This window comes from Cololabis saira, chromosome 18 (genome assembly GCF_033807715.1).
Source record: "Cololabis saira isolate AMF1-May2022 chromosome 18, fColSai1.1, whole genome shotgun sequence".
NCBI classification, from domain to species: Eukaryota; Metazoa; Chordata; class Actinopteri; order Beloniformes; family Belonidae; genus Cololabis; species Cololabis saira.
In genome coordinates, this window is record NC_084604.1 from 34,797,993 (window position 1) to 34,870,081 (window position 72,089).

Below are 72,089 nucleotides of genomic sequence, written 5' to 3' on the forward strand. Positions count from 1 at the left end.
AAAAAAAAAGGACACTTTTTTTGGCAGCCCTTCATCAAAAGCATAAAGCAATGGCCACAAGGGGAGAAGTAAACAGATTAGAAAAGCTATTGACATTTCCCTGTAGCAAAGAAGAGGTGTCAAACGACAGCATGGATGATAAGGTGTACAGGCATTCAGCCCCCCCCACCCAACCCCCACCTCCCTCTCATGTTTTATGTATCTGTGATCAAACCTGATCGTGAGAGAAATTAATCAATAACAATGCCGCCAGGCTCTGTGGGTGACACATGCCAATGCCCCCCCCCTCTGCCACCTCATACACCCCCTCCACCCTTGCCACCCCCACTACCCCCCGCCTCCCTTTTTCTACACCCCCCCTCTCATTCTCCTCACCCCATCCATTTTGATTCGGGGGTCTGTTGTTCGCCCACGTCTAGGTGAGGGATTTTTACATCCCCGGCGTGCTTGGAGGAACTCCATATGGCCGGGATCAAAGGTGTTGCTGGGTGCATGGTTCTGCTTGGTTGCCAGCCACCGCCGTTAATTAGAAAACAAGATCAGAGGCGGTATTAAAATCCAATTAAGCCCGTATGAACAGATTGCCAAGTGATGTTCACTAATGCATTACTGAGCACCATGCAAATTTTAGTGGCAGCATTTGGCTTTATGTTATGTGTTTGTGTCATTAAGAGTGTGTGTCTCTCTCCGTGTGTGTGTGTGTGTGTGTGTGTGTGTGTGTGTGTGTGTGTGTGTGTGTGTGTGTGTGTGTGTGTGTGTGTGTGTGTGTGTTTGGTAGTGTATCTGAATGTGTGCCCAAGTGTGTCTATGCACGTGTCACTTGCTGGCTATCCAAGACGCTGTGACATTGCTTGATCTTTTCCCTGATACACACCCATAATCTCATATAAACAATCACCAAAGCTCTGCAGAGAAACAACACCTATCCAGACAATAAGATTGGATGATATTGCTTCTTACAATTAAAGCATAATTGAGAGTGCTGAATTATTGATCCATCATAATTGAGTTCTCGTCATTTGATTTAAATGAGAAACTAATATGATGTGCAGAAAATCCTGGAGATTTGGATGAATTGCCTAAGAGCATTCGAGTTTACAGCTTTTTCCATTCGGTCTCTACTGGCTACTCAAAGATAAATTACAAGAGGGACAGGAGCTTTCCATTTAAATCATTTTAAAATTTTAGATAACTGTCGGCAGATAAAATTAAACCATGTTAAGGAATTGGAGGAGGCACATTAAGATGCGTACATTCTGCACAATAAGTGCCAATTTAGTCCATGAGTTTCTTTCACACAGCAGACAGACAGGGCATCTGTACCAAAGACTGACAAGTGGATGCAGCTGGTGGCCTATGGCCCGAAGCATCCACATTATCACAGACGAGGGCTGTTAATGTTGGGCTGAATAGGAGCCCCTTTTGAGATACAAAATAGCATTCTGATTAGAAAGCCAGGAAACACACATGTGAGGAGCCGGAAATTGTCACAATGCAGAACCATGGCACATTTGGCACAGTCTCAAGCTGGGGTATAGAGTGAGATCTTAATGAAGGGGATGTGCTCAATCAGACACATTGAAATGTCTTATGTGGCTTTGCAGTTTAGCGGTTTCTACAGGATATGTTCTTCATTTCAAAGTTTTCTTTTTAGCACGATTTTGTGACGAAAAAATGTGGTTGCACTTGCATAGCTTCATGTTTGCATGCTTGATTCTGTGTGGTAAAAAAAAAGTACCGTGAGAGGTGTCCTTCCTGGCTTTACCGTCACATTAAAGCGTCCCCTGTGTTTCAGCACCCAAAACTTTAATCGTCACGATCATTCTTTTATTTTGCATAAAAATAACTTGGAGAAACTGTTTGACAATGACAAACAAATCCATAGTGCAGTTATTTAATAATAAAAAAAACTGTATTACCAAGCTGCTCTTTTGATATTAGGCACGATTCACTGAACATTATTCATTGAATTTGAATGCAGATTGACAGTTTAAATATAATTTGTCTCAGAAGGTGGTTTCTTAATGCCTGCCACGCATGTATTTCGAAGATGGGGTGGAACTTGTCACATAATAAACTAGAAAAAGTATAATAAACAACATTGTAGATACTGGGAGAAAGCTTATATTAAGTTGAGCTGTTTTGATTTTAGTGCAGAAACCCATCCAGGATTTTTTTAAATGTATTAAACAGTAGAAGGTATGCGGTTTCCTGATATCTCCCTGGTATCTAACATGGTCTTTTCCAGCTTTTAAAACTCTAAACACTGCAAGTCAACATTTGAATGTAGTAATTTTGCTGTAAATCTTCATGAATTGGCCATAGACAGTGTTGGTAATGTGATATCACAATATGGGGGCGGGCAAATCTTGAGAGAGATTTGCTTGAGATGTTTTCAATGTAAATTGGCAACACCTCAAAAGATAAAAACCCTCAAAATAAAGCAAATCTACCTTGCTTCATTTGAATGAATCTTGGTGCAAAACTTCCTTCAGCTTCCGCTCCCTCTCCATCTAGCAGCTGTGCATCGTTGACTTGAGATATTCTGATTGGTCAAGGTGTGTCTCTTCACTGTTTATTTTTAACAGTGGCAGTAGAGCAGCTAAATCAACACAATGGCTGGCTTGGCTGATGCAAGGTATGTAGTTGGTTGTGTTTTGACTAGTCTTTGTTGTATGGTTAGTAATGGTTTTTTTTTTTAATAGGGTGTGGATCCTTGTCATTCTGACTGGTGCAAGTAACTGCTTCCCCACAAAGAAAGGTATAGTAAGCCTTTTTTTCACCCCCACAGCATAAATCCTGCCAAATTGCAATAATGTCTCTTGTGTAATTCTTTTTTTTTAGCTTTGGATCCTCACAGGGGTTACAGTGTGGACCCTTCCTCTGGTTCTAACTGGGAAGTACCTGCTCGGGGATTTGCATATGCAGAGTCTGGTTCCTCAGCTGCCTCAAATCCATCGCACCATTCTGCTCCACATGAATACCTTAGATACACACCGGCCAGTGCTCACACTGGACCAGTGCCTCCGCTTTATAGCACTGATTCAGGTGCTCCACCTTCACACCGACTATATAATGGCAGCCCTCCAGCAGGCTCAATGCATTCAAGTTTTCAAGAACCCCCAAGTCATGGTAACAAAATGGGCTTGTATTGTCTCTATTTTTCAGAGCAATGACTCGATTCCTGCAACTGACTCTGTTGTGGTAACGTCTTTCTAACTTCTACTTCCAGACAAATGGGCAGTTCCACCTCCCAGTCCTCCATTTGGTGACATTTCATCATCCAGTAATCTGAGGTTTGCCTCACAAAACAAGCCACTTGGTTCCAGCCATGCAAGTCTGCCAGGCCCTTATGCAGCATTCCAGCCAGGTGAACTGTCATATGTGGAAAAGACGTATGACCGTGGCAACTACGACTCTGAAACTGAAGAACAAAACCCTCCCAAATACACTCCTGTTCTAGGACTGACTCGACGCCCTGTCAGTAGCATCCTGCCCTTTGGTCCCTTATTGGATACCTTTTGGTTTAGTTATCCTGCTGTTGACTACATGACTATGTCCAAACTGTACCCTCCAGGCACATACACCGTTGCCACCAGCAGTTTGGACCATGGGAAGAATCACTGGCATGACACCCACTACATAAATGATCCTGTCCACTCCAGTACCCAGCAGTTGCAGCAATTCCCTGAGAGCACGACGCATCCCAGCCAGTCTGTACAGGGTGGAACTGCTGGTTATGAGCTCCGTGACATGACTGGATAAGGTTTTCTACCCCAAGGTTTTCTACTGGAAGCAGCCTGCTGCACTGTCCAGCAGGCGGATATAGCTTCAGGTGGTCTCAACTGCTTCTGGGACACTTTTTGTTAACTGATACTTGAACTTAAGTACATTTTCTTTTCTTTGAGATTGGCTGAGTGTACAGGTCTTGTTTGGGTTCAATAAATGTCTACTTGACGTGTTTCTTATCTGGGTTGTGGTTACTGATGCATTGCTATATTTGCAGTACTTTTTTGACTAAGTCCAAATTGCAGGTGGACCTTGACTGAATTTATTAAATAGTTATGTACTTCAGCTCTGTTTTTAGGCTAGTGAAATGGTCTGACCCTTTACATCAGGGGTCTCCAACCCTGGTCCTCGAGCCCTTATCCAGCATGTTTTACAATGTGTCCCTGCTTCCCCTCAGCCAGATACAAATAGCTGTCATAGAGTTGGGCAGACGCTGATGACTGTTAGTAAGACAACAGGGAAACTAAAACAAAATTAGGCTTGATGTACAAAAACTAACAATTAATGGTTGGCTTGACTTTAGGTTCTAATCCCGGTTAGAAGTCTCTAACAGGTTGGCTCTTAACGTTCACTGGAGCAATAAACCATGAAAGTTGATGGGCTATAAATTGAAATGTATCAAATGCCACAAAATATCGTACAGAATGTAACAGAGTCCATGGCAAACTCTACCCCCAGTGAATTTATTTTGCAATATTTCTGTATCAAATGAGTTTTCCCTAAATCTCCACCCCATTAAATGATTTGCCTGTTTTCACATTTGTATGCATTTTCTTATTGCTGGGGAAATTACATCCCAGCAGGTGTGCCGTCGATGCGCAGGCAAAATCTACACAAGCGTAGACTTTGGCATCCTTCAGTTTGGTCAGTCTTCAGCCAGCGTAGACCGCTTTTATTTTCATAGTTGGATATGACCAATTTTTTTTAAATGTACATATTGTAGTATGCCCACTCACTGTCCCACTGGCCCGGGACAAAATAATCTAAGATGGGCCCCCCTGCGCCCGGATCTCTCCTCCTTCCTCTCCCTCTGCTCTTCAGGTTTTTATACAAGCTAATGGACGTTAACATTAGAGCTAGCCAGTTAGCTTAAGTTACAAGGTTGGTAAACGTTTGCTGCACTGTTTCTTACCTTGCTCTACGCTGACTTTATTAATTCCAGCTTCACCGTCACCCCCTTTTTAAAATATTTGTGTAGAGAATCTATGAGGCCTCTATTTTCTTCTTCTTTTCTGAGCACCGGACTTGTGCTGACCGGACATTTTGACCATTCTAATGGTTTAATTAAATGATAACGTCAAATTTTGATCAGTGGCCAAACCATTTTTGTGTTGGGGGTTCTTGACCACAAGGACAATTAGGAAGAAAACAAATAAGCTTTTATGTAACTCAAATACTACATATCTTTTTTCCACAAATAGGCATATTTTGAAACATTTTGAAAAATGATTCCATAATTTAATGAGAATTAAAAAAATATCTATATATTTTTTTTTTTTTTTTTTTTTTCTTCAGTTCTGGCGAGAGGCAGGGGTTAAACCTTGGACAGGTCGCCAGTGCATCACAGGGTCACATATAAACAGACAAACTCACCCTCACACCTACGGGCAATTTAGAATCATCAATTAACCTAGCATGCATGTTTTTTGGACTGTGGGAGGAAACCGGAGTACCCGGAGGAAACCCACGCAAGCACGGGGAGAACATGCAAACTCCACACAGAAAGACCCTGCTGGGCCTGGGAGTCGAACCAGGGACCTTCTTGCTGTGAGGCAACAGTGCTAACCACTAAGCCACCGTGCTGCCTTGCATACGATGTCATAAACAGGGGTGCACACAAGCCGGTACTCGAGGGCCAGTCTACTGCATGTTTTAGATGTTTCCCTGTCTTCAACACACCTGATTCTAATCACTGGTCGTCATCAACATGTCATCAAGGTTTACACAACTCTGTTGGTGACACAGCCTTGTCTATCAGGGTTGTGTTGAGGCAGGGAAACATTTAAAACGTGCAGTAGACTGGCCCTCGAGTCCCGGCTTGTGTGCACCCCTGGTCATAAATTAAATTCCATCAGGTGCTGACACTCTTCCCAGGTGAAAGCATATCTGTTGGGGGACAGAATGAGACAAACAGAATTTTTCATAAACTTACCGTATTTTCTGGACTATAAGCCGCTACTTTTTTCATAGGTTTTGGACCGTGCGGCTTATACAAAGGTGCGGCTATTCTGTGGATTTTTCTTCCACCGCTCGGGGCGCTCTAACCGGAATTAGAATCAAAACTAAGACAAAATAAATGCAAAGAGGAATACGCTACTTCTTCTTTAGCAGATAGAAGTAGAAGCAGATTTCAAACAGATAAATAGATAAATAAATACCGGTTATTTTCTCTTGGTTCTGTCCCGTTTTAATCAGCAAAGTTGCTGCCGTGTTAAAAGACACTGTTAGGAAAGGATCTATTTAGGTACAAACATGTACATCATTTACAGTTCAAAATTGTTCTGTACATGTAGTAAATATCTAATCTAATAACAAAAATATCTGCGACTTGCATATCTTTTTTTTTTTTTAAATAGAGCGGATGCGGCTTGTATATCTTTTTTTTATTATTTTTTAAAAAATAGAGTGGATGCGGCTTATATGCAGGTGCGGCTTATAGTCCAGTAAATACGGTACTTGTAACCTAAGCACCTGCAGATCCAGGACAGTCCATTCATCATAAATCTACATTGCAGCGCTGTAGACTAGCAAGCAATCAAACTTCAGAACAACTGTGTGGCGCATCCCCCAGCATAGTGATGGACACGAGGGTTGTGTAATAAATATTTTCCTTGTGTCTACTGTGTAGATTTGTTTTACTCCATAAGACTGTAAAACATCAGAAATGGCACAAGTAGTCTTTCTAGAAATATTTGTGAAATTGTTTCCGTGCCCAGACAAACCTATCGGTGAAAATTTTCAACATTCTGTCATGGTTTGAATTAGACTTCTGAAAGTCTGTTGACACGTGATTCATGATGCGTACTGAAAATAAGTCAAATGCATATTTCTTATTAATAAGTTCTTTTAAAAGAAAAAAAGAAAAAAAAGGAGTGTGTGTGTGTGTGTGTGGGGGGGGGGGGGGGGGGTGGGGGGGGCACAGATTTTCTGAGTTTTTTCTATTTTAGTAATTAATTTTCAAAGTTATCCAAGTTGTGTGACACATGAGAATTGTGCAGTGAGTGCAAAAGTGTATTATGTAGTGCACCTACATTGCTACATAATTAGCTTCAGTGAAACAAAGGCAACTGAACCAACACACACATTTCAGTTTGCGGGCTCCACCATCATCATTAGGATTGACAATAGCTGTTAATCGTTAACTTGTGATGTTCTGATTGGTCAATGCAATGTCTATCAGCCTTCTGCTGAGTATTTATGACACCGGCAACAGAGTTACTTATTCGACATAATGGCTGGCTTGAGTGCTTTGGGGTAAGCTGTGAGCTTTTGTTTTTTTGTTGAGCCTCTAATAGTTGGTTGTGCTCATGGTTTTGTCCTTTTGTTAGGGTGTTGAATCTTGTCGTGCTGACTGGTGTGAGTTACAGCTATCCCATGACGAAAGGTAAATTCTTATTTCACTCCCCTATAGTGCAACTCCCTCTCTGTGTGAAGGAAAAACTAATATTTTATATTTTAGGCTGGGACCAAAGTGGTGAGGAGGTAAATCCTGCTTCCAGTTCCAGCTGGGAATCACCTGCTGATGGGTTTGAACATGCAGCATTGCGTTCTTCAGCTACTGCAAAGCCAGTTCGCCAATCTGCCCCAGCTGTGCAGCCTGGATTTGCCCCACCTCAAACTTGGATGGGATCAGTGCCTGCTTTCTACAGTGCTGACACTTATGCTGTACCTTCAGCACACCATGGGTCTCCAGTGATCTTGACGCAACCAAGTTCTCAAGGTAAATGCCACTTGTAACCAGAGGTGTCAAAGGTATTCACATTCATTACTCAGGTAGAAGTATAGATACTAGAGTTTAAAAATACTCCTGTTGAAGTATCATCAAGTTTTTTACTCAAATAAAAGTACTAGTTTGAAAACTAAAGTAATGTAAGGGGGAAAAAAAGCCATTGAAAATTAATGCATGTTAGTATAATGCAAATATATTAAAGAAGCATATATGTGTACTATTGAGCATTAACATGTGTTTTAGAGAGCAGAAGATATGATGACTAGTTGCCTATAAGTATTGTAATCAGGGCCGCCGCAAGGGGTGTGCGAACCGTGCGACCGCACGGGGCCTCGCGCTATGGGCCTTTTTTTCTTTTTTTTTTTTTTTTTTTTCTTTCGTTTTTTCCCTTATAAATATCAACAGACACGTTCCATTACAGACTTAAATGTGTACTAGTCTGTGCATATCAATAAATATATGTGCAATGATGCTTGTCTGTTGTTCAATACAATCAGACCAAGCGCAGACACAAGCTAGTCTGATCCAGACGGTGGAGTTGGAACAAACTGTCACACAATGTCGAGAGAACGAGACAGATTCAGGGAATTTCCATCAGGGGATGAAAAAAGGAAAAAAAACTAAAGAAAATGGAAGAGTTTAATGCCTCTCTGAAAGGCTTGTTTGATAAATTTGTTACAAAAATCACCGATCCGACCGGGTCTCAAGCAGCCGTGGGGCCCCGCGTCGAGGCAAGAGATGATGATGAGGCAGGGGAAGGTATCCAGTATTTTGCTAATTGGAGAGTTAAAATTGCACATATAGACATCCGACCCAAAAAAATTTGCGCGCTTGAGCTTAGCGAGCGTGTGAGGGCCCCCCCCCCAGCCATTTCGCACAGGGCCTCGCAAATTTCCCAGGCGGCTCTGATTGTAATGGTGCAAAAAGTCAAACTTCAGAGGCATGTTATCATTTATCCTAACCTTTATTGGAATGTACATCCAAGTTTAGTTGCAGGAATCTGAGGGAACGGATGTAAGAACAAAACTGGACAAGAACATCTGAAACAACCACAACCAAATTCACTCTATCCGGATGGAGCAATTTAACTGGATAGTTTTTTTTTTAAAGGCTGAAATGAAATGGAGTAAAGAGGCTGTTTTTAAAATGTAAGGAGTAAAAAGTACAGATAATTGCGTGAAAATGTAAGGAGTAAAAGTAAAAAGTCGTCTGAAAAATAATTACTCCAGTGAAGTATAGATAACCAAAATTAGTAAGTAAGGTAACAAAGTATTTGTACTTTGTTACTTGACACCTCTGCTTGTAACACTCTTTGAAATGGACTTGAGAGCTTTAACTTTATATTTTTTTCTCTCTCCCATAACTTGTAGATATGTGGGCAATCCAACCTCCCAGTCTCTCTGATGAAGGTTCATCTCCTGCTTTGAGCTTTAACTCAGAACCCAGACCTCTTGGGCCCAGCTACACAAGCCCTGTATTTCAGCCAGGTGAACTCTCCTACACGGAGAAGACTTATGACCATGGCAATTACAACAGTGAAACTGAAAACCGCCACTCTCCCAAGCAAGCTCCCGTTCGAGCAGTGAATAGACGTCCTCTATCAATTGGCCCGTCTGTAGATGACTTTTTGTTTGCCCATCATGAGTACATGAGCCGGCCTGCACTCAATTGGAGACCCTCCCCCTTTGTGAAGCCATGATGTAAACCCAGATCACTGAAGGCTGCATGCGTAGAAGTGTCTGGCTGGAATCAAGCCCACAGACGTGGCCCACTAAGGGCTATACTGAGAGCCAGGTGGTCTTCAGATCCCACTGCAGGTTGAGTAGCCTACAGACTTGTGACTATTTTTCTTTCTCACTCCCTGGCTATTTGTTTAAAGGTTTTGACTTGAATAAATCTTTTTACACATGCAGTTCACTGGTGTTTCTTTCTTTGCAAGTAACTTGTTGCATTTGTGCAACAGCCCCTTCAGTTGTAGGGCTATAGGAAAATGGAGCAGTAGGATTGCATGCAGAACTGACCTGTCGTTGGTCATCGCACTAGTATGACACAACGCTAGGTGTGTCTTAAGATCTGGAACGAGCTGAATGATGGCCTTAAAAAGTCAGTCCATCTCCATTTTTAAATGGCAGTTAAAGAATAAATTGTTAAGCTCATATATATATATATATATATATGTACACTCCGGGATCACAAAATGTTTCATGTTAAGTGTTTGTGATGTGGTGGTCTAGTATAATGTGCATGTTTTGTGTCTGTATTCCTGCCTACTGTATTTATGTTCATTGGCTCCTACCAAGCTTTTGATAGCTTTTCCAGGAGACCAATTCACATGTGTGAGTGTAAATTTAGTTGGCCAGTTTCAAACTGGCAATATATTTACTGGAGTTTGGAAATCCAACATTTAATTTTGAAGGCATCTTCTTGGTTGCATGACAAAGTGTTGATAAAAAAATCTCTGCCATCGTGACTTTCTGGGTTATGTGACTGGCTTAAATGTTTTAACTTGCTGGTTCTGTGGCTTGATGCAACTTTCACACTAATTGTAAACCCTTAGCACTTAGACCCCGTCCACACGTAGCCGGGTATTTTTAAAAACGAATATTTCCCCCCTCCGTTTATAAAAAAATTTGCATCCACACATAACCGAAGATCTGCGTTTTCGACCACATTCATAACCTGTAGATCATCTGCGGCTCCCGGGAAGCTGCACCTCCGCGGCGTAATCTACGGTTGTAGGCTCTGTGTCGGTGTAACGCAGTAAGCGGTGGTCAAGACCAGAGACCATTTATTTAATAAATAGCTTGGAGAACAGATGCTGGATCATCTGTAGTAAACAAAAGGCGCACGTCAGAGCAGATTTGTTGTTTTGGCGCATAATGTGACGTTCGAAAACGCAAAACTCCGGTTGTGTGTGTCTACACGCATCTACATAAACGGAGTTTTCAAAAATCTTCACTTTGCCCGGAGTTTTTTTAAAGCTTCGTTTATTTGCGTTTTCGTGTGGATGACAGGTCAAAACGTAGGAAAATATCTCCGGTTTAGCAGATATCCGCAGATATCCGGCTACGTGTGGACGGGGTCTTAGACACGGCTGTCTTAATTTGACGCTTTTGTTTTGACCGACACTCGTTTGACTTAATCATAAACTATAATACAATGCATGTTCGAAAATAAATGCAACCACTACTACCTTCTACAGAAGTTAAACAAGCGGACATTTTATCTGAACTGTTAACAGTCTCATTTTGGATGGATTGCTGATTAAAAGCTACCAGGAGTCAATATCACATTGTCTAAGTTTCACTTGACATATATGTTCAAAATCCTGATATGAAATTAAAATGTAACTTGATTTTGTCTGCCTTTCCTTGTGATGGACCAGACGTCAAATGTATTGAAAAGCACAGTATCCATACTTCTATCGTGACATTGTCAGTAATGGATATTAGCCATTCTGTCAAACAAATCACTAAGGTATCCACTGTAATTAAACTTAACGCGCTGTAGCTGTTTTGTCACCTTATGACGCTCCTCAGTGGCCCCATAATGGAAGCTGCAGAATTTCTGAGCAGCTCCAGTGGCAATGCATTCACTTTCTACACTTGTACAGAGCACACAATTTTGTTAATTGACCTGCTCAGAAGATTTGAACAATTATAATTTGTGAGAGAGACTGGCAGAACCTGGCAGATCTCTATCTTTTGTCACGATAACAACCTGCAATCCCCATTTTTCTAATGGTCTTTTCAGGCCTAGGGACAATGACCCACAGGAGAGAAATGGCAATTACCTCCTGTAAGTTGCCCACTTCACGCCTGTCACAACACAGATGAACTCATCATAAAAAAGGCCATTGGAAAGGGACAAAAGCGGGGGAATTCTCCCCTAGTGACCCTTCAGCCTGCATAGTCTCCCCTCGTTTTCAGCGCACCTATTAGGACATGAAGGGGTCAGTCCCCAGGCAGCTCCATCCTTTATCTCTGCCTTACACTCATCTTTAACATAAACCCAAACATATTCTCTAATTAACCACTGATGTCAATCGTATTGACAGTAAGGTTATAACTCTAACCCAGATTGTTTTATTTCACTTTTGTTTAATCATTAGTCAAATTCAGATCACAAGGTTCCTTTTTTTTATAAGATTTCAGACGCAGTACAATTTGGTCTCCAAAAAAACTATTGAATGAGTTGAAGAAAAAAAAATATTGCCATATGTTGGAGTTTGTCATCTGGCATCCGCCTGTGTTCATTGATGCGTGGGCGGAATCTGGTTCAACTTAGCCATTTGGCAAATATAGGCCTAAAAAAATGTGTATTTCAGATGTCGAGCAGTAAAACCAGTAAAGACAGCTGAAGTGCTATATGAGAAAATGATTTTACCCCCCCCTCCCAAAAAAATATAAAAATCATGGATTTTAAGTGTTATTTCTTGAGCTTTTTATGGACCTATTTAAAAAAATAATGGAAGATAAATGAATTAAAAAAAAAAGAAAATAAAATGGTTAAAGTACTTGAGTCATTCACGTTAGTTTGATGCCTTTTAATGAGGTTTGGTCATTCATTGTCAAATGCATTTCTCTAACCTCACACGCTCAGTTTGAAGAGCACAAAAAACAGCATGTCCTTTATCCGATGAAGACATTCCTTGCATTTGAACTTCTTTGTGTTGTGGAGAAAAAAAACACAAAGAAAATATATCCTTAAGAACACTGAAGAGGAGTTGTGAGACTCTTAATACCATGTACAAGTACTTAACTCTGGACGTCTTTTCAAAATACACAGGATGTGCACAGACCAGTGTTAAAAGCTACCCCAAGCCATCGCAAACGGACCAATTGCCTTGTGATTAAAGCACAATAAAAGAATGCAATGGCTTAAAGAAGCAGCAGGAAAAGCTGCCCAGTGAAAGATGGGTGTATGGCGTAGTCTATAATTAAGCCAGTCTGCACTTGATGAAAGTAGATCACACTGGCGGGCCATGGCTTCACAGCCAGTTTGTTTTTACGACATAATTACAGTCCAAATCAAATGAGAAGATTTAATATTGCACCACCACAAGCATGTGTCCAATGTCAACAATGACACTGACCCCCCTAAGGCAAGGTGTGCATGTGTGTAAGCGTGGGGGCAGGTCAGGCGTCAGGGAGACGAGAGGAGAGGATCTTCCCCACCGTGGTAGAGTCGTACCTGTGTCTGCGGCGCCCACCTGGGAGGTCTGACAGCAGAGGAATTACACTGATAGCGGGACAGAGAGGAGGAGAAACTGATTTTTCTCCAGAATCAGAGGTGTCAAGTAACAAAGTACAAATACTTCGTTACCTTACTTAAGTAGAAATTTTGGTTGTCTATACTTCACTGGAGTAATTATTTTTCAGACGACTTTTTACTTCTACTCCTTACATTTTCACGCAATTATCTGTACTTTTTACTCCTTACATTTTAAAAACAGCCTCGTTACTCTATTTGATTTCGGCCTTTAAATAAAACTATCCAGTTAAATTGCTCCATCCGGATAGAGTGAATTTGGTTGTGGTTGTTTCAGATGTTCTTGTCCAGTTTTGTTCTTACATCCGTTCCCTCAGATTCCTGCAACTAAACTTGGATGTACATTCCAATAAAGGTTAGGATAAATGATAACATACCTCTGAAGTTTGACTTTTTGCACCATTACAATACTTATAGGCAACTAGTGATCATATCTGCTGCTCTCTGAAACACATGTTAATGCTCAATAGTACACATATATGCTTCTTTAATATATTTGCATTATACTAAGATGCATTCATTTTCAATGGCTTTTGTCCTTAATGGCTTTTTTCCCCCTTACATTACTTTTACTTTTATACTTTAAGTAGTTTTGAAACCAGTACTTTTATACTTTCACTTGAGTAAAAATCTTGAGTTGATACTTCAACTTCTGTATGAGTATTTTTAAACTCTAGTATCTATACTTCTACCTGAGTAATGAATGTGAATACTTTTGACACCTCTGTCCTGAACAGACCAACTTTTGAGGAAAGGTTTTCTAGATATAACCAGGGGACAAAACAAACAACCGAAAGAGAAGGAAAAAAGTGAGGTAATGACAGTCGAAACAAGGGATGAAGAGACGGAGAGAAAAGACACAAGACAAGGCGCAGACTTAAATATGTAGACAGTGAGGGTGTGGCTGCAGTGCAAAGATAAATAAAAGTTGCGTGCTTGACTGTGTCTCCATGGTGAGGTGATGGCCGGTGGAGAGGAGGGCCTGTGCAGTCACGGCCCGCTGAACCGCTGTAGCGATAACAACGAGATCATTTGAGGGAAATCGCTGTTAATCACATCAGGTGTTTTTACAGTTCTGCTCATTTACTTTCAAAATGTTGTTTGCAGTGCAGAGAGATGAGATGGGAGGGGGGGGTGGGTATACGAAGTGTCCTGAGGTTATAAAGATCGTGTAACTATAAGGGCAGAATTTATAATAACTAAACCAGGGGTCAGCAACCCAAAATGTTGAAAGAGCCGTATTGGACCAAAAACACAAAAAACAAATATGTCTGGAGCCGCAAAAAATGAAAAGTCTTGTATGTATAAGCCTTAGAATGAAGGAAAATGGCGAAAGGCGAAATCAAAATGTTGAGAAAAAAGTCGAAATGTTGAGGAAATAGTCAGAATTTCGTGAAAATTCCTCGAATTGTCGAGAAAAAAGTCGAAATGTCGAGAAAAAAGTCAAAATTTCGAGAGAAAAGTCGAAATGTCGAGATTAACGTTGAAGTACCTTCTTGAGAAAAAAATCGAAATGTTGAGCAAAAAGTCGAAATGTCGAGAAAAAAGTCAAAATTTTGAGAAAAAAGTCGAAATGTCGAGATTAAAAAGGAAAGGAAAAAGGAAGAAAAAAAGAGAAAAAAAGGAAAAAAGAAAAGGGAAAAAGAAAAGAGAAAAAAAGGAAAAAAATGAAGAAAAAACAGATAAAAAAAATTTTAAAAAGGAAAAAAAAAGGTCAAACATTTTTGAAAAATTCTCCAGGAGCCACTAGGGCGGCGCTAAAGAGCTGCATGCGGCTCTGGAGCCGCGAGTTGCCGACCCCTGAACTAAACGTTTCTGTTTTGAGATGGGAGCCAGTCTGATGCTTGATGACAAGGCTAAGCTGCAAAAGACCAAAACCTCCCAGTGAGTGACTTTAGTTTGCTCTTCCATCTGAAAAAAAAGCCTATATTTCCTGCGCTTTAGTTACACATTCAGCAAGACCACAAAGTCTTTGTTCTAGTGGGTCAAATTCTCCCAAAAGACAGGATATTCCCAAGATGCAGCTGTTTAGTGACCGTGCTCAACCACACTCCTTTCTGCATCCTTACCAGCCTTATAAGTGGCTCTCCCTGATATCCCTCCATCCACAGTTCCCCCCTCTCTTCCCAACTCTTGTTCCCAAGACCAGCCAGCTGGGCCAGATTTACTCTGGTCGCTATGTCACAGGCGAAGCCCAGCGTGCTCTTTGGGCGGGCGGGCGGTTGTCATTTCCCTGGGTACTGGTCAGAGCCTGCAGATTAGTAACTGGATATCCACAGAGAGGCCATAGGGCTTGAGCCCTGTGATCCAGAAGAAAAGTAGGGTCTCCGCGGTGACTTCGTGGTCCTGCGCGGCCCGAGACGCAGACCGCAATCCTTGCTGACACCCTCTTCTCCGAGGACGTGGTTTTACTACAGATCGTGATTTCCCATCTCCTGCTCCGCGTCTCGATGTCTGTGAGGATAGGCCTCTGCCCAGAGCTTTCTGGTGAAGAGGATACGGCACCACCTCACTAATTCTACTTGAGGCCGCTATTCTCCCACGAAGCAGGACACACAGGACGGTGACGTCCTCTTACACAAGCTGAACAGCCCTCTTTTGGAAGATCAAGTCATGTGTGCAGTAAATTACTCAAAATGTGCTGGTCGCATTGCTTGGATCCACCTCTTGACTTTTAGACGGTTACCTGTAAATCTGTAGAAGTCAAGAAATAAACCAAGCAGAGATCAGCGGTCTTAACACCACGCACGCCGATAGGGGGGACAAACGGGTCTGTTGTCCCGGGGGGCAACAGACAAAAAAAAAAAAAAAAAAAAAAAAATTATTTCCACAAATAGGCATATTTTGAAACATTTTGAAAAAAATATTCCATAATTTAATGAGAATAATAAAAAAAGTGTTTTTTTTATTATTCTCATTTAAATATAATAAAAAAGAATAATAGAATAAAAGAATAATAAAAAAAAGTGTTTTTTTTTATTATTCTCATTAAATTATGGAATAATTTTTTCAAAATGTTTCAAAATATGCCAATTTGTGGAAAGAATATGTAGTATTTGAGTTACATAAAAGCTTGTTATTTGTTTTCTTCCTGATTGTCCTTGTGGTCAAGAAACCCCAACACAAAAATGGTTTGGCCGCTGATCAAAATTTGATTTTATCATTTAATTCAACCATTAGAATGGTCAAAATGTCCGGTCAGCACAAGTCCGGTGCTCAGAAAAGAAGAGAAAAGAGAAGAAGAGAAGAAGAAAATAGAGGCCTCATAAATTCTCTACACAAATATTTTAAAAAGGGGGTGACGGTGAAGCTGGAATTAATAAAATCAGCGTAGAGCAAGGTAAGAAACAGCGCAGCCAACGTTTACCAACCTTGTAACTTAAGCTAACTGGCTAGCTCTAATGTTAACGTCCATTAGCTTGTATAAAAACCTGAAGAGCAGAGGGAGAGGAGAGGAAGAGGAGAAGGAGAGATCCGGGCGTAGGGGGGCCCATCTTAGATTATTTTGTCCGGGGCCCCGGCAAGACTGTCAGCTGGCCTGCTTAACACCATTGGTTTTTTTTTAATTAATTATCACAAATATCAACAAATGCTAAGCAACTGCAGAATAATGCTATTTCCCAATTATGGCAATAGCTACAACAGAGATAGGATAGGAGCTGCTCTGCTCATTTCTGGTGACCAGAACACTCGCATCATCAACATGGCAACCAGATGTCTGCCTTCAGGACAAATGCACACACACACACACACTTTGGAAAGTCATGTTAAGCTTCTACAAATGCTCCAAACATAATATGGAACAGCATGTTTGATTATCTTAACCCTATTTTGAGGTAATAATCATATCTTTTGTACAATCATTCATCATTTTACGATGGCCAATGGTTTTGCTGTGTGTGGCGAGAGCTGACAAACACAGAAAAAATCTTCCCGATTTGACTTTCTCAAACAAACCGACCTTACACAAGCCCGCTTCTGTTTTCTTTACCCTTCTGTTTCCCATCTATTGTTGTCTCTTCTCTCTTTTCTTGAACTTTGCTTTTTGCGCAAACGCACACCCATCCTACACACGTATTATTTCTGCTATGCTATCCAATGGCCTGGAGGCCCGAGTGAGGACAGACTTGACGGCTGTTGGCCTCACATCAAGAAATACCTGATGGGTCCCTGCACTCATGCCAGGACTCATTTCTGAAGCGTGAGACCGTCAACAGCAACTTTCAGAAATCAAACCCATGACTCACGTCCATGGTACTGTTTTCTATCTGACCGAATGAGTTACAGCAACAGTAATCTTGGAAGTGAAATTTAGGAGGATACTTTTAGTTGTTGTTGTTTTTAGCGCTCGTGTCACAGCATAATGTTGGATATTATCAGTCTGTGCTTTGTCTGGCTCCATCCACATGCAGCCAAATAAATGCAAACTATAAAGATTCATTTGATCTTATCAGGTCTTCCTGATAAGCCGTCACCAAATGAAAATGTTTTCCAAGAATCATGAATTCATGGACAGTTATTTCATGTTGCGAAAGTCATTTATTTATTTATTTTTACCTGTAAGGTTAACAGGTGTAAAAATTTTATATTGATTCGAACGTACTTGTATTTTGGGAAAGCGCAGGGCACGATTATTGCAATGGTATCTTCCAGCATGTAAAAAAATGTACATGCTGGAAATCAAACTATCCTGAGAATGACACATTTACTTCACATTTACCTTTTCAACATCACAAAATTTAATGAAAAATGTCCAGGAAAACAACAGATTTAAAACTTAATGCTAAATTAATGCTTAATTTATTTATTTATTCATTCATTCATTCAGTTATTTTTGGTTAAATGCAAATTGAACCCAAATTAAACGGTGAGGTAGACGCTGCAACACACTGAATGGGTATGCAGAGGTGTCAAGTAACGAAGTACAAATACTTCGTTACCTTACTTAAGTAGAAATTTTGGTTGTCTATACTTCACTGGAGTAATTATTTTTCAGACGACTTTTTACTTTTACTCCTTACATTTTCACGCAATTATCTGTACTTTTTACTCCTTACATTTTAAAAACAGCCTCGTTACTCTATTTCATTTCGGCCTTTAATAAAAACTATCCAGTTAAATTGCTCCATCCGGATAGAGTGAATTTGGTTGTGGTTGTTTCAGATGTTCTTGTCCAGTTTTGTTCTTACATCCGTTCCCTCAGATTCCTGCAACTAAACTTGGATGTACATTCCAATAAAGGTTAGGATAAATGATAACATGCCTCTGAAGTTTGACTTTTTGCACCATTACAATACTTATAGGCAACTAGTCATCATATCTCCTGCTCTCTGAAACACATGTTAATGCTCAATAGTACACATATATGGTTCTTTAATATATTTGCATTATACTAAGACGCATTCATTTTCAATGGCTTTTGTCCTTAATGGCTTTTTTCCCCCTTACATTACTTTTACTTTTATACTTTAAGTAGTTTTGAAACCAGTACTTTTATACTTTTACTTGAGTAAAAAACTTGAGTTGATACTTCAACTTTTACAGGAGTATTTTTAAACTCTAGTATCTATACTTCTACCTGAGTAATGAATGTGAATACTTTTGACACCTCTGGTTGTTTCCCCCGGCCTCTTTTCTGGCTATTACCGTGACCGCCGCTGAGCCATTATGTCAAACTGGATTTTGTTAAGACTGTCATGTAAGCCACTGTCATCTGTAATGACTGGCAGTTCCACAAATCCATCAACGCAAGAGTCCTTGCTACTGTCTCTGACACGCCAACGCTCCCTGGTACATATGTCCCACACCGTACGTACCGCGTCCCACCCACGCGTCCTCACGGCCAGATTAAAACAACCTCTGTATTAACTTCACCTGAAACTGACCTCTTGATGCGGATTATCGTACTAATCAGGTTTATGGTGGTATATATAGAGGCCGATATGACCGCTGTTATGAGATCTGGTTGCCCTAGTTAGTAATAAACATGGACATGATAGGTAGGGGTCTTTCTAATTATCAGGGATATTTTGACTTGAAGAAGATATGCGCCTGAACAACTAATGAGCAAAAAACATGCCTGTTACTGAGGAAATCTGTGTGGTTTATTTTCGCAGACCGGTCAAGAAAAATCAAAGCAATGCTATTTTTCAAGACTACACTCAAGTTATATGGCTAAAGATATAAGAAAATTGTAAAAGATGTGTTGTTTTGTGTGTGTTTTTTAATATATTTTATCAACCTAGGCTCACTAATGAGTATTTTAGCTTAAAATACTGATATGAACTAGCAATATGTGCAGTATACCAGGTACTAGGACATATAAATTAGTCACAGGGGAATATAAGTAAGACCACCTGAGGGGCTACAAATAGCTACCACAGTAATAGTGACACCACTGGATTGAAAAATGCTGTGATTGATCACAGGATTTGTGTGAGCTGCGTTTATCGTGTAAAGAAGCTGCATTTTGTTTCACATGGTGTCCGTCTGCCAACGCAGACAACTTAGTTTGCCGGATAACAAGTCCCATCCCAGGCAGGGATGACAACACTTTTACTTTATTCATTCATTCGGAGGAGGGAGATCTATTGTCCTTTTACAGGTCATTTCAGGATGTTTCTTTTGCAATTATGTTGCTTTTTTTAACCATTTCCACGTCACCTTAGCAGACTTAAGTTGCTTTAAAAAGTTGCGTGTGAATGGTGTGAAAAGTGAGACGTGAGTTGTGGATATTCTTAGTTCAGATTCCTTCTTTATACCTGTGGGAAAATGCTTTTTGTGTGTGTGTGTGTGTGTGTGTGTGTGTGTGTGTGTGTGTGTGTGTGTGTGTGTGTGTGTGTGTGTGTGCGTGTGCGTGTGTGTGCGTGTGTGTGTGCTCATCTTTAATGCGTTTAGCCCTGAATCTCTTTGGAAAGCATTTTACCTTACCTATTTACCCACTTTAAAGCCTCATATTGTACATTTCTGTTTATTTCTGTTTATACATTTTATTTTATTCTCTTATTTTATCTCTATATATTTGTTTGTTTTTATATTTAAATTTTTATTGTATTGCACCAATCACCACAACAAATTCCTTGTGTGTGTTAACAAACTTGGCAATAAACCCCTTTTCTGATCCTGATTCTGATTCTATTTCTATACATCGTGTGAAAACAAACTTAGATAAACAAATTGATCCCATATTGTTTTAATTTTTTTTCCAAAGTGCTTTTCTTTAACTTTGTCATAAGTCGTCATGAGGTTAAAGAAAAATTCTAAAGAAAGTTTCGCTGCAGGACAAATATAAACACAGTTATGATAAGCCGTGACATGTTCTGCAGTACTGATATAAAAACAAAAACCTCAAAAAATACTCTGATAACGTGAGTAGCTGTATATCTTCATCACCGCGGCTGGTAATTCAAAGAAAAAATAAAGGAAAAGTCACAAGAAAGAAAGATACTGCCACAGACTCCTCACCTATGCTGTTCACACTCACTTTCCTGTCCACTTATTTATTTATATGAATTACAATTTATATGACTATCATAAAATAATCAAGTTACTTTAGTTGAAGTAGCTGTATGGAATCATTAGAGTAAATTATTTCCTGTTCTGAGTCCAGCAGCTGCTCTTGGAAGGTTTTACAAAATGTGATCGCCTCTTATCATAGTTATCGTGTGGATTTTTCATAGAAACTTTTCCAAGCAAAAATATAGAAACCCTGTTTTTTGGGAGATATGCTTTTATTTAAAAAAAAAAATAAATAAATCGTGCCAGATACCATGTGAGAACTTTGTGAGGTATTGCCAGAGTCCAGATGTTAGCAGGGCAATGCTTTTTTTTTTTGGCAGGATTTAAAGGGCCAGCATCATTTTGACGCAGGTCGCCACTGGGATTTGGCTTATTGCTGTAGACAAGGGATGTTGAAATAATGTGATGAATCCTGTACTTTTGATCTTAAGAAGAGTCTATGTATCTCAGCCAAAGCTGAATTTGAAAATCCTGGGTCTCCACAGGCCTCAACTCTCCGCAGCATATGTGAGAGATTTTTGAAATGACAAATCATTTTTGGGCTTTCCACCGCTCATCAAAACACAAAATGAGAGAATATCTTTGGGAAGGCCACAGTGCTCCATCCCTCCAGAGTTTTAAGATCAATTAAAATATCACCCACCTGTGTGAGAGATATAAATATAACGTCCTCCAATATGTGTAACAACTGCTTTTTAACCAATTTTCAAAGTAATTTAAGGATTTAAATAAGTGGACCAAAGTCATAATGATTTTATCAACTGATTCTTAATAGCATAATCCTCTTCATGCTCACACAAGACGATTTAGCCTCACATTAAACTCATGTGCTAAAATGTGACTTTAGCAGAACACAAAATGAGACCCTGTTATGTTTAAATTTAAAGGAAAACATCTGGATTTTTAGCCATTATCGGTGACCATTCCTGGTCTACTCGCTCTGATGTTGTGATAATCTGACAACACAAACGTATGGATTATTTGAACCGAGTTGTGCAACCAAATTAATCTGCACCCTTAAGATCATTGGTGGATTTAAATCAAGTTAAAATCAGGCCTGAAGTTGTCTAGTGTGCAGTCATACTTCATTTTTACTAAAGTCGTGATGCAAGTTTGATATGAGGGCAGAAGAAAAATAATTAGAATAAAATGATCGTTCAATCATAGAGCAATTTCCACATTTATTGAAGTGTTGGCTTTCTTGTATTGATTTTTCAACACTTTACAAAAATACATATATTTTCAAAACAGCAGATGTGTACTGTTCTGAAATCACTTTTTTTTTCACAATGATGCAACCCCCCCCTCCAAAAAACAAACAAAAAAAAAAGAACGATGAAACTATTTTGTACAAAGGGAGTAAGTGAAAGTCGTGAAAAGCAAATATGAAAATGCATCCAACATTACAGTTGTAAGTGCCATCACAAGACCTTCAACCAACCATGAGAAACGAAAAACAAACGGAAAAAACACAGTGGCCATGAATGTCTTGTAAAAGTGTTTAGGCAAAAAGGAAAGAAAAAGAAACTCTACTGTATTCCCCTGCCGAAAGTTATCTCTTTAGATTTATGTTCCTCTTTTTTCATCACTTTGTTTTACATCCACGATGGATAAGCTTCACCAAACCAAAAGAGGATTTCTTTAAAAAAAATAAAAAATCTAAAGAAACTAAAGCTCGAAAGAAATAAAGAGACCACAGCTCAGTAATGGCACCAATGATGTTGGAAAAGATTAAAAAAAAGAAAAAAAAAAAAAAAAAATGTGCCATGATTCTGCAATAATACATTTGAAAAAAAAAAAAAAAAAGTCCTTACAGTGAACAAGCAATCATACTGAAACATATTTATGTAGATAAAACCCCTCCACCAGGATAATCATACAAAAACTGCTATGGCATTCAAATAATTTGAAAGAACATTGGCGAAAACAATACTTTTATCATCATTTTAAACACTAACACATAGTATTTCATTAATGGCATACTTCAACACTGTAAACATATCGTAAGACTGAATGTCCATGTGTGATTTGGGTCTCTGTGAATTTTCCACTATCCACCGCTCGGAGTGTCTGTATGGCTCGTTGGGGCCTCGTTCTGAGCGGGGAATGAATACACAGTGCGTTTAAAACAGCACCTTGATTTTTGCACTCATGCATCGACATGTGGAAGCACGCTCAGAGTAGCTCCTCTGCAAGTCCTCGCCTTTTGTGTTAATTCACTAAAATATACCAAACTACTATAGCTTATGGAGAGCTCTTGTGACCTCAGCATTTCCTTTTGTAAACACTGGGGGTTTTGGGTGGGGTGGGGGGTTGCATTTAAAGCGCAACATTTTTTTTTTTCTTCTATCAAAGCAAAGTGGGACAGATCAAACTTGACAATAGGCCAAAATGGCAGGTCGAAACTTTCAAGTGATGATGATTTTGATGGCCGAGGATTGCAGTGCCGAAATGAAAGATATAGTCTCATTCTCCTTTTATGTGGCTTAGCTGTTTCCCTCCCTCTCACACTCACTGTCTCAATCTGATGGTTTGTTATAAGATGTGGCCTGTAGATGTGCATTTGGGTACAAAAAAAAAGAGAAGAGAGAAAAAAAAATACACGTTTCATATGCTTCCAATTTCATTTGAATGACTATTCTCCCTGGTCAAGGTCTTGCTCTCTCTCCCTCCATTTCTTTCTCACACGTCTTCATTTCTCAGCTCCGATCTTTCATTTGTGCTATAAGAATAGCCCCTGCTCAAGGTCGTCGGCCACCCCCTAGTGCAGCTGTGCTCAAAATTATCATAACTCATATGCCTTTTTTTTTTTTTTTCGTTATACTAGATTCATTTCGGGATGAACGATGCAGAAAATAAAAAGCGTAATCCCCAAAAGACACGTACATGCACACTGTCTCAAAAATCTGTTACTGGGAGTTAAAGCCATATCATTGTGTGCGGCGAATGAACAGGCTTCCTTTTAAAAGCTGCTCTAATGCATGAATCTGAGCTGGTGAACTGTGAAAAGACGCCATCGGAGGGAGGCTTATAGCACGCTGTCGAAAGGAGAAGAACACACGCTGACACGTATCGATATGAATTTCATTTGAAACCATTTTGCGGGTCTTCGGGGGACACAGGAAGTCAACCTGGGTTGCAGGCAGTTGCCGCACCATACAAAAACGGAGAGATGGAGAATGATTTAGAGAGTGTTACAACTGTTGAAATGGCTTTGTTTAACCAATTGCCATCGTGTGAGAACACATGGGATGGGTTTGTGAGGGAGGTATTCGAATGTGCTTGACAAAAAAAATAAGGTATGGTAGTTAAATGTAGCATATACTGTGTATGATGCAAGCAGCTGGTCGTCTGGTCGTTTAGATTTTTAGGCCATCTTTCATGTACAGTCAGGGCTACTTTAACATATAAAAAAAAGAAAGAACATATTTACAAACCATAAACAGGACTGTTCTCCTTCTCACATTAATCACAAGTAGTCTTAATTTATTCAACACATTAAATATGATGGTTTAATCCTACATTGGGAATGTACCAAGCATCAGTTAAGGGTATCTCAGTTAAGTGCAACCTTTATTTATGTCCCCGCCGAGGCAAGGACAGCAATACAGTCACTGCATTTTGAAATTATTCAGAAATCGCCAATTTTTAAGAGGACAAAGTTCCCTGAATAAATTATTAGCAAATTAACGGGTCTCTAAGATAATGTTGGATTTTTAAAATCCAGTACTGTATTGTGTTTTATTGTCAGGATGACATTCAGTGCTTCGTGCCTGTATGAGAGAATGGATTGTAATCCGCTGCTGCAGGTAATATAGAAAACAATTATTTCTATTTTTAAAAGCTGATCGCTTTTTGCACAAATTTTATTCTCACAGGTTAATAAGCTTTTTTTTAAAGGAAACAAAAGAAAATTTGTATTAAGGGGTGACTTTTCAGTTAGCGCACTTTAGAAAAAAAAAAAAAAAGTTGTTTTAGCACATTTCAAAACTAACTCCATATGAAATCCCACAAAGATTTACCTGCACATGCCAAATATCATTACAAAAATCCAATAAATACAGAAATTATTGCACAGTAGAAAGGCTCCATGGATTCCTAACTGATAAAATCCTCCGACAGTTTGCCAAGAAAGACCAGGATGGGCATTCCGGGCAAGTTCTCATTAAAGTTTTTGTTTGTTTATATTCTCAGGCGGCAGTTTATGTGACAAGAAAAAAAAAAAAATATGAACATCAATCGATTAAATTTTTTTTGTTTTTTTTTTGTTTGTTTTAAAAGAGGAAATAATCCAACCAAGCCCCATTGCTGAAGACGTGGTTATAAGGATTTTGTGTCTGCATGTATCTGTGTTTTTCTTTGTGTGGGAGAGGATGTCTGTGTACACTGTTTGCTGTATAACTAATGGTTGCTGGCTTAACCTCTGTCCGCTTGCTCCAATTTGACCTCACTGGCCATCAAGTGTTCACCATGCCACTTCTTCATGTGTTTCTCCAGCGTGCTGTAGACACTGAAGGGCATGTGGCAGATGTCGCAGCGATAAACCTCTTTCCCAAACTGGCCGTGGGTCTTCATGTGGCGCGTCAGCTTGGAGCTCTGGGCGCAGGCGTAGCTGCACAGTTCACACTTGTATGGCCGTTCCCCCGTGTGGCTGCGTCGGTGGACTGTCAGGTTGCTGCAGTTCTTGAACACCTTTCCGCAGTACTCACAGGTGTCGTTCCTCCTATCTTTGGAGCTGGGGGGCCTGCCGGGTCCAGGTCCCCGCATGAGGTGAGGGGTGCTGCTACCGCTGCGCCCTGAGGCACTGCCCACTTCCATCAGCTCCCCGGGCGGGGTGGAGAAGCGAAGGCTTCCCGTCTCTGAGGATGAGTGCTCGGAGGAGGTGGCGAACGGCGACTGGCGGGAATCTGTGAATCCCAGGAAAGGTTCTCTGATGAAATGCCGTGAAGCAGCGTAGCCGGCCAGGAGTTGAGAGTAGACGTTTTCCGGGGAGATTAACGGGATGGTTGGGGGAATTTCCAGCTGTTCCTTCTCTATCTTGATCCTCTTGTTGTTGGAAGGGCTTGGGCTGGTTATGGGTGTGGGCCGGCGCTGGAAGAGCCCGGGAAAGGACTCCACTTCAGATATGCTGATCCTGCCGTTCATCTGAGGCCTCATGTCCACCTGCTCCTGCCGTTCCCTGTCTGGTTCCCTTTCATTCTCTCTTTCTGCTTCATCCCTCTCTCCGCCATTCCCGTTAGGTTGTCTCTCCATGCCCCTCTTGTTAGGGTTAAGTCTGAGATGATTGTCCATGTGGTTGTACGGGTGCATGAAGGGTACTCCGCCGCCGTCGTTGACTCTGTCCCCGCCCAGGGGTTTATCTCCAGGAGACTCTCTCGGCCCATTTTCCCTGTTCGGGCGGAATTCCTGGGAGTCCTCACTTAAGTTGGAATCTGGCCGACTTCCATTCCTCAGCTCTTCTTCTTCCTCCTCTTCCTCTTCTTCCTCTTCCTCCTCTTCCTCCTCTTCCTCCTCATTTTCCATCCCCATCCCCCTTGGTTCTCCCTCCCTGTTTTTGTCTTCGCCATCTCCTCCCTCTCCTCGACTTCCCTGTCCCGGGGAGTCGGTCATGGTGCCAGACTTGTTGTGCATATGTGTTTTCATGTGCCTTTTGAGCTTGCTGGCCTGGGAACAGGCATGATCACACAGATGGCACTTGTACGGCCGCTCTCCGGTGTGACTGCGTCTGTGGACGATCAAGTTGCTCTGAAACTTGAAGATCTTGCCACAGAACTCGCAGGATTTGGATTTCCCCGGGGCCTGGTTCTGGCCCTGTCCGTCTGGCGGGCTGGAGGAGCCGTGGCCTCCCTGAGAGGTGGGCGGCTGCGATGCGAAGGAGAGAAACGCCGGGGGCTTGGCGCCGGGTTGGAAAAGCGTGGGACTCAGCAGGCGGTGCATGGGCGGCACACGGTTGGGGGAGAGAGGAGGTGTCGGCCCACCGTTGTTGGTGGTGTTGCCCGCCAGCTCCCTCAGCCGACGGGAGAAGTCCATGGACGGAGGCTCCATGGGGGTCATTCGCATAACCCTCTCAAAAGCACTGGGGTGCTGTGAAAGGAGCCCCATCTCCTCCGGGCCCAGCCGCTCTAGAGGCGGCCTCGGGGGAGGCGGAGGGCTCACGAAGGGCGGCGTTGCAGGAATCCGGGTCTCCATGTACCCCGGGGGAGGGGGGTGTTCCCTGAGCAAGGGCGCAGCCATGCGGAGGAGGTGGAACGGGTTGTTGGCGTCGCCGAGGAAAGTGGGGAGAGGAGAGCGGGGCAAGGCATCGGCTCCAGGGGGGGGAGGCAGAGCCATCCGGGGAGTCAGGGAACAGTTAGCGAGATGGTTGTCAAGGTAGATGCGGATGCCGTGAATGTGCTGGGCATGCTGAAGCAGGAACCAGGCGCTGTTGAAGGTCTGCTTACAAGTAGTACAGATGTAGCTGGATGGCTCATCTTTATCTGCGGGTTGAGAGAAAAATAATCCTTTTAAAACCCACATTCGAGTTCAAATGACATTTTTCACTCAGTAATAAAAGCAACGTCTGCATTGTATGAACTTGTGTGAAGTTATGTTTGGAAAGATGCATTGTCCTTAAATCCTGGATTATAATGGCTTTCTGCTTGTGTATGCGTTATGAGGCTTCATAAGACAGGGCGTGTGTGTCTGCAGGCTAATGTAGGTGGCAGGTATCGCCCTAAGGCCGTGACACATTATGCAAATTATAAATTCTCAGCTTGGTTTTAATATACAAATCAATCTCGTCTGCTCTGTCATTACCACGCGCCGTCAGGGGGGACTGAAATGGGTTAAAAAAAGGAAAATATTGGAGGGAGAGGTGGAAAAAGTAAGATGTTGCTGAAAAGCCGACACGTGAGACGCGATATGGACGACGGGCAAACAATAAAAACTTCTGGTTTTTAAAAGAGCATCCACATCAAATGAAGCTCTACGTCACTGTTGGAGTAATGAGCACAGTAAAGGGATCTGTTGTGCCTTCACACTCGTGCACACATATAGCTGTGTGTCACTTACTGACAAATTACCCCTTTAAATGGTGTGACTTAATAATGCCAAATGAATCTATCAGTCACTAAAGCATGGCTCTGTCGGCCTGTTTGAGACTCGTAAAAGGAGCCTTGGTGGAGATTCATCTAATTCAACACAGGCCTGCCCCGGAGAGGCATTTCCATTCGGTCTTGTGTTTGCTCGCTAGGCATCTGCATCTACTTTATCATCAGCGGCTACCGCAAGAGGAATCAAGTGGGCTCGGCCGTCCCAGAGCTTGATGCCCGGAGGGGCAACTCTAAGATGGGGAAGTTAAGCTTGGCCCAAAAGTTTTATGTGATCAAGAAAGAGAGTCCTTAAGATGGCTGACTGCCCCCAAGCCAGCCTTTGTTATGGAATGTAAAACACACATGCAGACACTGATACACGCTCAGGAATAGTCTCTTTTCAGGATGCACACATCCTTTCACTCACAAGTTCACACACACACACGCACACACTTGTAACGGGGAGAGGAGATGAGCGAAAGCTGATGTTGGATCAGTGTCTAGTACAGGAAGTTGCTTTGGCAGTGTGATTGGTTTGGCTTTCCTCTGGGGAGAGAGGGTCAGAAAAAGTTAATGAGGGGCTCATTTACTGATTCTGTCGGGTTTTTTCTCTGCTATTAGCAGTTGATCTGGTGTAGCCGTCACTTTCGCTACTCGTGTGGGTTGGGGACGTGACTCTCCTGCTTTGGAGAGCCCGATCGGTGCGTCCGTCCGTGCGCGTTGCGAACATGTATGTGGATGTGTTTTTTGCGCTTGTACGCATGTGTTTGTGTGGATGCGTGGGGCGAGTGGCGGGCTGCCTGCCCGTGTTTAGTTTGGCTGAGCTTCACACGGCCGCTTGGCAGCAGAGAGCTGGACAGCTTAACAGCTTGGACGGGGAGAAGAGAGCCAGAGAGGGGACGGGAGAAGGGGAGGAGAGGGGTAAGAAGAGAGGTGGAGGGACATTAAGGGCCAGGCCTGCACACACACACACAGTGACACACACACACACACATATTTACATGCCCCCCAGGGGACGAAGGCAGCTCTATAGATTTGGGAGCTACATAATCTCAGCAACACACAAGGATCAATATTAAATAAAGTCGTGAGACCTGAAGAAGGATTCATGATCTAACTTGATTTTCCAAAAGTGTATTTATTTACCATCTTATCTACATTTCTTCCTTCTTTTTTTGTTTTTGTTTAAATCCCTGCTTAAGGCCATCCGTAAAAAAGCAACCCAATCAAATGCCGCCAACCATCCAACCTTCCAACCCCCCCCTACCCGACCATTACAGCAACACATTTGCATCTTGTCATATCTTACGCGGGTGTGCCATATGCTGTTAAAGGAAGCGTAGCAGCTAATAGAGTGGCGGCTTATGGTTGCTGCCTAATGACGGCCAAAGACAAATTTCATCAACTTTCCAAACAAGCAAGCAAGCAAGAAGGGGAGGTGAGAAAAAACAAGAGAGGGGAAGAAAAAGGAGATGATGGATAAAGAGATCTTGCTCAGGGTGGCTCGCAGACTTGCTTTCATGCTGAGAGAGTGTCACTGCTCAGCTCTCCAGCCAATAAAAGCCTTCCTTAAAGATGATTGTGGGCCATGACGCGCCGCAGTTTGCAATAATTACAGTCGTCCGTCTGACACGCAGTCAGGGACCCTTCCTCCGCTGACCGCCGGGGTCAACTACCAGTTAGAATAGCTGCGTTCTCGTCTCTCCGAGCAGTCACCGACGCTGGACCTAATCACCCAATTTACTCCGGCGCACCATGGCGCACGCACACGGTCCTTGCGTGTGCGCAAATGAGGCTGAGATGAGACATAAATGAAATGGAGTCACAGCAGGATTCGGTAAAACGGTACACTGATTTTGCTGCTTTTTGTCATTTTGCCAGCGATACGTAAATGTTTTTTATGGTAACAAAATTCACCACGTCCCCCCAACGTCCCCCCAGAAATGGACTGTGGGCTATTTCTTCGGCCCAGGTGTTCAGTCTGGCAGACTTTCACGTTGAACAACAGAACACAGCAGAGATCTGAGACCGGCTCGGGAGGGCAGCTATTTGTCCTGCGCATGCAGCGAAACAAGGGCTAAGGGCCAGGAGGCCTGGAGGAAGTTATTAAAGCCTTGGCACATGCGTGGGGCTGAGGTAGGCCAGTAATAATGCTCTCCCTCTCTGCTGTGTTGTTTCTTTTTTTTTTCTAACTAAACCACTGGGCCAATTAACCCAGTCTTCAGGGTCTGAGATCTGAGCTTTACATCAAATTTTATTCCTTCCAGATTGCCTTTTATAGCCATTATTTTGCCTTAAAAGTACAAACAAAATGCCAGTGAATGAAAGGGAGCCATGGTATTGACTGTTTGCATATGTCCAGAGCGGTGTGAGCCTGGTAGGGCTGACGTAGACGCCAAGAGTACGGTGGGAGACATGTGGATTTGTGTTTAATTCATACATGCCATCCTCTCAGCCTCCAGCTTAAGTCTGAATTATATTTCAAAGCATGAGGTCCCCCTGCATTTACAACGCACTTTGGAGCCTTTATCAGATGTATAAAAAACCATCAAGAACTTAAAATGAGACCAGAGAAGAAGAACTCCACGGGCTCAGTCTTCAACAAGAAACAGGAGCTTCTCCGCTGACAGTGAGTGAGCCGGTGAACGGACCATAATGACTGTTCACTAAAGCCAAATTAACTCTCACAAAGCTCTCAGGAATTAAAAAAAAAGAAACATAATTGAAAATTGTAGCCGAACATTAGTCCACATTCAGTGGGCACTGAAGGGTTATGAATGTACGAGCAGAGGTGGACAGAGTACTCGACCCCAGTACTTGAGTAAGAGTACAAATACTACTGGTCAAAATTTACTCCGTTACAAGTAAAAGTAGCTCAGTCAAAATATTACTCGAGTAAGAGTAGTAGTAGTAGTAGTAGTAGTAGTAGTAGTAGTAGTAGTAGTGTTTATTTCGAATATGAATCATAAAAAAAGAAAGAAAATAAGACAATCGTCTTAACATGAGACATAACAAAGTACATATTCGAAAGGGAGTGAGAAGAAGTAAAACTTATAAACTCTCACCCCCTCTCCTTAAATATGACTAGCTAACACATGCGAACATAACATTATGCAAACATAATAAAAAAAATATATAAATAAAAATAAAAAAAATAAAAATAAAAAAAAACAATCAAAACAAGATAATAAAAACATTGTAGCAACATACAACAAGAGTAGAAAAGTACTTGCTTTTAAAGGTACTTAAGTATCCAAAAGTAAATGCTTTTAAATTTACTTTAAGTAAGAGTAAGAGTAAGAGTAAATTTCTTATTTTCCACATCAGTAAATTACTATATTTTTTCGGATTTTGTGAAAGTTCCTGCTCCGAGTCCGGCTCATTATCCGACTCAGACGACTCAGCGGATTGTCTTTATTCTCCTGACGCAGGCGTAGCCGTTGTTGCGGCTCTGTCTTGACAAACGCAGGCTACTTTGGCGGTGTCGTTTTGAGGAGGCTTGTTACAACCAAAAACGTAATAATGGCCAATAACGTAATAATTTTGGCCATTTCAAATGTAATAAGGCCAATAGTGTAATAATGTGCCAATAATGTAATAAAACTTTTGAGCCAATAACGTAATATCTTTTTGCCGATAATGTAATAAGGCATTACATTATTGGCTGGTTATTACGTTATTGACCTGGTATTAAAAAATTATTACAAAATTATTACATTATCGGCAAAAAGTTATTACATTATTGACTCAAAAGTTTTATTACATTATTGGCACATTATTACACTATTGGCTTTATTACATTTGAAATGGCCATAATTATTACATTATTGGCAGTTATTACGTTATTGGCCGTTATTACGTTTTTGGTTGTAACAAGGCTTGACGTATTTCCGCTTTACGTACATCCCAGTGGAGAGCGTGCACTGTGATAGGTCTCCTCCTTTGACAAAAACAGCTTGTGTCCAATAGGATTTTAGGGAAGAAGAAAAAAGAGCAGACCTGAAAGTAACGAGTACTTTTCAGCCTTCCTAGAAATTTACTCGAGTAAAAGTAAAAATATTTGTCTTGGAAATGTATTCAAGTAAGAGTAATAAGTACCAAAGAAATCTAATACTCAAGTAAAGAACAAATCCTCTGGATATGTACTTAAGTACAGTACTCAAGTAAATTTACTCCGTTACTGTCCACCACTGTGTACGAGAGAGAAATGTTTTGCTATCCATCAGATCAGATTTGAGGAGGGCTCATGTTGCTTCAATTTAGAAGCAGAGAAAAAAGGCCGGTTCAGGTTTTTTGGTCGTTAAAGGCGAGACGACTTGCCGGTATAGGTGTCACGCTGCAGCATTCCTGAGGTTTCGTGTTCGACGAAACATTCCATCAAGGGCGAACAAACGCCACCGCTGCAGATTTGCATACAGAACAAAGCCGCCTGCAGGTTAGGCCACCGGGACATAAACCTGCCCGTGTGGCCCCTCCTCCACCCTCCGAGCACGCACGCACGCATATCCTCCGTGTGCACGCACGCACGCCAGGCAGCGCGAAGCCTTGGGAGAGTGCGTGCATTTGCACCTGTCAGGGGTTAGCTGACACCTCCTCTGCTGGTGAAGCAGATCCTCATTAGCATGGCTGTGATCTAGGGGTCCCCAGGGGTCCCAGCCTCCTCACCTCGCCCTCCTCCCTCCCCTCGCACCTCTGCTCCGGTCCTCCTCCTCCTCAACTCCCCGATTCATCCCCTACGCTCTGATGGCTTGTTTGTCATGAAAGGGGCTAATCAGGAAGACACAGGGCCACGCAGTTCAGCCCTGCGTGCGTGCATGTGGAGATGTGTGTGTAGCTTGGACAGTATAGCTCCTGGCAAGCAAGGGATGACTGTCGCAAATATGTAGTAAAAGAAAAAAAAAAAAAAAGAGGGAGATGGAGAGCAAGAAAAAAAGAAGAGAGACTGCGGAGGGTGGCAGTAGCAGGCAGGGGGTAAGGCTCTCACACAGTGTGACTGGCTCCATGCTAACTCAAACCAGCTTTGGCCTGCTAACCATGTACATCTGTGTGTGTGTTTGCGTGTGTGTCTGCAGCCAATATGACCAGCTGAAATGCCTGACAGGCTGAGAGAGGATTTAAAGAAACAGTGTTCCTTAAAGCGTTTGCTGCAAAGTGTCTAAGATTGAAAGCCATGCACAAGACATTAACTCCAGCCCCATTTTCTTTTGCGTAACCCTCGGCCTTGTCCTCCGTCTATCTCTCCAGCCCATCGCCCTTTGCTCCCATGAACACACACCAGTCACCTGTGCAAGGTATCTGCTCCACCCTGGTCCCTGACCCCCGTGCCTCCTGGGATGTGGGTCAAGTGAACAATAAAAGGGATTGGGTGTCGCCAACAAACACTGAAACGAGGTTCAATTTCATGACAGTGCATGAGCAGAAGATGATCTCCTGCGGTGCGACTGAAGGCGAACGTTACCGCCATTAGGCAAGCTGTCTCAGCAAAGGGGGGGGGGGAATAACTGGCAAGATCTTTCTGTCAGTAAAAGAGCTACGACTTTTGGCTCGGGTTCGAGGACAAACAGGGAGAAAGAGGGAGCAACAGGAAAAAAGGGGAGCAAACGAAAAAAGAAAAAAGGGAGCTTCATAAAGTGCATTAGCTAAGCACTCTGTGGCATTTTTCTAAGCCTTACTCATCTCCATCAGCTCCCAGCACGTGTGCGTGCACGCGCGCGTGCGTGCGCGCGTGCACACATCTGTCCATTTTGGGATCTGCTGCCTATCCTGCGACCCAGACAAACGGACAAGACTCAAACGTCCTCGCGGTTGAAAGACAAAAGGGATAAGATGGAGGAGAGGACTAAAGAAGTAAAGGCAGGGAGTGGAGAATACCCAAAAGGAGAGAAAAGTTAGCGTGGAAAAGGAAAAAAAAAAAAAAAAAAAAGCAGGAAAAATGGAATTGCAGCCACTATGGAAATGGAGCTGGAATTGAGTTTTGTTTTTCTTTATCGTCGCCTTTCCATTTGCTGCAAAATTACATCCACTTTAATCTCTCGTTCCATCTCCTACCCATTTTACCATGACATAGCAGCAGGAAAACCAGATAACGTAAGATGAAGAAAAAGAAATATCAGAATCAGAGGCATCATGCTGAATGAATCAAGAGGGGGAGAAAACACCAATAATCAATGATATCTGGCAAAACATATAAGAAGAAAATGTGTTCACTCAAGCAGCAGGTGACAAAAATAAATAACAGCAAAGTGCCTGCGTAGACGACGGCAACAAAAGACACAAACCGAAGCCTCTCTCACAGTAAAATATTGACTTCTAAATTCATGTAAAGACACAGTTAAAAAAATAATTCTCCATTTATTTTACTTTATCCGTTCATTTTTTGTATGAACAAAATCTAATAAATGTATTTAAGAAAATTTGTATTTATCTGAATCCTTGATAACTATGTGTCCTAATCCAAATGCCTTCAAGAATGTGCCTTCATATCATTGTATATTTTATACAATGGCTCTTTTGTGCCTCTATTTATGATATTTGTAATTTTATTTATATTGGATTGAACCGTGTGGACTGTGTGTATGTCTTTGCATCCTTTTGATCATTCTGACTTTGCTGCATGCCCCTCATGCTCCGTCTATGACAGTTTTATATTATCTGAGTAGAAATAATGCTTATGAGCTGAGTCCCACCTAAATGCCAGCTAAGAAAGAAGAAATATGTACAAAACTGCATTAAAATGTGCTCCGCGCTTTCCTCACGCGAGCTGCTAAAGTCCACTCGAGTGAGGATGAGATAACAATAGTGATCTAATTCACTGTTGTTCCACACTTTTTCTTCCCTGGTAATTAAATCTGTCCACTCAAAGGGCACGAGGGGGGAAATATTGCTCTCTCCTCGCACACAGACTCCAAGCGGAGCCTGTCGGATTCCCGCGAGAGAAGACAAGCACTATTATGTCATCGGACACCAATTTGCAGGTCATCTAATTAGCGCTAACTAAATCGATGCAGCAAAGATAAAGATAAAAATGGGCAGCAGATTCGGTTGTAACAGCTCAATCTGGAGGAGGGGGATGTGGAGGCCGTTCAGAGAGGGAGCAGGATGCAGGTGTGTCACACGAGAAGACTTTTGTTGGGTTTTGCAGGTGCAGATGTGCAGCTCAGTGGCGTCAATTCAGTGGAAGCTAAGGTATGGCTAGGTTACGAGTCACAGAACTTAACTAGAGTATCAATCAACACGTCCAGCAAATATTCATCACAGAAGTCTGCTATGTAGCTTATCTGTGTGGTCAAGAAAATTGGAACTTTTTCAAATGCAGTCTCACTCACTGCAAAAACTCAAAATCTTACCAGGAATATTTGTCTTATTTCTAGTTAAAATGTCTCATTTTTTGTCAAAAAATCTCATTACACTTAAAACAAGAGTCATTACCAGAAAAATAACTTGTTATTTGACCATTTTCACATGTTTCAAGTAAATTTTCACTTGAAATAAGTAGAAAGATTTATCTTCTCATTACAAGCAAAACGATCTTGTTCCATTGGCAGATTTTTCTACTTATTTTAAGTGAAAATCTACTTGAAACAGGTGAAAATGGTTGTTTTTGAGTCTTTTCTTAAATGTAATGAGATTTTTTTTTACTAAAAATTAGACATTTTAACTAGAAATAAGACAAATATTCTTGTTAAGATTTTGAGTTTTTGCAGTGTATAATAACTAGTGAAATCAATCATGTTGTTCTGATTTACATTTGTAGTTATTCTATATGTATTAAGTAATAGAATAATCAATACAAAGAGACACAGAGTAATTCCATAAATGTATTTAAAAAAACAAACATTTACATTTAACCCTTGAAGCCAAGGTGTGGCCACTTAATTCCTGCAGGTTAATATGAATGTGTTGTCTTTTTAATGCCCCCCCCCCAAAAAAAAAAAAAAAAAACAGCTTTCAAAGTAGTGCATTTAAATTCAGGGTTCCTTAAATGTGGGTTTTGTTGTGAGGGAGTCTGAGCCAAGCCATGATGTTTTCCTAAAGCTAACCAAGAATTTGTCTTTCAATTCCAAAACCACGTGGTTGTAAATGTCTGCATCTATCAGACTGGTTGTTGTCTAAACCTTACCAAAGCAGCAGTTGGAAGGAGAAAGATAGAAAGAGAAGGATTTTGAACTTAGATTGCATAAAACAGCCCTTTAGGTTGCTAAATTTGAGAAAGAAAAAAAAAAAAAAGGAGGAGGGGGGTCATAAAATCAAAAATGACAAGTACATTTCACAAGTATTCACTTTGTTGAACAAGATGACCGGCGGCTGGCTGCACCTTGGAGGGAGATGAGCTCAGAAAAAGCTGAAGTGAGTGTTGAGTACGCTTCCACATAAAAACGGAAGAAGAAAAAAAGAATCATTTTAATATGATGTAAAGCTCAAAGTCAGACTTTCACACCGTAATACGCCAGAGTTTTCTATTAACCTTCCTTGTCTCCTTTAATCCACTAAATAAATGACTGAGGGAAATAAAACTTTGAGCGCTGACGTTAAATAGCATTCATCTCGGTATATATATCTTTTTTTAAATGTTGTATTTATGTATCGTTCATGTTTATGAGGTCTTGTTGCATTCCAGCGCACGCCAGCAGCACAACGTTATTAATGTTAACGGTCATGTCTTCAGGGGAATTCTGTTCTCTCTCCTGTGTGTCCTGAAACATACCCAGGTGTGTCAAACTGTCTTCTCTCTGCCGTCTCCAACACGCAGCCCCGGTTTTCTGCCATTCACACACAGGCAGGAACATAAATTCAACCCTCGACAGCCGACACATATTTACGAAGTGACACGATGGGGCTGAGTTTGGCCCCGGGCCTCTCCCCCAGTGGCCTCTATACCTCTGTCTCTTCTTCTGTCTCCCTCTCCTTTCTTTCTTTCTTTTTCTCTCCTTCTCCTTCTCCTTCTCTCGCCGTCTCTGGCTGTTATCACGCTGATACATTTCCTGCTCCTGGCACGGCTCCTGCATAGCTTATGGTTAAAGCAAGCTTTCATCTATCCAGGGCCTCTAGGACACACACACACACACACACATAAACACACTCACACACATGTGCAGGCACTGGTGCAGGCTAGCGCTGCCCCGCCAGACCACAGGCCCAGACAAGCTCCGCTGGCACCAATCACCCCCCGATAACATCTCAGGCTTTATTTCATTTTGGCGTGCTCTGCTCTGCTCTGGGATAGACCGGCACGGAGAAGAGAAGAGAAGAGAAGAGGGCTTTCTGGAAAAAGTATGAATTACGCCAGCATAAAGGGGAGAGTGTAGACCCTTAAACTTGAGCAGAACTCCTCTGGGTGCGATGCCATCTATGGACATGACATCGCAAGCCCTCTTTTGTATAATAAACAGACCGGAGCGGCCCTATTAGAGCTCGTGGCACCGCAGCTTTCACGAGGCAGTGTGAAAATAAGGGCTGATCCAATATCAGATTAAAACATAGTGATGGCTGTTCATTAAAAGGATATCTTTTTTTTTATATACCGTATTTTCTGGACTATAAGCCGCTACTTTTTTCATAGGTTTTGGACCGTGCGGCTTATACAATGGTGGATTCTGTGGATTTTTCTTCCACCGCTCGGGGCGCTCTAACCGGAATTAGAATCAAAATTAAGACAAAATAAATGCAAAGAAGAATACGCTACTTCTTCTTTAGCAGATAGAAGTAGGTAGAAGCAGATTTCAAACAATAGATAAATAAATACTGGTTATTTTCTCTTGGTTCTGTCCCGTTTTAATCAGCAAAGTTGCTGCCGTGTTAAAAGTCACTGTTAGGAAAGGATCTATTTAGGTACAAACATGTACATCATTTACAGTTTAAAATCATTCTGTACATGTAGTAAATATCTAATCTAACAACATAAATATCTGCAACTTGCATATCTTTTTTTTTTTTTAAATAGAGCAGATGCGGCTTGTATATCTTTTTTTTATTATTATTTTTTTAAATAGAGTGGATGCGGCTTATATGCAGGTGCGGCTTATAGTCCAGAAAATACGGTAATTATTTCTCTTTTCCTTTTAATGAGCACTGAATTTCATAATTTCCATTTCTCATTTGAAAGATCCAGTAAAAAAATGTAAATCTGGGCAAACGTGTCACTACATGTACATTTAAAAAAAAGACCTTAGTGCCTAAACTAAGGTCGTACGTATTGTGAAGCTTATAAAAAAAGTTGTTTGTACACATCTCTGATTGATATCTAAGTGACAAACCAACATAAAAGCTGATGAATTTTTTCACCTGTTTGTCTGCGTTATGTGTAATTGCTCACAGCAAATTTGTGGATGAAATAAAGCTGGGGGGGCGGGGGGTTTAAGAGCTTCTGTTGTATTGAAGCAGCTAGTAAAAAGGAAAAAAGCACAGTGTCTCCTCATTTTCTTCTCCCACAATCCAGCCCCAAATCAGAGCGAGGCGCTAATAAGATAAGAGCAGAGAAAACAAGAGTGTTGCACGTAGGATTACCCCAGTCTAACTGTCTGACAAGCCCCATCTCCTCTCTCTTTTTACAAACAGCAGCCCATTTATTCCCAAAAGCAAACACCAAGCATCTCTCAGCGGAAAAATGAGAGTGCACACGTCCGGGTCTGAAAATCCTCCTATTAACTCCTGAAAAGACCGATATGAACCAGTGTCTCCAAGTCTGGACAATAGCTGAGCACACACATTTTGAAGAGCGGGAGTGGGGGAGAGGGTTGTTCATGTGTGTGCACACGCAGGTATACTTTACTGTGGATTCATGGGAAAGAAAAAGAAAAAAAAAGATTGCCACGCTGTGCTGCACACCTGTTGTCGAAAGTTACAGCTCGAGAGGGGAAGCAAAGTACTGTAACTACAGTGCAGCAGTGGAAATACCTCAGTTATAGCTATTTACACCGAGAACATAAACACACTGGTGGATTCCCACTGACACCAGACCGGGGTATACGGTCTTCACCAGTGAGACCAGTGAAGTTCTGGCCCTCGGCGCTTCACTCAAAGCTCCACGCAAAGCATTATGTTTGTGTGGGACGCCAAAGCGCCATCAACACTCTCCATGCGTAGCAGGGACAGGGTGTGAGGTTTCTATGGCCTCCTCAGCAAGGCTGTTAAGGAGCAAAGAGTCCACACATCTGGAAGACACAGTCAGTCAGCACATGCTGAAAGTTAGCGGTGGCGCTCGCAGTCCAAATTAGTGGCGAGTTTTATTCCCCCGCTGTGGTAGGAAAATATCAAATCTGCTGCCATATGAGTGCCATAAAGCTAGCTGTGGAGTGTTTGATGCCTTCATGTGGGAGCCTTAAAGCTGCGTGTGTAAGTGCATGTGTGCGAGTGTGTTTGGTGGGAGATGCAAGGCCTTAATGGGAGATGAGAGTCATTCTATGCATTCTTACATGTGCATATGTTTTCTGTATGTGTGCGGCCTTTATCGGCGCGTGTGCCCCCGTGCACATGTGATAGTGTGTGTGTGTGTGTGTGCATGTGCAGCTGGTGCCATTTCAGCAACTCCCTTATAGACCTGGTTGACCCTTCTTGCTCAGAGCAGACAGACAGACAGAGGCAGAGTCAGACGGCCCCTGGGGTGGTCCTGTCTGAGGCAACGGTGTTATGGGCCAACAACTCTAGGGGCCCATACACAGGCAGGGACACGTATACTGTAATTCCTCAAGCACCCACACACACACACTCACACACAGGTTTGCAAACCCAAAAAGTCGTACTGAAAGATTGAAATGGGGAGGGTGCAAAAAAAAAAGACTTAATTTTCAAACTGAAATCAGGTTTTTTTTTTTATATTCCCACAAGTTCACCGTGATTGCACATGTGCAGATTTTATAAAACACAGCAAAACATTGATTTGTTGGACAAGATTCGATAAACATTGTACTGCAGCTGAATTTCTTTCTTAATTTCTTTTTAAATTTTACATTCTGTCCTGACAATCTGTCTTTAAGTGGCTGTGGAGGCGCAGTTCTCACCGCTTTGCAAAGGAAGGGATTTACCTGCAGCATTGTGCAAATGAGCATGCAATTACACGTGATTACATTTTTGTTTTCTTTTAGAAATGCATAAAATAGAAACAAATGTTTCATGGAAGGACTGGATGTGCTCATATATTTTACTACCTTTTTAAAAGAAAAAGGTGCATAAATGCTTCAAATATAAAATTCATCAAGACCTGTCTGTGCCTCTAAAAGAGTCGCTTTACTTTATTCAAAACAACTTGTGTATTTAAATCATGGAGAGTGTGCGCCTCTTTTTTTTTTTTTTTTCCCCCCACAGAGAAATAAGGACAAATTTGCTACTCACAGAATCTTGGAAACGCAAGCAAATGCACAAATTAGAAAATGAAAGTACACACACGTGCCTAGCAGCAGACACAAGATGAATTCCCTTGCAAGCATTAAAACTTATAAACACACACACACACACACGGATGGCAACGTACACACACTATCTACACAGCTCCCACCATGTGACCCCTAATCACAACCCCAGAGCTTGGACATCAAATGAAGTAAGTTTAAAAAAAAATAAAAAATCATCAGGAGTAATTAACGCATTTTCATATGCAAATGTGATTAATGCAAAACTACAAAGTCATTATGCAAATTGACTTTTCCTTGAGCCTCTGTGCAAATATTCACAGCTCAAATCAGGGATCAGTCTCGCCATCTTTCTTTTTTTATCTCCCTACCCCTCTCCCTTTCTCTCTATCTCTCACTCTCTCGGAGTAGAGATAATGCGTAAGTCGCATGTGAAGTTATTTCTAACTCACGCAGTGTGTGTGTTTTCATGCGATGGGTCGGGGCTATGGCATTACGCCGCCTGCCTACTGATTACTGGCTGCTTGGCACTGGAGCGAGACAGGGAAGCCGGCGAACAGGGGAAGGTATGAATATGCAAAAGCCTGATTGCTTTTCATGATTAAAGCCTATTTAATATGGAAATGAGAGCAAGCCAGGTGATTAAAGGAGCATTGGGTGGTGGGGCAAAAAAAAAAAAAAAGGAAAAAGACAGAGGGAGGAAAGAAGAAGGGAAAGGAAAGGGACACCTTCAAATTCAAGTTGGAGAGATGTGGAAACCGGAGCTGGAATGTCACTGCCATTTACTGACGAGAGCAGTTAAGTTTGAGCAGGTTTGACCTATTAATAAAAAGGTTGCTCTGTCTTTTGATGCTTTTTCTCATTTTTTTTTAGCAGAAACCACAGTGAATCATTTAAAGTTGCAAAATATCTCTCATTGCCCATTAACGTGGAATCAAAACTGATCTTATCTCGTTAAAACGCTCCTCGACACTTAACACACTTTCACACCCGCAGATTTTTTTCCTGCATGCAGGTGTGACAGTTCTGAAGTGGCATTCTGCTCATTTAAATCCTTGATCATAAATCAAGTACCACTTTGGTTCAGTTCAACACCAGTATCGGTATCACACTGAGCTCACGAGTAGCTTCAAAAAAAAAAAAAACAAGAACAGAAAGATTTAGCCCACACGAGCGACAACAATGAGCTGGATGGATAAAGGAGTCGATGTTCGAGGATGTCGCAGCTCACGTCATCTCATAAAAATTTAATCTGTGCTATCGACACGCGGGGAGAGGATGAGACGGAAACAGGAAGAGAGGAGAGCTTGCCATGGTGTGACTTTGCCCATATGTGTGGAGGCCTCAAAGTGCTCCATGAGGGCGGGGTCTTGACAACCATCACTGAGAGGGGGTTCAAAGCACGGCCAGGGTCTTCTCAGTGCAACGCCGCTCCTCTAGAGACAACCTCTCGCTTGCACCATGACATGCATCATTCTTCACAGACACTCCATGTGCACAGACGCGTATACAAATTCATACGAGAGGCGCTCATGTATATTAGCATACTCTGACAAAGCCCACACATAAACACACTTAATGCATGCATCCGCAGCAGAATATCTGGAAAGAAAAGAAGAGAGATTGAAAAAAAGAAAAAAGAAAGACGGGGGGTGGAGGGGGGGTGCATTTTTCATCGGCTGTAGGCCGCCTGTGCTCGCAGGCGTGTGTGTTTGTGCATTTGTGTGAGAGCGCTTGCACCTTTTGGGGTTAAATCTGCTGGCCTTGCAGCATATTTGCAGTTTTAAGCAAGCAGGCTGACAGACAAAGAGGCCAGACAGGATGTTATAAAACACAGCCAGGTGAAAAAAGAAAAGAAGTAAACTGGAGAGGATCGGGGGTTAAGCATATGGTACGTCGAGCGAAAGCATTTCACACTTTATTAGTACGTGTACAAGAAAGATTGTATTGTGCGGGTTTGATGCACGCTCCCGCTTTCTGCAGCTTTTTTTTTTTTTTCACTTAGTTTTATATATCTGGGGTTGCTTCAAAGCTCCTTAAGAACACATGCTGGCTGGTATTCCCATGTACATACGTGTGTATGTGTGTGATGTGCTCAGTGAGTGTGTCTGTGCCTCTAACACTTTGGACTTAATTAGTCCTAATAATGTAATCTAATTTAGTTGAAACTTGAGACTGCCTTGAGTGGCAATCTAATGTGTTGAACAAAGCTCTCCTCCTCTCTTTCATTTGGGGCTTGGAGTGCTTTCATGTCCTGTTCTCTTAGTGATAAGACTGTCTATTTGAATGACTAACTGACTGCAGCTCTAACAAGCTGACTCACTCACCAACTCAAATGTTTTCCCTCTGACCAGTCTAACTGACAAAATGCAACATAACGCACCAAGTGTTGGGTTTTTTTTTCACAATATTTTCCTTCAGTGTTGCTGCCAGAGCTGTTGAAAGCACTTTAAATTTCCCGAGTCTAAACAGGAAGAGCAGATAATTAACAAAAGCCGTACTGGGACTGATGGATGGTCAGACATTATTTTTATTATCAATATGTTTTTTTTTTTTTGTGTGCCGAGAAGAGATCTTGAGAAAGAATCTCGCGTGTTGCTTTTATTCCCCTTAAATCAACAGTGACATCCAAAACTGTGCTTTCACTTATTGTTTCTCATCGCCTCTTACAGATATTTCATCGCCGTGATAGACGACGGCCACACACAGACGCTCAGCACATGAAGTTTGTGCAGTGGTGGCAAAAGATGTTTTCACCAGCTTTAGCAATCAAATCAATAAAACGTTGAAAATTCATAATGTGCACATATTTGCGAGGCCTCACAGGCTACGCCGCAAGTATTTGCTGTGTCACAGGTTATTCTGCTTAGATATTACGCAGCCATATGTTGAAAAGCTTTGTTTACTTAAACCACGCTTGTCAACGCAAGTGGACTTTGTCAGCCTATTGTCATGACGACACAGTTTGCATGTCTACAGTAAATGCATGACATTAGGAACTAGGGGTGGAACAATATATCGTGCCACGAAATTTCGCGATACAAAAACGTCACAATACGTGTCGTGGAGGCGACAAAGTGTATCGTGATATCGGGTTATTAATATTAATCTATTGTGTTGACTATGTATTTATTTACTTTTATTTATTTATTTAATTTTAAATAAATTTAAATTTTTTAAATTTCTGGAAAAGAAAAAAGTCAAATCATACATGAGAGAAACTATTCAGTTTGTGGCAAAATATTTGTACTTGTATGAAACTGAAGATGCATAATGCAAACCTGACATTTACTTTTAGTTCAGTTTGTGGAAAATGGTTGGCCTGGCTTTCTCTTTAAAACTTAAAGTTATAAAGCATTACAAACTGTAACAATAGGGGAAACGTACAGTATTGTTTTGTATTTTGTGTCTTTCAAATAAAAGACATTTTTTTTCCAGTCATATGTTCCTCATTCAAGGTTGTTAAAAAAATACTGCTATAATATCGTATCGTTATCGTGACCTCAATATCGTGTATCGTACCGTATCGTGAGATTAGTGTATCGTTACACCCCTATTAGGAACCTTTTCAGCCAAACGGGGGAGTGTGGATGTGCCGTGACGAGTGTGCGATCACACACCGCGACTGTGATCGGCCTTTTGAAGATGCAAACCTGTGAATACATCCATCAAATTTGCATCGAATTCTTTATTTATAGGGAATAAAAACCTATCAAAGCGTCTTCTTTGCTGCTTAAATCTGACCGTGACACAACAATGCAACGCAGTTTAACCATAAACTTGCAGTCGTCTCTTCCTTCCGCCAACCGAGCCTCCTCTTAGTCTCCCGGAGCCCGTGTAATCCAGGATAGCCTCCCCAGCTCTTGGGTGCGATGATGACTGTCTCAGCCACCACCCTTTCTTTTCCTTTCCCCCCTTTCCCCTCGTAGCCAGATGATCGGCCTTGGTGCTTTATTAATCCCCTTCTCCTCACCACGCACGCAGATGAATTTAAATGAGCCTTCTTAACCTCTTCATATGCTGCAGGATTTCTTTACAAACTCTCAGGGCGCATCACGTTCACACACACAAGCAACACATTAAAAAAAAAGGAGAAAGAGAGAAAGAGAAAACACACAAACATACACACATATCACCTTCTTCCTTGCCTTTAACAATTGGTTGCAGCTGAAGAAGTCCTCCAGGCCTGTACGTGCATGTGTGTGTGTGTGTGTGTGTGAGTGTGTGTGTTTGGAGTGTGATGTTTTGGTTGAACTTGAGCAGAATAGACACACACTGTGCTCTAATAAAATCATCTCAGGCTACATTAATCCCTCCTAAAGGCCGCTGTCAAAATACCAAACAGTTGGGCTTCTTTAAAGAGCGCTATCTTCCCGAGACAGGTGAGAGAGGTGTCGGCGTGTTTGTGTGCATGCATGTCTGAGTGTGTTGTGAAGTATACCTATGTGTTTCGATGCAGCCAAGAGAGCTCTCTTCAAAACTGCATCCTGAGAATAGAGATGCGTGTTTGTTCTTCTAACTGCATTGAAGCTTGTGGAAGTCTCTGTACCTCCTCTTTCCTGTTTGGGGCAAATCCCCTTGGCCGGCGTCAGCCTCCGGAGCTCGTCGTCCTCTCCCCCGGGGGTCACCTGGATGCCCACCTCCACCGGGATGGGCCCTCCTCTCCCCAGCTCCAGCGACCGGGCCCGCGAGGAGACGGGGATGCCCAGGACGCCGCCGGACTCCCCGTGCTTGGAGAAGGGCCGCGGCCCGCCGCCGGGCCCCCGGCAGAGGCGGCGCTTGTGTTCGATGAACACCAGGATTTCGCCGAGGGGGAAGTTGGTCTGGCACTGGCCGCAGGTCAGCAAGTCGTGCTCGCCGGGCCCCAGCCTCCGAGGGCTGGGGGTGGACGGCTCGGGGGATGGAGAACCCGCCCTCGAGGAGTCATGATTGGCCTCTGCTGCAGAAGAAGAAGAAGAGGAAGAAACACGCCGGTTAGTTCAAGAAAAAGGGACAAGACAACGAGCGATAAACTGACATGGAGACAAACACAGAGCGGAGTTTACTTATTCCTGAAACCATCATGTAAAAAGTCATCCCTCCCAAAGACGCAAGGCCATCATAACAGTCACAAGTGGGTCACTTTCATGTCACGAAACGTCGCCGCTGCAACCTTGCCTAGGTAAACACCTGCACGGCTTATCCGTGAGAGATCTGCGTGGGTGGGAGCCAGCTCTTACACTACATGTTTATGTGTGTCTGTGTGTGTGTGTGTGTGTGTGTGTGTGTGTGTGTGTGTTTGTGTTTGTGTGGCCAGGAAGCGATTCATCTCAGGGTGCAGGCTTGGTTTCCGGCGAGGGCCTTTGCTGCACTGAGCTGTCACAGCTAGATGGCTGCCTGCACCACGTGGGAGCCTCGGCCCGTGCAGAACAAAGCGCAGCGTAACGGAGACCACATCCACATCCACATGCGTGTGTGTGTGTGCCTTCGTTTTTCCTTTTTCTGTGCATCATAGAGTAGGACAGGGAGATGAAAATTGGGGAGAGGGGAGAGTAGTGAGCACATGAGCTGATCGGGAACTCAGGTGAGTTTGAACAGTGAATTCTCCACAGACAGAAAATCTATAAAGCTAAACCCGAGGTCTTGTTAAGAGAGTAAATCTCATTCTTCACAGATCTGACACGGTCATTAATAACCATTACACATTCTTTCCCCCCACGTCCTCCCCTATGGCGGAGACTCTGTCCCTCAGCTTAACATAAATCCCTCATGGACGGCCTCTATTTTTTTAACACTATACCCTGACGTTCCAGTGTGAGAATGTGTCCACTTCTCAGGAGCCCGGAGGAAACATGAAGCTCCCGAGACTGAGGGACGTCTGAGCGAGAGCGGGTGCCCAGGGAGGGGTGTCGGTGCACGGCGCATGCCCGATTCTCGCACCCACATCCCCGCCTCCCCGCCAGCACCTCCTGCTCTCCCTTCCCTCTTTTTTTCCCAAACATGACACCCTAATAATTGCAAAGATTAGACAAAGCTGGTGTGTGCTCGGTTCGTGTGTGTGTGTGTGCTGGATCCGTGTGTGTGTGTGTGTGTGTGTGTGTGTGTGCCCTGGTGTGTAGCTATCAGAGCAGGGATCCTAAACTCTCTTATCACCCATCTCAGGCTGTCAGGGAGGCATCGCTTCTCTAAACTCCCTGTCATAACTGTTAAACTCGGGGAGAATTCTGGACGAATGTCACACTTTTTCCTCTCTTTTTTTTTTTTTTTACCCAATTTTACCTTTTGAAATATGCCTTTGCAATGTGAATCATCCCCCCACACCACCACCCTTCTTCCAGACCCAATCACCCCACACACACCCACACACACCCACACACACACACACACGCTCCAGTCCTCTCTCAATTCACCCTGGAGTGATGATCCAATGCCAAATATCTTTTCTCTAAATGGCGATGGGTTCCTGGATGTCCGCCAAATAATTTCCATCTCATAATCTTTTGGCGGCAAAGAAGGAACACAAACACATATTTACCTACAGTTCACAGCTTGTGACCGCAATTCACATGAGGCAACATTTTCAGAGTGCTCACACAAGCCGTGTAGACCGGGCGCAGGTGAGATTATGCGCTGTGTTGCATGTAAGCAGCGCCGTGCACGCTGATCTTTCAGCTCTCATTTCTGCCTTTGAAAACAGGACAGGTGGCATGACAAAAAAAAAAAGAAAGACATTGAGTCAACGAGCTGACAGACACCTGGGCATTTGACTCTCTCTCTGTTTGACTGGGAGACAAACAGAATAGGGCCTGTTTTGTAACCTATGGTTGAGTAAGATGGCCTGGGGACAAAATGCAGTAAATTAGTTGGAGTTGGCACCGTGACTGACTGTGCCACTGCAATAGCAGTTGGACATCTTCACAAAAAACCGCACCCCTCTCTGAAACTCTCATCTTTCCCAAGGCTAACCTGTGAGAAAATACAGGTGAGGAACCGAGTGTGGAATGCTTGGAAGAAAAAAAACATTGGACACAAACACACTGATATGGATACGCACACACTCATAAAATAACACAGTAATGTAGCCTCTCATTGTGACAGACAGTGTCTAATTCCCCCTGTATAAACTCCTATGTGAGGGGAACATGCTTGATAGGTAAAGCAGCATAGCTGACGCTCTGTCAAACATGCCATCGCAAAGAAGGCGTGATGATAGCAATGAAACCCAGCTGTCTAACACGATAGCACACATACTTTACTCCTCGGGTTCGGTCTGTGTGTCTTTCACACACACCGGGGCTGCCGTTCGCCCAATGACAGTGCTGCTACTCTGCCTTATCAAGTGTGAGTTAAGTCAGGCAGCCTTACAGCACCCCCTATCAGTTCTGAGGAGGAGAGTCAGTCCGTCACTCCTCTACTGCTGCTGCTGCTGCTGCAAAACTGCCACTGCACAATACGTACCAGATGGGAGACGCAGCTGAAGACAATAGGCCTCTTTCACCAAAATGTCTATGTGAAAGGTCAAAAAAAAAAAAAGACTACGTGTTTTTAGCAGCATTAGATTGTTTTGTAGCTGTTTCCTGTTTTTTTTTAATAGCTAATTTTTCAAAATCTTCCCTCGTTCACTTTGGTCACCAGCTGCTTTTGCAATTAAACTGCCAACGCTGGTGTGTGATATAGTCAATGTGACAAAACAAGATGGATAAATAACAAACACGCCAACGTGCCCTCTGGTTCACACCTCTGACATCATTGCACCACTTTCTAAAAAAATGTAACCAATTTACAAGAAACTGTGTTCTTCTCTGATTTTCATCAATCTCACGACTCTTTTGCTTCAAAGACAAATTAATCCAAAGTTGATCAGAAACTCGTTTTCTGGTTATTAAAGCATTCTTTTTTATGTATTTATTTATTAATTTTACATTCAAATGTCATGAAGTGCTCCAAAGCAGCGTTAGACAAAAGGCACCTTCATTTTCATCCATTGACGTTTACTGTAAGTCCCGGCCCTCATAGAAAACATGAACGCCAGCGGCCCAAATGGCTTAGAAGTGCCACGAGCACTTAAATGACAGTCAAACAACATTCTGTTGGGGCTCAGACCTCTCTCCCTTCCTCTGTTTTCCCCGCCACCACCATTTGCGTAGCGTACACACTCAATCTCATGAGTAAACCCCACTGGGAAAGTCAGGGTAAGATTCATGCTGCCATTGAAAATAAATGACACCAGCAACATTGCAGATGGTTGCAATCAAAAATTCAAACAACAAGCGGCCTCGCTTAGCCCATCCCTTTTTCTCAGCTGCGATTGCCAAAGAGAGCTGAAACAGTGTGCGTTGTGCAAGGCTAGGCCTGTGTGTTTAATTATCTTATCACCATTTAATCTCTAGCAGTCCCATTTCTTATCATAAATCTTAGATTATAAGTCTGAATGTGAGCAAAATACAGCTCCGCTGCTGACGGAGACTTGTCACTAAATCGCTGTAAATGACATGCAACTTTTGAGGCATGACCTCAGGAGGTATAAATCAAATTTTCCAAAACTGTTTTAAATATAAACTAATAAAATAAGCTTTACAGCATTACAGAACTGACTGTCTGTGTTTAATAAAACTGAAATATTGAAAGGAAATCGGACATCGAGCTGCAGTGCCTCACACTGAATGATAAAAACAATTCATGCCCTCATCCGGTTACCACAACGTGTGCGGATATTTACTGTTGTGTTGCAGTGCATACGGTGGGTTTCTCTCATACTCTCCATCATTTGACAGCCATCTGGTGTGAATAAAGTAAAAAAAAAAAAAAAAAATTTAAATCATCATGGTGTTTCACAAGTAGCATGCCCATTCCAGGAGTAAACAGTTTCTGTGAGGCGTTCCATTTTTGGATCCAGAAAAGGATTTTCTGCAATAACGCACGTATTGCTCCGCAAATATATCTTGTTTTTGAACGCAGAAGACCAGCTGCTTCTCCAGGATCTAGACACAACACAGGGGGATGCCTGCTGGATGCATGGATGGGACTGCTAGCTGCTTCGTTGAGCCTAATAAAACCTATAGGGAGAGCACCTCTTTAAGTACATCACAAAGCAAATAAACTGTAAACGGAAGGTCACTTTTAACGCAGACAAAAGGAAGCTCGTCGCATTAGACTTGATGGGGAGTGAACGCACATATCGGCCATCATTTGCTCGGTTTAACAGTAAATGCTAAATTTGCGTGTGTGTGGCGGCTCTTTGTGTCGCATACTTGTGCACTGAGTGCATTAACCGCTGTGGTACGTCCCTAGATGTTCAACCAGACAAGAACATTAGCAGCACATAGTCTCCCACTGAATGGTTGTCCAGAAATATGCTGATATTCAGGTTTGGTGTACTCCCAAGTAAAGCATGACCTATAGGCCTGTGGCTGCAAGACACACGGTTGTGTTCAGTCACACTGTACAGCCCCTGACCTGATGTCTTCATATGTATACAAATATATATATATATATATATATATATATATATATATATATATATATATATATATATATGCATATATTTATGCATAAAGAGATTCCTTGTAACCGATCTTGACACTGATGGAAACGTTTAACGGTGGAGCCAGCGTGACCCATCGATTAACTGATATTGAAATGTTACATAAATATTTAAAACACACAAATCTGTCTACATGGGTTTTCTGCAACCGTCTCTGGCAGGATCCCCCATATGTGAAACGCTCTCATTATATCTCGACTCAGTCAGATTACAGTTTAGTTTTCGACAGTGCTCCTCAGATTCCCCAGCCTTAGGTGTGATCTTGGTCTTTGCCGCACCCACCCATCTTAAGAAAACAGCCCACAGCAGCATGCTGCCTCCAGCTGCTGAATGATAGGTACATTAAAAGCTTTCCATCTATCACAGCTTCTGGTGTGGTACCATTACACAGATATCCTGTGCGTCTGGTAAACATTATGCAAATAGGGTTGTATCTGTGCACACGCACTCACACAACCATTGTTGCTAAATAGGGACAACAATGAATAACTTTTTCTTTTGTGTGTTTGCTCCTCTTACATTATTTTTCTTTTCAGTTTTACGTTTTACGTTTTAACTTTAATTGTCGAGCAAAGATTGTACTTTTGGTTTTGACTTTGCAGGACCTCAAAAGAGCAGCAGGAAATAAAATACCTGTAAGACCAGCCCTTTAAACATTCAACTTGTGCATCTCAGGTCACTGCCACTGCTGGAGGCCACAGCTCAACAAGCAGTGGAGTGTGTATCATATGAAAGAACAGGTAGGACCAGATTGAGCCTCCCTCCAAACTGCCCTGCTGTTCAGGATCCTACTGCCTTTTCTTTAATAAAAGAAGCCCTGAATCCCACCATTATTTAGTTTGAACACTAAACATCTCAGCAACACTTACAGACACTGACTGCTATGGCAGGTGAGAGATGATTTAAAAATATCTCTTCAAGCAGTCATTAACAACTTCAGGCAGGAACAGATGGATCCCAGCAACATTAGATCGCTGCTTCGGGTTCGGACAAAGAAAATTAAAGCTAATCTGTGACTGCTAATTATCAGTACAATTATGCAAGTATCTATTCAGCACCACACTTTCAGAGCTGGGAAATTACCGACTGTACAGCAGGTGCTCCTGTTTTTTGCTATTATCCAAAAGATGTAAATTTGAGGCTATTTAAGAGTTAATCCAAATGTGTGCAAAGGCAGTAAACGTGTTGAAATTATTTGAGCTATTTAATACAGGTAAATGTTAAGCACACATACACACACACACACACACACACTTAGATACACACAGGAGCCTGGGGTTAAACTGCAGTTATGTTAGAGAGTTGAGTTTAATTGAAAATTTATGATGGGAGGTCAAGTGGTCTTTTCCCTTAATTAACTGACAGACAGCGACTGTGACAGCAGAGACAATAAACTGTGCTGGATCAATATTCACACTGGATGACGAAAAAACTGCTCAACATGCTTCATCTCTCTCCACCTCGCCTTCTCTCTCACTCTCAATTAGATCTAAACTGTATGTTTAACGTTTAAAACCAACACGTTGATTGAGAGCGTTGAAAAAAGTGGCACAATTCATTAAAGTGAATCTTCAATAAATGAAAGTCACCTACGAGCCAGAGTGAGAGTGTAAATGAGACCCTGACAGTAAATGCTGAGCATATCGTTAAGATGGAATGCACATAATCGTTTTCATCACAAAACACATTGGCCAAAGATTACATCATGAACTTCTGCAATGAATTAGCCAGATTAGGCCTCTATGAAATTGGATTTAGACACAGAGAAGTCCTAGGAGATGAAGGTTAGATTGATATAATTGATTTGAAATTGGATTATGCGACTTTTTAATCGTATGCCTTACAAAATGAAATTTAAAAAAAATCCTGCTGCAGATTATATATATATTCAATTTAATCAATATTTTTTGCAACAACTCTGGAGAACTTTTTTTTCATAATCTTCTTTTTTTTCTAATATATAAATAAAAGTTGGTATCATTTTGTTCACAAGTGTTTTTCTTTTCTTTTGTTCTTTTGTTGCCACAGACAATGTAAATTCGTGGACATTTTATTTCTTTTTTTTACCAAAACGTTTTCATTGAACAAGGCCTTAAGGTCCAGACAGAAAAAAATGACCCTTTGTGTAAAAACGTAAAAGTGCGTGATAGAGAGCGAAAGAAAAACATTTTTAAAAAAAGACTGATAAATTAGGATGAAGGCTTTAAAATAACATTTCAACTACCTGCTGGAAAGTCACACAATTAATAACATTTAGAAAATAACTGAAAATGAATTTTAAAAGGGAGAAAAAAGTGCATAGGAAAATGCACAGTTGCATTAAAACAAAATAAGTGTGTGATGAAATGCTGGGTATAGCAAGGTCGACACACGTGCGTGCATACTTGCAAACAGACTTGTATACAAACCAAATCTTGCCAGACAAGCCTCACAGTAGTTTTCATAAGATCTCCTATTGAAGTGCAGTCCCGTGAAGCTGGGAAATGTGCCGCTGCTTTGTTGCCTTGATTCTTTTTAACTGATAATAATTATTGCTGTGACCTAAGTATTTAAATTCAGTGTTAATGTTTACTGAAAACCCAAAAAAGACGGCTCTGTGTCAGATTACTTTCACAAATCAGTTCTTGTCAGTAATTATCTTCATTGTACGGAGTATTATCAAATACTTCAAAGTAGGGTTAATTGTGTCTATTTCCCCAAAAAGTGTTTTTTTTTTTTTTGTTTTTTTTTTCCCTTGTAGAATGAATTATTAATAAAAAGTAATCTACAACTCATTCAGAAGAAGGGATCGGTGCGTAAAAGACTGGAGCTCACCTTGTACTGTCTCCCTGTGCGTCAACGATAAGTGCTGCGGGTTCACCTGCTTGCGGCGGGACATTGCCCCGGCATTTACTCTGGCATCGCCCGGTGAACGGCACTTGGAGTCGGCTTGGACCGTGGTGTCGGTCTGCTCTGGATCGCAGGTGACCGACTCTCTCCTCCCCTGCAGCCGTATCCTTCCACTGTCAACAGTCTCTGGGCTTAACTTTGATGCGCGCTCGAGAGGAATTGGGCGCAACGAGGATGATGCTGACCACTTTGTCCACAGTGTCCCGCAAAGGAAGCAACACCTGGGTCAAGGAAGCCAGAGTGTAGTTTTTAAGGATTCGAGCGACTGCTGCTGTGATGAGCTGCTGTGTGCACGCAGGTTAAACAAAATGTCTTGATGAGCTTTTTTTTTGCGGATACAAATCCTGGACTGCCCACCTCTACGGCGACCCCGCTGACAGATGAGGTAAGACGCACTCCCCCTGCAAGTGTGATGGATACTCGCTCCAGCTGAGCTCCTTTTCCCGGTTTTCTTTTCTTAATTTTTACAGACACAATTCTACTATGTTGGGGGTCAAGTAGCAGCTGTTTGCGTTAGAGTTCCCTACAGTCCTTCCATCTCAGCAGTGGTGCGCGCTACAATGACCCTTTGGCACTGACTCCTCCTGCGCGTTTTGGCATCGGGTGCGCGGAACGGCAACTCTTGGCTCTGGTCGCTGTAGCGTCGTTGATTGAGAGAGAAAGAGAGAGACACACACATATCCGAGCGCACACACATACAGAAGGAGAGAGATAACGAGAGAGAGAGAAAGGGAGAGAGAGAGAGAGGGCGAGGGGGACCAGGCGGGCAGACGAGACACCTCCTCCTTTTCTTCCAGTGCGCCGAGGTCCAATGTTTTCCAGTTTCCTGTAGTGTTGAGGCTACTTCTTGTTGACTCACGCGATGAAAGATGCTCTGTTCTGTGTGTGTGTGTGTGTGTGTGTGTGTGTGTGTGTGTGTGTGTGTGTGTGTGTGTGTGTGTGTGTGTGTGTGTGTGTGTGTGTGTGTGTGTGTGTGTGTGCAGACAGTATGCAGCCCATGTGCGTGCTCGGGCTTGCCGGAGAGTAGCGGAAAGGGATTCAAGTTCAAGTGCGTCCGTGTCGTTTGTGTGTCAGACACTGGAGTGTGAAAGCGGTGGACAACACACACACACACACACACACACACACACACACACACACACACACACACACACACACACACACACACACACACACACACACCAGGGGCAGACCCCCCCCCAAATCTGACTGGCCTTTGAAGTCAAAGTCAAGTTAGGAACATTTCACCCTCTCACCTTCCTTTTCATCATCACTCTGTCCAAAAAACCTCGATGTAACACAGACCGGTGGTTTCAGATATTAGTTGTTTTGTCCTTTCAAACGTAACTTTTCATCCTCCATACATTAATCAGCGAAGAATTCATATAAGGATGTAAGACAAAATGATTTTTAAATTGACTGATTACTGAACTAAGACTGAACTAAAGGGCTGCCATTAATTAAGGTTAATAAATACTTTTATGGCTCTCGCCATCTAATTTGCGTAAACCTTCAAAGCGTGCCTCTGCACACAATCTGTACAAATATAAAGCACGCATATTTCCACACATTGTTTCAGAGAGGGGGGAAGCAGCATGCTGCAGGTTTGTTGTTGGGATCATTTAAGCATGTTGTGAGGCAACAGTACCCTCTGTTGGCACAGTCAGGAGACATAAACCTGTTTTGGAGGCAATACCTTACAGAGCATTTACATATACTTTATCCCCAGTTTTAAAATAAAGCCTCCTGAAATTGCCACGTATTTAATTCAGAAACCAAAAGAGTCCTTGAAGCAGATCAGACTCTCTCTCAGAGGATATTAATGATACGAAAAGGCAATTATTCCCCACACTCTTTGCTGTATTCATTTAAATCAGCATATGCACAGATAAGTGTTCTGTAAAGCCTATAGCTCAGCTAGTTTCTTTCTTTCTTCTTTTGTTTCAGAACCTTCCCGTACCATTTCAAAGTGTGCTATTCCGTAATTTGGATGAAATACATTGTTGAATAAAAATAAAAGCCTCTTATGGCCATTTAAAGTTGACACTATTTCCTGGTGGATCAGCAGAGAAGTGTGCAGCTATAGCAACACATTTTACAGCCTGCCATTAATAAAACATGGTGGGCAATTTTAAGAGCATTAAAAGTTTGATTGCTTGAGGGCAGGCCTAGGAGACTTTCAGGATAGTAATTATTTATATAAATGAAATGTCATCTCAGCTCTGGCTCAAGACGACATAACCTCAGCAGATGCCACATGGAAACGCTACTACGGCATAACGGCTATCGTTCACAGATCGGCCAAGCACGTGTCAAGCAAAACACTTTAACAAGAGAGCATAAATACAACAATATTACATGAAATGCCTTTTTCTTTCTTCTGGTCTTCGCATCGGGGGCAGCACTTGTGGACATGCCGGATTCTGATGGAAAACACTATTCTGAGTTTACACACACTCTCCATCGCCATCTCTGCTGGCTGCGAGCAGCTCCTTGATCCTTACCCATGGGTTTCTCAATAATACATCAATGTCTCCATTATAGCTTGTATCTGCAAGCTGCGGGCTAAAGCAGTTTAAGCTGGGTTGCACAGGGCCAACACACCCTGGTTGTGGACACAGGAAAGGTTTTAAGTCCAAAGTGTTGCCTCTGAGGAGACATGTATCTCTCGTGGCAAGTGTCATCGCTGACTAGGAGGAAAACCTGAACACACCGCAGGGCAACATCTACACCATGGAAAAGGACGCTACGCTGGGATGAAAGTTTTATCAAACTAACATGAAACATTATGTTGATATCCAGCCTCTTTTCAAACAGAGTCTCAAGGATTTAGGCGGACCATAGACACTTATAATTTATGTTAAAACACTAAAAATGAGCCTTGGCGACAAAGTTAAGCAGCTCTTGCACATGAGTGGACAAAAGTGCCTGCAGCTTAACCGCCTTTGATTCTGGGTCACATAATTCATTTCATCCCCTTTCCATTTTTCATGTACCCCCAGTCGGTGTAGCCTACTCTCCAAAGAAAACAAAAAAAATGGCATCAATATCTGAAAATAGACCAACGTATACGATTGAAAAGTGCTCATAATGCAATTTTTAAGAACAAACGGAGGATTTGGGGCTCCTTCGAATAAATGTATAATAAAGCCTTCATAGCAGCCGCTTTGATGTGATTAGCCACAATGTGACAGGGCTGACATAAACAATGAAAGGTCCACTCCAGGAGAGCTCCTGGTAATATGAATATTGCTGTGGGATTTGCTTATAGTCGCTGCTTCATTATGCAATGTTTAATATTAATAAAGAAAGTATAAGTATATATTATTCATGAGATGATTTACTTTGGTTGGTGTGACTGTGTGTGTGCGTGGACTTGAGTGACAGATTGAGATGCTCCTTCGCTACGGGCAATACAACTAGACAAGGCTCTTACTTTTTCTACAGGACCCATCCTGACAATTTCTCCCACAGTTAAGAGGATTTGTCCGAGCAGGGGTGAATATATAATGCATGCAGATTCCCAATTTTAATGTGGACGAAGTAAATGATTCAATGCTAGCTTTTTCTCTGAAGTCAGACCAGGAGGGGAATAAAGAGGGCACAAGATGTTACATGTGGTCTACTCCTGCTACGCAAACTGCTAAAGCAGACACAGATGACAGTAACTCTCATACATGTTTGGGGTCATGATGAGTATAGCATAAATTAAATACTCAGCTAAATTCAATGTATTCATACAGCCCCAATTTGGCAAGAAAAAAAAGGGAGATACAGCTCTGTTCAAACCAATTCAGTACTGAGCTGGGCTTATTTAAGTCCAATTCATTCAAAGATGTCCAGATAAGGAAACCAAAGGATTGCAGTCATATTGTAGCAGTGATTTTATCCTCATTGTAAACATGTAAGGTGTCTGGGAGGGGGGGATGACAGATCAGAATAGAGAAAGAACCGGGAAGGTGGTCATCTAAGGATGGAGACCAAAAAACCACAACACTAGGTCAAATACACCTGCTGCAGGAAGGGACGAGAAAAAAGAGGAACACAGACTTAATATCAGTAAACTGCCTAAAAATATTATGAAAGTAAAGAAACCTAAGTAAAGGGAGCATTTATACAAACAAATATCCCATTTATTTGTTTACTGTGTTTTGTTTTTTCTCTTTTTCCTTTACAGACTAGAAACCATTGGCTTGAAATTGGTCAAATTTGGGCTACAGTGGCTCCAGGACAGAACAGAATTTACCCAGCAGCCATCAGCGGAAAATGTTTTACTCATCCATACAATTTTACTCAGCATGTTATTCATTTTGGATTATCAACTGGTGAGCATTTTTATCTAGTTTATCTCTCTTGGATGTTCTGTGTTATTTCATTGCAGTTCAGAATCACATTTGTATGTTGTTTTCTGTAAATTCCCATAGAAATGTGCAAAAGTCAAGGTAGAGTCTGGCCCTGTTTTGTATGCCTTTTAATTATTCAGTGATGCATTTTCTAAGTCTTCTTTATCCTCTTCAGGATTGAGGAGGATGAGGTTTACCCTAGTTATTTTTCGTTAATGCAGCGGGCATTGAAAAAGGTAAACCAATACTCTATGGACTCATTTAGGGTCAGTTTTACCAACGCACTTCATATTAAGTCATTGAGTTTATCAAAAGCTATTACAGGTTTCATTAGCAACAAATACATTAATAATGTATGTGGGTCAAAGACGAGACGTGTAAATTTGGTGTCCGAGGGCCATTCATTTAACATAAAAAGATAAATATATATATATATAATATTAAATCACTCAACTCTTATCCTTCTTTTGACCCAGAAATATTTGTGTTGCTAACTATTAAATTAAGGAAGTTATTGAGCTCTAAAGTCTCAAAATGTCCTTCAGTGTAACTGTCCGGGTTTAAATTCTAATGACAAAAGTGTTTTTAAAATGTTGAAATTCATCCTAAAAATATAAATGAACACTCATGGCATAATTGTGTTAGTGTTTGCAACAATATATAGAATAATGGCCATCATACTGTATCTAAAAAATATTTAAAAACTTGACTAACTTTTGTCCGGACTTTTGCCTTTCATCAATGTCATTCAGTATAACAATGGTAAAAAGGCATTTTAAGGCATATCACATGATGGTAATCATGTGACAGTGTGTGACATCACAAAGAAGACCCCTTGAAGACCCTCTATCAATGTGATGAGGTGAGTAAATCTCTCTGAAATATTTGATGATTTCACCTCTTCTCCCTCTTGTAACCTTTGGAACAAAAAAGTATGTCCTTCAGTACAACACAGAAAACATACTTTTAATGTTATTGTTTTATAAATACCTACATTAAACATGAAAAGTAAGGATAATCTTTACAGGTTAAGAGCATTACATTATATAGGTGGCCAAGGAACTGCCTGTTAAATATGTTTATGTATGAAATCTGTCCTTCAGTGTCGCGCTTTTGTCCTTCAGCACAACAAAAGTTTCATGTTATACCACAATGTCACCCGTTATGCTGAATGACAGTAGCTTTATTATCCCATGTTTTCACAACATATTATCATGCAATTCATATTTTATTGTTGTATTGATACTTAATAGTATTGTTTTTGTCCATTTGTATGGCATTTTAAGGTATTTCAAGACATTATCTTTATACTGTAGATGCCATTGTCTAATAAGGAGAGGGCTGCACGGCACAGACAAAATATCAATGCAGATCCAGTTGCTAGGGAGGAAAGACTAGCCAGAAGAAGAGCAAGGTATTGTTTTCGTGGTTTTATGGTGTCAGCAACAGAATAGGATATACAGTACTGTGATATAAAGCTGGGTGGATAACACTTAAAATTAAGTTGCACTATTACACTGTAGTTAATATTTTATTGCACTGCAGTTAAGGTATGACTGATGGATTATATCAGTTAATATAATATTACACACACACACACACACACACACACACACACACACACACACACACACACACACACACACACACACACACTGCTTTGGGTTAGGTTAATTATGAATTATAGATTGCATTTGTGTACTTGCATTGGATAGAAATTTACCAGTACCATTTTACGTTAATTACAACGTTAACTATCGTGCAATAATTGTGTAATAATGCAACTTAATGCAACATAAAGTGTTGCCATAGACCAAATCCTAGTAAAATGATTATTATTGACATTAGCAATGAAATAGTAACAAAAAAATGTTTAAGAGAGAATGGAAGAAGGAGTTGATTTAACTTTTAAACTTTTTATCATTTTATAGCCTACTATTAATAGACTACTAATAACATTTAATGGATGTGAATCCTTTTCTGTGCCAGTCATAACTATTAAATTTTTGTTTTTTAGCTATCAGAGAAGAAAGAGGGGGAAGGATGGCAATCTTGATCATCCACCGATTAATATAATGATGCAATCAGATGCTGAAAAGAAGAGGGAAAAATGAAGATTAAATCAGAGGCTGATGTTCAGAAAATTGATTTTTTGATATTCTGATGTTCAGAATGCAGAAATGTTTTGTTTTAATGTCGGTTGAATTACTTTTTATGCATTTTCTTTCAAATGCCTGATGAATGTCATGATATCACTTTGAAAAAGAAATCCATTGTTTCATAATGATTTTAAGGAAAACAACAGTTTTTACACTATGTTAATGGAATGTTTTTTAATTAATGCTTTGTCCTATGAAATCCTGTGAATGAAATTGTCCCCCCCCCCCCCCCCCCCCCTGTGTCTGTTAAAATATATTGCATAGTAAAACCCATATCCTTTATGTGTGTGGCGTATGGGTCATTTCTCTCTCTCTCTCTCTTTCTCTCTCTCTCTGCATGCACATTTTAAACATCTCACCCTATGTTTTACAAAATGTTATAAAACAAAAAGCAGCTAAAAGAAAAAATAATAATGCTGCTACTAATAATAGTTCATAGGATAATTATTGTTATTGCTGAAGAAATCACATTTAATCAATATTTGTGGGCCGGAGTGAGATGTGTCATTCAGGGTAACAAAATATTGTCATTCAGTATCACACCAGTATTTTATATTAAAATACAATAACTTTGTTTTGTTGACTCAGAAAGACAAAAACAAATCTCAAAGGATGAAGTGAAAGATATTTTCATAGATTTTTACATTATTTTCAGTGCAAGGCAGGATGTTTTTGTAGAAAACCTTCAACAAATTTTGAGTTGTACCCATGATGCATCAAATATTTGTTATTAAAAATGAAATAGTGTCATTTTTTCTGGGTAGTTATATTTCTGCCAGTCTAAGCATGGATATAGAACCTTGTGATTATGAAAAAATGGGCATAAAATTAAATTGTTTGAAAAAACACTTGGCGTTATACTGAATGACATTTTACCATGGTACATTCATGTGAATCACAATAAAAGTGAATTATTGATTTATTCTTGAAAATAACTAATATAGGGACATAGGTGACACTCCAATGAACATAAAAAAGTATTTTAGGGAATTGTAATTGCTGTTTCATTTTTTTCCTACTTTGAAAACCTTATACGTCTTTGACCCACGTATGTATGTATAAATAAAGAAACAATAAAAAAATTAATATTGTTTATATTCGAATTATTGTAAAGAAGTTGAAAAGGTATTATGTAAAAAAGATGTTCTTTTTTTTGTCCATTTGTCAAAGGCTAATTAATCATCCTTCCTCTTAATCCCTTATAGTAAATAGTACAAATGATTCTGCACCACTATTTACATGGGAACATTGGTTTGTATCTACAGTACAGACCAAAAGTTTGGACACACTTCCCCATTTGTTTGAATGAGAAGGTGTGTCCAAACTTTTGGTCTGTGCTGTATATACAGTATGTAAGTGAATACTTCTATGAATTTTAGGGAGTAGTTTTTCAAACGGGCAACGCTGCACCTTGGAAAGTCATAATGTGATTTCTGAAAAACATCCGTGAAAAAGTGATCTCTAAAGATACCTTGAATGCAGTTTTGTAGTTTCCTTTGTAGACAATGGTCTGTTTTTTCTAAAGACATGGGGTCATAGCAGGAAAGCAGAGTGCATGTGCGAGAAAATCCCGTCCACGCTGCACAATTCACGAGTGATTCATTGTCTCCCTCTAGTGGACATTATCTAAAACTACACATTCTTCATCGTAAAAGGGAAAACATAAATCATTTATACATCTATTATGTAAAATATTTATTACAGTACAATTAGTGAATATAGACTTAGAAGACTTAGAAGAAGATATAGCAAATTAAAATCTTACAAAAGTTTTTTTTTAATGAAACTTTATTTCAATTCCAGAAAATACAATAACATTAAAATAAATGGCAGACATCATTCAATAATATAAACAACAAACATACATAGGCATCATTATAGTCCCAAAAATATAAAATTGTTATCTTCAAAATAAAAGCTACAATAAAGTGCAAGTAGTTCGTGACATTAACAATTACACTAAATAATAAAAGGAAGGCAATACATTCAGATATCCGTAAACATTTCTTTTATGAGGTTGACAGTGGTATTACATCTCTTGTTATTAACCAATTGTATTGTGTCAAAATATATTTTGAATTCAACTTTAAAGGGAACTAAGGATGGACAGGATTTGGAGAATTTTGCCTTATGAATGTGAAACTTAGCAACAAGAATCATTACGTTGACCAGTTGTTGAATTTTGTAATTTTGGTTTTCATAATATAGTAAGATATCTTTAGCTTCTAATTTAATTACATTATTAGTTTGTATGTCAAAAAATTCTTCAAATTTTTTCCAGAAACTTAAAGTATGTTCACATTCATAAAACAAATGTATGGTGGCCTCTTCGTCATGTTTACAAAATACACATCTGCTATCAATGTCTACAAATTTGGATATAAGTTGGTTGGTGGGGTAAATATGATGTAACATTTTATATTGGACTTCTTTTAATTTGTTTGAGATTACAAATTTATAGGGAAGGAGCCACGCTGTTTTCCATTGAATGTCCGAAAAATGGGAGTTCCAAACCAATTTCCCTCTTAAGGTTATTTTCCTTTTACTGTAGAAGTAGTTTCTTATCAGTGTCACTAACAAATGCGACAAATGTCATGCCTCGTCCTGCAATTTAACCCATATGTTCTACTCTTGCCCAATACTTTCTCACTTTTGGTGGAATTATTTTGACACCATGTCAAAAATACTCTCGGTGAATATAAAAGTCTCCCCCCATGTTGCCATTTTACTTCCTTAGTGGCAAGACGCAACCTTCTTCTCCACTGGAAGTCGACTAAGGCTCCTTCTAGTACTCAGTGGCTCAACGACACCATGTTTTTTTCTGAAGCTGGAAAAGATTAAATATTCACTGAAGGGTAGTTGTAACAAATTTTATAATAAGTGGCTTCCCTTTCTTACATTCTTCCACTCTCTCCAGTCCCTGCCTCCTGATTGACGGATCCCCCCTCCCTCTCTTCTCTCATTCTTTCTTCCTCCTTTTTATCTATTTATTTACTTTTCCTTTGTTTTTGTTTTTGTTTTTGTTTTTGCTTTGGGTTTTTTGTTTTCTTTTTTTTTCGCCCCCTTTTTATTAATCTATTTTTTAATTTATACTGTGTAGCTTTAATACTTAAATATTACTTAAAATAATTTTCATTTATTTGTCATTATTTTGTGTGGATTTTTTGTTCTGTTCTTAATCAAAAAAAAAAAGGAGGTAGACTGTATATCTTTTTTTTTTTTGTTTATTCCTGTTCTACTGTGCCTTACCCCCTAATAAAAATATTAAAAAACAGAAGTAGTTTCTTATGTGTTTATTAGTGCGTACCTGCGTCGTCGTGCGTGATGACGTAGCTATCAGTGACGTAAGGCAAAATGGCGATGGCCTTGTTTCAATGGAAGGCTGCTCAGTTGTTAGCGGACTTAGAGTGAATATTTGCGGATTTTCCTCGTAGCTGTCGGTCATAGGTGACTTCTCGCAACGCCTACATGCTAAAGGTAAGCCTTACACGTCTTAATGGAGAGGATGAGGGTGTACGGGGTTGATTTCAGCTCATTTAAGAGGCTGGAGGTGTTGAGAGGAACACATGTGCTAGTCGGTGTTGTGCCGCGTTCCATTTACCTCGGAAATCGGAACTGGGAACTGAGAATGGCAGCCATCTTGGAATGGTAACTCGGGGGTGGTGAAGCTTCTCCCACTTTCCCAGTAGGGAATCCCACTTCGAGGGACGTTCCAGTTGAAAATTCCGACTGGGAACTAGGAAATTCCGACTTCCGAGGACAAATGGAACGCGGCATTACATTCACATTAATCTAATAATGTTGGTGAATTCTAATAATAATAATAATCTAATTATTCTTTTCACACTGTAAAATGTCTGTCCTGCACATCCTACAGACAGTACTGGAGTTGTAAAAAAGAATCGGGGGGATGGTGGATTTTATCATATGGGGACAGATAATTTGTGCTACATACAAATAATATGATATATTACAAATAATAGCACTGACCAAAACACCTGCAGAAATACTGCAGGAATGACAGAGCAGTAGTTAAATGCAGCCTTCTGTAAGCTTTAAATATCCACTGGGCTTACATCAAATACATCAAAACACAACAATAAAAAACAGTTTTCTGAACTTATCAATATGACTCTGTCCTTCACAGGATAAGTAACATGGATCACTGCAAAAACTCACAATCTTAACAAGAATATTTGTCTTATTTCTAGTTAAAATGTCTCATTTTAGTAAAAAAAATAACATAATTTTGATTGATTGATTTGAAGAATTTATTAGAAGAATTGCATAGGATCAGGTACAGTTTCATGACAGTACAGATTCGCTGATACAAAGTCAACTAAAAGGCATTATTCCAAGAAAGCATTACACTTGTTTACATTGGAGACCTTTTTTAACTCATATAACATTGACATACAGGTAAGAAGCAGTACTTTGTAGGGAAGATTGTAAAAAAAAATAAAGAAAAGGGGGGGATTACTGTTATTTTGCACCGAGAGAGACTAAAAAGGTGATGGGACAAATAGAATAAGCTAGGTAATACAAAACAAAAGCAGAAAACAAAACAAGAACAAGAAACAATAATCAGAAGGAACAGCGGGATGTGCAGTAGAGGCTTTGATTATTCCCAGTTACGAGTAGCAGCCTCCTGTCCTCCTCATTGACTCATTGGAAAAAACAACAATTTTCACCTGTTTCAAGTAGATTTTCACTTAAAATAAGTAGAAAAATCTGCATGTGGAACAAGATTTTATTGCTTGTAATGAGAAGATAAATATTGTCCCACTGGCAGATTTTCCTACTTATTTCAAGTGAAAATTTACTTGAAACAGGTGAAAATTGTCAAATAAGTTATTTTTCTGGTGTTATTTTTCTGGTGATGAATCTAAATGTTGAAATAGCAGTAAAACCACATTCATTGATGAAATGACATAAGGGATGGAAAGGGGGGATGGCAGTTTTACAGGGGGGATGATTTGGACCGTTTTTAACAAATTTATCTTATATCAGGTTTTGCTCTTATGGTCACAAAATATAATTTACTGACAGCTGGATTCATTTCTTTATCATTTTGCCTGCTAATAGTTTGATTTGTCACCAAATATTATGAAAATGGCTAAAAAATAGGCAAGGCAAGTTTATTTGTAAAGCACAATTCAACACAAGGTAATTCAAAGTGCTTTACATCAACATTAAAAGCGGCAAGACACAATTACACAGTAAATAACAAATAAACTAAGAAAAGAGGTGAAATAATAAAAAGCACAAGTTGTTAAAAAGTAAGGGCAGTAGAATACAGCAGGTAAGTATTTAATTTAGGAATATGCTTGAGTTGAGAGATTTGTCACCAAATATAATGAAAATTGCAAGAAATCAATTGCACTCAACAGTTTTGTTGGTGATTTATAATACCAGAACAATGTTTTCTAAGTTTATTTGCGTTCATTATATATGCGTGTCCACAAATATGGTGTTTATAACCTCTACAGAAACTTGCAAAGAAGAAAATCAATGATTGCAATTTGCAACATGTTTTATCCTGCTGCAGTAGTTGGTATTCTGTGAACTACATGGTGGGTAAAAGTAAAAGAAAGAAGCAGCTTTGCAGCTCAAGTTGTCCTTTTTTTATATGGGATCATTATGGCTGTGTTGTTTTTTATAGATTTAAACAGTGAAAATAACAGTTTTAGGCATGATGGGCTTTGATATTCATTGATGAGCCATTGGCGTCCTTTAAACCAGGGGTGTCAAATGTGCGGGCCGCATGCGGCCCGAGAGAGATTTTCATGCGGCCCGCGAGAAGTTTCCAACGCAAAAAAAACGAAATGTTAATTTACTAAAAAGGAAGGCATAAATAATTGCCATGAATTGCAGCATATCCGATAATATATTTCTTCTACAAATCCATCGTTATTCCACAAATAGAGCAGTTTTTGAAATTTTTTTAGTTTTCTAGAATGCATTTGACGATTTTATTTCTTTGTAGACGGTCGTTTATTTTTGTTAACTGACTACTATTATATATTTTTGCAGGAAAAATATCACTGCTAAAAAAGATGATAGAAGATATTTATTCGGAGAATTTCAGTTTTGAATACGAGGATAGTGACAAAGTAAAACAGTTAAAAGAGAAGTGCTGACTTTTTCGGCACACTGGCGTAAATATACACGCCAATTTTTAAAAATAAATACACTTAATTGTACTGGAAAAATCTCTAAATCACAAAGAAACACTCTCGGATGTAATAAGAAAGATTTTGATTTTAATTAAATTTCCTATAAAAAAGCGAAATTTTTCCTTTAGTCTTAGTAAAAAAGAATTAGAAAAAAAAAATTCGCACCGTTTTTGTTATTTTGAGCGTGTGGCCCGCGAGAAAAAAATTGGTCAAATCCGGCCCGCCAAGCAAAATGAGTTTGACAACCCTGCTTTAAACTAATCAACATTGTTGATGGCTTAAGTCTTTGACACTGAATGCTGGTGAGTAATTGTAGTTTTTCTGCCTTGTATCCTAGCAGTCCAGTGCAGCAGGTCCTTCCACCTCCTCCCCTCAATCAATGAAGGAATCCAAGGAACAATTGAGCGGCCCGGCGATCCTGGACCACATCAAGCCATGCTGGTACTGGGACAAGAAGGATTTAGCCCACACGCCGTCTCAGTCTGAGGGCCTGGATCCTGGCACAGAGGCGCGATATCGACGAGAGGGAGCCCGTTTCATATTCGACGTGGGGACCCGACTTGGCCTGTATCCTTGATGTTGTTCATTGATTTAGATTAGCAAATAAATAAGTGGTGCTTGATGATGTGGAATCCAAAATAGAGATGCACCGATCGATCGGTATCAGCCGATAATGCCCCTATCGGTTTTGATAAGCGTTCTCAAAATAATAGTTCAAAGCCGGCCGATCCGATGACGTTTACAATTGGGCTGCAACTAACGACTATTTTAATAGTCGACTAGTCACCGACTATTGAAACGATTAGTCGACTAATCGAGTAATTAGTAATTTTATTTTAAATTTAGTGTGAGGTTGCATTAATTATGTGGCAAATGATAATAATCACAAGAAAGATGGCACTAGAGCCCTGCTATAGCGGACTGTTTTCTTCATCCTGCTCCCGCTGAATTTCTGACCATTACCACCTGCAACGTGTGTTAGACTCCCGCCCGCTCCCGCAAAACTCTGAGAATTCATGCCCGCACGGCGCACAATAAAGATGCATTGATTTAGTGTCTTCTCCCGTCCCCCAAGAGAAAAGTCCAGACAAATCTATCTGATTTAATGTTAACATGATCATTGTGGAGCTTCATGAATAATTGACAGTTCATAGGCACCTGACTGAAAGTTAGACTCAAATCCATCTTTGTCATCAGCCTTTTTTCTCCTTTCGCGCTGCATCAATTATGTGATTGAGGTTATAGCAACGGGAGTAGCTGTGAGTGGCTCAAATAATACTAATAAATAACATAAAATAAACAAAGTGTAGAATGAAACGAATTGATTTAACAAATGAATCGCTTGGCCATTACATTGCTGTGGAGGGAGAGAAGCTGCTGACCGACTGCGGTCCCGTGCGTCTCTCTTCCAAGATGCGCCACAGACACTTAACGCAGTTTCTCCAAATATCTGACTTAATTTAATACTTTGTCAGGCATAACGTTAAAGCTCTCTTTTAAAGCCAAAATACGCTTAATATCTGACCAAGGTGAGTCCGTTTCGTTCAGCACTCCGACGTGCTTTCTCTTCAAATGCATTACCGACGTGCTCCCGTGAAAAGTAAGGTTTGCTCTGCAAACCTTTCAAGTCATCTTTTTATTCACGGTATCGAGACTAAAATGCTCCCAAACTTTTTATTTTATTTTTTATCAAAGTTTTATTACCCGCAGCTGCGCTCAGACGCTGTCGTGCATGCGCGACTCGACAGAGATTGTATTGAAGTGAAACGCCTCACTCCACTCCGTTGGAAAAACATGTCTGGCGACATTTTTGATTATCGATTTTTGTCGACAACGTCGACGAATCGTTGCAGCCCTAGTATACAACAACGAACCGGTCCCACGTCTCAGACCGAGGTGTGCCAAGAGGGGGTGACCGGCCTCGCCGGTATGGGAGTTTTACAATGTCCGAAAAGGACAACAAATTTGCCGTTTGCAAAGTGTGTGCAAAGGAAATACCCCAAGGAGGAATGTTATAAAAGAATTTCAACACAACAAACCTGATTGGACATTTGAAAGTTTCTCACAAGAAGGAGTATATTGAGTTTTCAAAGTTGTCTGCCGCTAAAGCCTGAATTAAGGTTCTGCGTTAAACCAACGCAGAGCATACGCCGTTGCCGTGACGCCGTCGTGAACCCTTCGGACTTCTCCGTCACTCCATTTTGCCGCGGTGCAGTACCCCCCACGAGCGCTATTCGATACTTTGTTTAGTTTACGGCCAAAGATCCTCTATACAGAAGATCACGCATTACCGTTTCTGCCAATGGTATGAAATGGTTTACACTTTCTGTCTCCTAAGTGGGCGTGGTCGACCCTCTCCCCACATCGTTTTGGAAGTGTTGTGAACGTGTGTGTGGATGGATCATGGATAAAAGTTGTAAGTTTACAACTTTTATCAACTTTTATATACTCACAATAACGTCATGTATTTAACTGGTAACCAGCATTAACTAGCTAGAAGGGAATTGGAAAACGACACCATCTCGCTCATTCAGGTCTGTGCAGCTGGTATGCGATATGACAGCAGCTAATATTAATAGCTAATTTATTTGGAAAGCTTTCATGCTGTGATCGGTGATCGGCAATATTGGGATCGGCAGATACTGCTTTTGGAGATCGGTGATCGGCCCTCAAAATCCTGATCGGTGCATCTTTAATCCAAAATAGTCCACAAGAATCCAAACTTAAAAAAAAAAAAATAAAAAATGACAATCCACTGATGTGTGAACTAGCTGCTGATATCTGATCAACTGAACAACTGTGAGATTCCTTGACTGACCGCAGACACTATGACACACTGGCGACCGGCATCATATACTTCCATCGCTTCTACATGTTTCACTCCTTCAAGCAGTTTCCCAGATACGTAAGTGAAGTTCATGTTAGCCTTGGTTCTGCTCTTTCCTGAAAGGACATTAAAGGTGTGGGGTTTATGTTTGTATTTCAACAGGTGACAGGTGCTTGCTGTCTTTTCTTGGCTGGAAAAGTGGAGGAAACCCCAAAGAAGTGTAAAGATATCATTAAAACAGCCCGCAGCTTACTTAATGATGTGCAGTTCGCCCAGTTTGGAGATGATCCAAAGGTAGGGTTTGTTTTTTTGTCTAACGCACCAGAAAGAATATGGCTCTAACAGGTTCAAATATTTTGGCACTTCCTCCTGACTTTGCATTTTCTTTTGCTTTTGTTAAATATAAAGCAGATTTTTTGGGGGTTGTATCATGCATGGCACTTGAAAGTAGCAACATATTTCTAATTGTGATTTAAAAGGAAGAATGTGAGTAGGTATGTGCCCTCTAAAGTCAAACATGTGTAGAGTGGCATTTTGCAGTAATTACAACTAATGATCTTTGAGAGTGGCTCATTTAGCCACTGAGATTCTGGCGAGCGCTCGGGTAGATCTGCTCTGGATTTTGCTGCCGTTTTTAAGTAAACTTAGTTTTCTGTTAAGTTTGTTTATACAACATTATGGGACATTAAAGTGTTTGAATTTGGCTTCATTCTCAAATTTTAATTCTTTACCTTATTAAAACCCAATCCTAAGATGTCTTCCCTCTCAACTTGTTTGGAGAGTTAAGTAAAATATTAAGGACTTTTAAAGGTCATTGACCACACCAAATTCTTTCCAAAGCCATCAAAGTAAAAGACTTGGATATATATGCATGCTTATCCATGCTGTACCTTCCTGTTATTTATTGCTTGTGTTGTTCTCTCAGATGTAAGTTGCTTTGGATAAAAGCGTCTGCTAAATGACAGTAGTAGTAGTAAATGCACACACTTCTCAATTTTCTTTAAATACAACTTCACTATGTTTTGGGAATGTGATCTATTAATAAGTTTCTGGAAATCAATTCATACCTTCACACAATCAGTTTTAGAAATGAATTTTGAGTTAAGCTCCGATTTGTATTTATTAAATGATACACTGGATCTTCAGTTAGACCGGAAAAAAAGCAGGATATTAATTATGATCACATACTTCGTTAAGAAATGCATACTTTTACTTTAGAAAGATGATTTCCCTCCAACTTTCAAGTTTTTTTTGGATCAAATTTCAGTTTTTTTACCATTGGAAAAATTAACTTTGGAAAAATACAATCGTGGTCATATTTTTCAAGAATTTTGGTTTCCATTATTTTCAAAACTGGAGAATTTTTCCAAAGGGGACCAAGGGGTATCTTTATTTTCGAACTTATGCCTTATATGTTTGTATGTATGTATGGATACATATATAGTTTGATATTATTGTTGCTGCCATTATTTATTTATTTATTTATTAATTTTTTAATTTATTTACCTATTTTTATATATATATTTATTTAATTTTGTTCTCCATTAATGCATGATTTTTATTTTTTTTTTTCCCTGGGGCAATTGTGGAGAGGGTGGGAATGTGGGTAGAATGGAGATTGTGAATGTGAAGATGTGAATTGTGAAATAAAAAGAAAAAAAAAAGAGAAAAAAAAATACAACTTCACAAATTTGGACTATTATGTGATGTGCCATTACATACGATCTTAAGAGAAAAAAAAAAAGTATATCTAGTAATGCCATGTTGTAAATTGGGGCAAAAACAAACAAAGGGAGTGAATACTTTCATAAAACAACATATTTGTCGCCTTATTCGTCACTGCAAAGAACATGAAAGATTTCAAGACATTATTGCAAGACTTTGTGTAAAGCATTTTGGGTTGTGAGATTGAGTCACCGCTTTAAATCTTCCTCTTTGTTTAAACAGGAGGAGGTGATGGTGCTGGAGAGAATTTTGCTCCAAACTATCAAGTTTGACCTGCAGGTGGAACATCCCTACATGTTCCTGCTGCGCTACGTGAAGCAGCTCAAAGGTGACCACAAACACGGCGTCACAAACCACACAGTCTGACCACCTCTTCCACAAAGAACCACTAAAGAGCCAAGGGCTGTTCTGTTCTTCTTAAATGTGCAGGGGAGAAGAATAAAGTGTGCAAGGTGCTGCAAATGGCTTGGACGTTTGTCAATGACAGGTGAGCGAACAGCACAGAGGCTCCAGCTCCCACTTTTCCTTTTGTTCACGGGAGGGCTGCAACAACGAATCGATAAAATCGATTATTAAAAGCGTTGGCAACGAATTCCATTATCGATTCGTTGTGTCGCGCGATTATTACGTCACTCACTAAAGCCTGATTTATGGTTCCGCGTTGGATCGACGGCGTAGCCTACGGCGTAGGCTCTGCGTTGGTGTAACGCGGAACCATAAATCAGGCTTAAGTCGCGGAGCTGAAGTTGAGGTATTTCGCCCGGACTACATTTAATGCGGCACAACGTGCTGACGCCGCGGACCTAAAGGAAGAAGAAAGAGGCGGCGGATTTGTTTGGTTTTAGTAACATCATGCTCAGGCAATGAGTCTGCAATGGCCCAGACGGAGACACATGTAGCTCAGTGCTTAACTTTTATTTTTAATTATTGTGGTCCGTTCTCCTATATGTTCCCCCTCTAACCCGGTACATGCATAGGTTCCTCTAAACATCTGTTCCCGCTACAGTTTTAACTAAAAGAAAATGTTCTCCAATACAGCAGGTCTGATAATTGTATTTTGAACACTGCCAAAACTCAAAATCTTATAAAGACTTTAACTTAAAACTTAACTAGAACTTAAAATTAGCTTGACACAAATGAAAGTTCAATTGAAACACGTGGGAAAAACACCTAATCTTTTAAGTGATGTGTGTTATCAGGTGTAATGGCATTTTTAGGTTAGAAATAAGAAAACTTCATAAGATCCTTAGTTTTTTGAGTGAAGGCAGTGAGAGAACAAATTGTAATGTTCAAACAAATCCTGTTTCTGATTTGTGTTTTTCTTTATTTTTTATAATTTATTTATTGTTCTGACAGCTCAGGTCCCTTTTAAACAAATTATACCTCTTTTGTGCACTTTATTTTTATATATTTGGCAGATGTAAATCATACATGTGTATTTTTCTGTGTTAGTCCATTTAGTTTGTTTTTTTTAATCAATACTTTAAAAGCTCAGGGATGTTCAAGGAGCAACCTGTTTGTGAACTTTCTGAGGATTATCTGCACTGTGAATTTGCACTGTCAGTTCTGTTTTCGAATGGTTGAAATTTAATGCTTTTTTTTTTATTATCCGATTAATCTAAAAAATAAACGACAGATTAATCGATTATTAAAATAGTTAGTTGCAGCCCTAGTTCACGGATAACCTCACTATATTTCAGAGTAGGATTCATATTTAAAGCATTATTGTCAAACTTACTGAATAATAAGTGCACTGATGAATCCATCCCTGATTTAAAACAGCCTGTTTATTTTGTAAAGAATGATTCAGAGTTGGGAGTCGCCGTGGTTTAAGAGGCAAACCACAGAAATGCAATGTCTGATTCAAAACAGCTCTGTTGAATGCATCATCTTTTTTGTTTGTCCAGACACTTCATACATTTCTATCTTTTTGTATTTGCAAAAGTAAAACGGTTTAAAAGTAACTGAGCACATGATTGGGTAGAATTGGGGGGGGAAAAATTTTATACGATCTCTAATTTAGGAAGTATTTCCCCGATTAAACTGAAACGACATTAACCACAACGTCTGTGTCCCTGGCAGCCTGTGCACCATGTTGTCTCTGCAGTGGGAGCCAGAAATTATCGCCGTGGCTGTCATGTACTTGGCAGGCCGCCTCTGCAAATTTGACATCCAGGAGTGGACCTCTAAGCAATCATCCCGCCGGTGGTGGGAACAGTTTGTCCAGGACGTCCCAGTCGAACTGCTGGAAGGTACGGGCTTATGAAAACTTGAGTTTTTGCCTCTTGTGTTTAATATCCTCCCAGATTCCACTCAATGCAAACATGCCTTGGTCCTCCAGACATTTGCCACCAGATCCTGGACCTGTACTCCCAGGGAAACAAGCCCATCCCTCAGCAGATACAGGAGAAAGAGCGAGCACCGGCCCCTCCGATCATTGTTTCTCCAGCACCGCAGGGACTGCCCCCGGCCGTCAACCCTCCTCCCCCACCACCAAAAAAGACGT

At 40.8% G+C, this 72,089-nt stretch overlaps 2 protein-coding genes across 5 annotated transcripts in view; one reads left to right on the forward strand and one right to left on the reverse strand.

The window, feature by feature from the left end:
- Positions 1-21,685: 21,685 nt before the first annotated feature.
- bcl11bb (BCL11 transcription factor B b) lies at positions 21,686-53,029 on the reverse strand. 3 transcript variants are annotated; one of them, XM_061746489.1, is made up of 3 exons: positions 52,279-53,029; positions 44,383-44,877; positions 21,686-27,003 (listed from the first exon to the last, which is right to left on the reverse strand). In XM_061746489.1, the coding sequence occupies exons 1-3, from the start codon at positions 52,340-52,342 to the stop codon at positions 24,944-24,946; spliced, it is 2,619 nt and encodes an 872-aa protein (XP_061602473.1). In that variant the 5' UTR covers positions 52,343-53,029; the 3' UTR covers positions 21,686-24,943. The 3 variants fall into 3 exon arrangements, with proteins under 3 accessions (XP_061602473.1, XP_061602474.1, XP_061602472.1); XM_061746490.1 differs by having other exon boundaries at positions 44,491-44,880; XM_061746488.1 differs by having other exon boundaries at positions 44,383-44,880.
- A 9,169-nt stretch (positions 53,030-62,198) lies between these two features.
- ccnk (cyclin K) overlaps positions 62,199-72,089 on the forward strand; it is a 14,690-nt gene continuing 4,799 nt past the window's right edge. Inside the window, exons 1-8 of one of the 2 annotated variants that reach the window (XM_061746457.1) lie at positions 62,199-62,332; positions 65,369-65,598; positions 67,855-67,936; positions 68,021-68,152; positions 69,806-69,911; positions 70,013-70,070; positions 71,666-71,835; positions 71,925-72,089. The exon at positions 71,925-72,089 is cut by the window's right edge and continues 44 nt beyond it. In XM_061746457.1, the coding sequence (XP_061602441.1) occupies positions 62,324-62,332; positions 65,369-65,598; positions 67,855-67,936; positions 68,021-68,152; positions 69,806-69,911; positions 70,013-70,070; positions 71,666-71,835; positions 71,925-72,089 (952 nt within the window). In that variant the 5' untranslated portion in view covers positions 62,199-62,323. The remainder of the gene's footprint in view (positions 62,333-65,368; positions 65,599-67,854; positions 67,937-68,020; positions 68,153-69,805; positions 69,912-70,012; positions 70,071-71,665; positions 71,836-71,924) is intronic. The other variant, XM_061746458.1, reaches the window with a different exon arrangement.

What these genes read in the sequence shown, in the direction of transcription:
- bcl11bb (XM_061746488.1), bottom strand. Translation starts at nt 52,342, where the DNA reads ATGTCCCGCCGCAAGCAGGTGAACCCGCAGCACTTATCGTTGACGCAC. An exon ending in GCACAGGGAGACAGTACAAG is followed by an intron (nt 44,881 to 52,278) that starts GTGAGCTCCAGT and finishes CTTCTTCTGCAG; the next exon opens with CAGAGGCCAATCATGACTCC. An exon ending in GGCTGCATCGAAACACATAG is followed by an intron (nt 27,004 to 44,382) that starts GTATACTTCACA and finishes CTCAACCCGCAG; the next exon opens with ATAAAGATGAGCCATCCAGC.